At 34.6% G+C, this 72,089-nt stretch overlaps 1 protein-coding gene across 1 annotated transcript; it reads left to right on the top strand.

The window, feature by feature from the left end:
* Positions 1 to 28,708: 28,708 nt before the first annotated feature.
* LOC109081928 (transient receptor potential cation channel, subfamily M, member 2) lies at positions 28,709 to 61,454 on the top strand. The gene is given in 46 exon segments (XM_042730442.1): positions 28,709 to 28,831; positions 28,833 to 28,859; positions 28,861 to 28,892; positions 30,501 to 30,587; positions 30,589 to 30,652; positions 30,654 to 30,691; positions 31,456 to 31,628; positions 33,816 to 33,964; positions 33,967 to 33,988; positions 34,808 to 34,899; positions 34,902 to 34,950; positions 36,248 to 36,315; positions 36,318 to 36,352; positions 36,436 to 36,487; positions 36,489 to 36,644; positions 38,049 to 38,091; positions 38,094 to 38,150; positions 40,385 to 40,506; positions 41,326 to 41,343; positions 41,346 to 41,543; positions 41,545 to 41,607; positions 41,609 to 41,660; positions 43,221 to 43,364; positions 43,367 to 43,431; positions 45,363 to 45,498; positions 45,580 to 45,725; positions 46,599 to 46,711; positions 46,928 to 47,035; positions 48,135 to 48,360; positions 48,825 to 48,943; positions 49,986 to 50,134; positions 50,391 to 50,549; positions 51,636 to 51,816; positions 52,302 to 52,483; positions 53,392 to 53,524; positions 54,468 to 54,555; positions 54,670 to 54,757; positions 55,475 to 55,623; positions 55,722 to 55,774; positions 56,857 to 56,889; positions 56,991 to 57,077; positions 57,274 to 57,352; positions 57,618 to 57,719; positions 58,120 to 58,236; positions 60,500 to 60,582; positions 61,415 to 61,454. Coding segments are annotated over 46 exon segments (4,485 nt in total). The 5' UTR covers positions 28,709 to 28,723.
* Positions 61,455 to 72,089: the final 10,635 nt, after the last annotated feature.

The raw sequence follows: 72,089 nt of genomic DNA, 5'->3' as shown, positions 1-72,089 counted from the left end.
GGACTTGTGCGATATACTATCGTCTGCGATAATATCATAATGTGTTGGTTTTAATGATGGTGCACGCGCGCATCTTATATGTGCGTTCTTTCACTGTGTGATTCCATCTGCTAAAATGCAATTTAGAATGATCACAAAATTGGAAGATATGGTGGCAGAAAATTTACATAATAATCATTTCATATAATAATCAAAATCACACAAAGATATGTCCATCTTTCCTCCAAAAAATCATCATGAATAACATACCACACACACACACACACACACTATATATTATATCTATATATTTTAGGGCCATTTATTTATTTATTTGACTTACAACAGGTCAGTAAACAAGTTTAATTAAGAGACTTGCGTTTTTGAGACACTCATATTGCCTATTTTTGCTCTATTTCTATAACCAAAAATAATTCCAACACAGCCACCAAAGCACAGTTTTGCGTCTCTGAGCCAACATGGATAGTGTTTCCTTCCCTGGAATTAATCAACTGTTTACATTGATTCGGTTCAATCGCATGTGATGCACTTATTAACCGGGGGGACTTGGCTGACACATACCTGGCCATTTTTAATTTCACATTTAAAGGTATCTTTTTTTATTTTTTTAAATAAATATTTTATTACATTTCAATGATATTCACCATTTTTATGTCCTTGCATCTGAAAACCTTATTCTGCTTTGTACTGCAGGTTAAATGGCATTCTTGTCCGCACTAACAGTGTGTAAATACATCTAAATGCCACTATCCCGATGAAGCTTCTGCATTTTCCGCTGCATTGAAAAGATGATTTTTTGTTGATACGATTTGCCTGGTAACACCCAAACTGATTCCTTTAATTAAAAACAACTATTCTGGATTAATAGGCCTCATGGGTGTCAACTCAGTTTTCCGAGTCCGTAGCCCTGCAGAGTTTAGTTTCTAACCCTGCTCCAGCATCACACACATCATGTAGGTTTCAAATAAGCCAAATGATTAGATTAGTTGGATCAGATGTGTTTAATTAGGGTGTAAACTGTGCAGGACTGTGGCCCCCCAGGAACTGAGTTTGACACCCTTGGTCTTATTTTTTGCCTCCCGTCCCACTGTTGCAACAAATGTAACTAAGTAATTTTTACTCTGAGTAAATTTTTAAATGAGCTACTTTTTTACTTATACTTGGAGTAGATTTTTTAGACTGGCACTTTTGCATTTTTGTACTTAAGTAAAAAATTTCATTAATGCATTTGTACTTTACTTGAGTAGAATATATTTTGTACTCTTTCCACCTCTGCGGCATGCAGCTCTTTTGTCTGGGTCATAGCTTGTGTTACCAAGCATTAGTTTTGTTCCATTTGAACATGTTACTCAAGTTTAAATCTGTATTGATGTAAATCATATTCAAGCAGGACTCTTTCGAAGCACAAAAACCAGTCATAAGTAGCACAGGTATATTTGTAATACTAAAAACAAATAAAATTGATTTTACTTTTAAGTGCCAAAAATCATTATAATATAAAGAGATGGTAGGGAGATGCTTGGAAAGGGTGCGAGAAGTATATGCAAATACATTTTGTTGACAGGCAAAACATTTCCCCTGACCACGCCTCCATTACACAGATTATGTAAATACAGATAAAAGCATTTTACTGTAGACCCCACACTTTAACTGATGACTCTGCTATCAGGATGTGAAGATTTTCAACCAGCATAACAAAATGTGTTTCTGAAGATAATCACCTTAAAAAGATCATGTTCCATGAAGATATTTTGTCAATTTCCTAATGTAAATATATTTTGATTAGTAAATTTTGGGATTTTAAGAACTATTTTTTACAACTTTTAAAAGGGGATTTTTCAATTTTAGATTTTTTTTAACCCCAAATTCCAGATTTTTAAATGTTGTATCTCGGGGCCCAAAAAATTTTCGATCCTACGCCCCTACACCAAAGAAAGCTAATTTTTTTCAGCCTTGGTGATGCATAAAGAAATTTCAAAAAAATTGACCCTATGATGGGTTTTGTGGCCCTGTTCACATATTTTCCCGGTTTTTCCAGCGGGTGGCGGGGCAGGACGCCGGGCCGCGCGAGACGCTCTGCTCTCCAGGTCGGCCTGACCCGGAGGGGCCCGGGAATGGGCCGAGACAACGGGTCGTACCAAGGGCCCTTGGAGGACTCCATGAGCGGGGGGGGGAGCTGGAGGAGATCCGCCAGCCGCTCCCTGCCCCCCCTCGCCCTTTCAAGGGCAAAAAGGGACTCTGCGGCCTGGAAAGAGGAAGAGGTGGGGTTCTGGGATGGGAAGTCAGGGAGCGGGGGACCCCCTCTGGAGCCCTCTGCACCTTCTGGAGGGGGGTGCGCTCCATGCCTGAGAGGCAAAGTAAGCAAGAAATTTGGTTTATTTCTAGAGAACCTAAATGGGTACTCGGCCAAGTTTAAAAAATTTCCCCCGGGTAATCGAAAATGCAGTGTTTCCTCTTTTTTGTTTTTATTTTTTTTTGAAAGTTTTAAGAAAACTTTATTCATCAAAAAGTTAAATTGATCTAAAAAAGGGCAGTTTCATTTTAAATAAATGGTTTTTTTTGAACTTTCTATTCATAAAAAAATGGGACCACTGAAAACTCCAGCAGTTGACGCAGAAACTGCTATAAAGAAAGACCCAAAAACAACTGTTAGTGAGTGAAGATATCACAACCCTACTGTTGCAGAAGACTTAATGAACAAAAGTACAGAGGGTACACCAGAAGATGCAAAACCACCAGGCAAGAAGAATAGGAGAAAGCCAATTTACAGAAAGATGCAACCAAACTGTTTTGGGAGATCATCATCATGCAGCAAGATAATGCCCCCAAAACAATGGGGCCCCAAAGAACAAAGGAGTTCAACAGGGCAAGAAGTGGAAGGTTTTAGACTGGCCAATCAATCTCCAGACTTAAACCCTATAGAGGCATGCCTTTACCTGCTAAAGAGAGGCTGAAGGGGGTACCCCCCAAAAAACAAACAAAAAACTGGAAGAGGCTGCGTGAAAAGCCTGGAAAAGCATCAAAAAAAGAAGAATGCTAATGTTTGGTGATGTCAAGGGACAGGCTGATGCAGTATTGCAAGCAAAGGATCTGCAACCTAAATATTAAGTCTTATTCACTTTAATCTATTTTTTAAGGCAATCTGTTCCAATACTTTTGGTCACATGAACAATGGGTGGGTTCAGACAAAAGGTGCTATCTTCTAAATTGTGTTTATCAGATCCAGATGAAAATACCTGGAAATAAAAGCTGAACTGTTGATCTCTTGTTTCATATTCATCTTTTGATGTCAAACCCAAATGTTTTCAGTCTACAGAAAAATAAAGGAATTGGCCTCACATTTTTAATTATTAACATTTCAGAACAAAATAAAATTCAAATTAAAGAAGAAAAAAACTTTGCAGGTAGGTTGATTGTCATGCAATCTAAACCAATCATAATGCCTTTTCTGACCGACAAACAACCAGACAGGAGATAGATTAATGTTGGTGGACTTTGAACTTTAAAATGTTGGTGTGGATTGATGTCTTTCCGTGGTTTGAAACAAGATACCTTCTGATGTTCATTTGTTTTTTATTTCATGTTTATTTTTTCATTAGAAACAATGTGTGGCGTGAGAAGTGGCATGGCTTGAGACTTGACGGATCCCACTTATAAATGTTGCAGGGTAATAAAAGGTCATAAAACCTTAAATGGCCATTGTTGCAATAATGCCTATTTAAAATGAATTCTTCAAATATTTGTGGTCATATCGCCAATTTTTTGTATATGGTGTGTCTCAACTTCCCCACAGGTTCAAATCACCGGGCTCTCTCCACTACTGCATTTACCCCTATCGATTACTTAATTTAGAAATAATTTGATATTTAAAATAACACATCCACCAAAAAATACACTTGTTGCCCCAACAGATAACAAAATATGATTATTTTATTTAAAGACTGAATTACATTTCAGAAAGTTTAAAAAAATGTTTGAAACCAACATACAAAACCTTAGTTTTGTTTCCCACCAAAAAATGTCACAAAGATTAATACCTAAGTGAAATTGAGGACTCAGCCTAAACTAATTGTCGAATACAAAAAGAACAAATTAAAAAATGTTGCCCCTAAAAATTAATAATGCAATGTAGAATAACGGGAAAATGTCCAAGGTCAATTTTTTCATGACCAAATGTTGAAGATGAATCTCTTTTTGAAGAGACAAACCAATCAGAATATATATATATATATATATATATAATATTATATATTATTACTTAAATGTGATTTTAATATTTTATCCAGTATATATACTCTCAAAAAAAAAAAAAAAAAGGTTTTTTAAAGTGTGACTGGCGCGGTACCTTTTTTAAACCGGTTACCAATATGTCCTTTCATTTAGGTAGCCTATCAAATATGTATCTTTTAGATGTAAATATGTAGGCTAAAAATGGTAGGCTACAAGGTGCACCTTTGATAGAGTAGTATATTACAATTGATCATCAGTGGTACTGTCCCAGTGAAGGCTTTTGTACAGTTGATTGGAACATCTACCTAGAAATCCCCAGTCACGTACGTATTTTGCGTCATTGGGGGGAGGCTGTTTCCTCCAAGGGTGTTACTAAGACGAAACCACAGTGTTTACAAAGAAAGGCGCAGTGTAGTCTTTTAGTCGTCATTGCAATAATTCCGAGAAGGAGCGACAGAGGTTTTAAAAAACCCTTTCTACACAAGGTAAGACACGACTGCTACTGTAGTCACCGCATTTGGGGTTGTTTTCATTCAGTTTATTCTTAGTAAGCAAATATATTTGTGTTTCTTTAATGTTTAACTGAAACTTGTTCCACCGAGCCGATTTTCTTTGGGGAAAACCCGTCATGCTTTGCGAAGGACCATCTTCCTTCATCCCGCCCACAAACATTTTTTGTAGGGAATACTATACATCATTTGAGCATCAGTTTGAAGTTTATGATTCACTTAACCCCAGAAAGTTTTACTTGCCCAGAAATTTTTTGCTTTCCAATGATACACCTTGCTGTGTCAGTTTCAAAATGAATATGTTTGTGTTTGTGTTTCGTATTCCAATCTGTCAAGAGGGTGGGAAATCTGTGGGGCGTTTTGTTTGACCTCTTGTATAGCTTATAACGAAAATGATTTTAAAGCCCTTTTCATGTTTTGTCTCAGGAAGACATGCAGTCACGAAAACCCGAGATGAGCGCGTTTTATTTTCTATGGACTTTACTCTCAACTCTTGGATTGCAGGGAGAGTTCATTTCCACATCTCTGATTGTAGTCTATACTAGTTAGGGGTTGGCTTCTGGCCTATTTCGCGCAGACATGTGAGGAGATATAGTTTGTGGCCCATCTAATTGCTGTGGAACGTTCATTGTAGTAATCTATTACAAGATGTCTAAAACCATACGGGGTATTTAATGGTGTAGCCGACATGAGGAAATAAGGGAAACTCACCAAGCAACGGTAAGGTTTACGTGGTCGCTCTGTTAGCGTTCAACAACAACGGAAAGAATTAATAAAAGGTGATGCTTTATTCGCGCTAAAAACCAGCAAGTAGCTGTTTTTATTTCTGGTCATTGATTTAAATATCTGTATCGCTGTACACTTTCTGAACGAACGCTTGACCTGTTTTCCCTCGACTGCCACTTTACAGTCCTCTCCTAAAATGCATTGATCTCAGACTAATGTTACGTTAGGTAGACTTGGCTATTAGCAAAAATTAGTGAAGCTGTGGAAGTCTTATTTGCAGTTGTCTTAGATAGGTGTTAACAAAAAAAAAAAAAAAACACCTTTAAAGTTCCCCGCTTCATGTGTTCACATACCGGACTTGACATCGGTAGCGCGTTCTCAGCTGCGGTTACGGAACTTTTTCAAAAACCACAACTTCGAAAAGCTTACACAAAAGCAGGTAAAAACAAGGTCAGACACCTAGGCACTTTAAAAGGGTATTTTTTAACGTTTCGAAGCCAAGCTAGCACGACAGTTCGTTAAACAAATGTTTCAATAATAATATTAAGGCTACATAAAAGTTGGCTTCTGAAGTTGGGACATTCTGATATTCGCAAATGCTGTGACAGCCCCGCAAAGTTACAATGCTAAACTACCGTAGCACTTCTCTAACGTCAATAGCATGCGCAGGAGAATGATCTACAGTCAGCCTTAGAACAACTGTTAATCAAGTTCATGCCAGGCAGTCAAACTATAATGCACACCTTTATATTTTTTTGATAATTATTAAAATAAACTGTAAATCATATGAAAAACAATTGCTACTTTTCATTCCGACCGAATGGACTTTAAACACAAATTTAAAGCTCAATCCCATCTAAAAACAGAATGACTCACTGTCATAAAAACATACTGTAAAGTGTTCATCTAGGTGTTTCAGTATAATGCACACCTTTTATATTTTTCTCATATCATTATTCAAATAACTGTAAATCATATGTAAAAATATTGCTAAAATATTTTACATGCGACTTCCTTCGGGTAATGAAAAATAGCAATAATATTTTACGATGATTTAAAGTTATTTGTCAATGACATAAATTGATTGTGTTTTGCACAGTTGGCTGCGTCAGTATTGGACAGTATTTCCACCACGTTTCTATTGTATACTGAAAAACAATGATAAGCATAACCATAAGTTCAATCAACGGCGTTTTGTCAAAAAAATGGAAAGAGTCAGGTATTTACCAGTCGTTGACCCTTGTTCTTCATAACACTCTGCAATTCAGCAACTGGCTATGCTGGATATTAGCCTAAGGTTTTCTGAGTTGATCACAACTTTGTGGGCTTAGCATTGTGGCGGGGGTGGGTGGGGTCTTGTTCCACTCGCCTTTTGAGGAAAAAAAAAACTGAATCACAGGTCTCTCTGTGGGATGGAGATGCTGGGGAGTTGCCTGGCCACTGATGCCAAAAATTGCAATCAATGTAATGATCTTCGAGCTATTCTTTTATCACTCTTGATTTATGACCATGGTGCTCAATCATGCTGGAAAATGCACAGATCATCACCAAATTGCTCATGGATCGTTGGAAGAAGTTCGCTCTTGCAGGACGTTTTGATACACATTCTTTATTTTAATGGCAGTGTTTTTGGGGGCAGAATTATGAGGAAAGCCCACTCCCTCAGTTGAGAAACGCAACTCCACAGATGGATGGTCTCACGGATGCTTCACTGGTTGGCACAACACAGAAACTCATGGTAGCGTTCACCTGTTCTTCTTCGCGAACAATTGATTTTCCAGATGTCCCAGATAGTGCGGAAGGGAGCTTTCATCAAGAGAAAATAAACTTTGCCGACCATCTTCTGCTGTCCTAGTCCTTGTACCACCTGCCAGAATTTCAGTCTGTCCTTGATGTTTTTCTTGGGGGAGAGAAGTGGCTTTCTTTGCTGCCCTGCTTGACACCAGGCCATTGTTCAAAAAAGTCTTGGCCTCACTGTGCATGCAGATGCTCTCACAACACCAACCTTGCTGCCATTCCTGAGCAAGCAACTGAACCACACTGCTGGAGACGGCGATTCCGTAGTCAAAATCCATCTGACTCTTCAGCGGAAAGAGGATGTCCTGGTGCTTGCTGGACACTCTGGGACGGTCCCTGAAGAACCTTCTTCAACTGCAGTCGAACCTCTCTCCTTGAACGTTCTTGACGATATATATATTCGTTTTTTTTAAATGCGGTTAAAAGGGCCAAAATGTTTGCCAAAAATAATAACTGCAGTCTAAAATCAAATGACTATAGAAGTGGCTCAGCGAATAAAAGTAGTTGGAGGATATGACCATAGCAACCGGAGATTGCTCGCTCACTCGATTGAATCATGTATGTTGTAAGACATAACGTTAAAAGGGTTAGTTATCACCCAAAAAGGGGGAAAAATAAGCCCATGAATTACTCACCCCCACTTGTCAAGGAATTCTGACGTGTAGGTTATGACTTTCGTTCGGCTTTCAGGCGAATGCAATCGGAGTTATATTAAAAAATTGTCTTTGATCTTCCCAAGCATATGATCCGATTCCATGCGAATGCCGCGTCTTGTGGGACCAGAGCCAAAGTGCGCACTGCCACAGTTCGCGTGAAACAAACCTGAAACCTGACCGTCATTTGGCCCAATCGAAAGCAATACATTTTACACTGTCTGAATCGTTCCCTATCGGCCTACATCAGTGGTTCCCAACCCCACGTTCCTGGAGGCCCCCCAACGCTGCAGTTTTCCCATGTCACCTTAATCACACAACACCTGATTTTTTCAGAGTCCTCAGCTCATTAGGAGAGACCACCCCGGGGGGAACCTCCACAAAAAAAAAAAGACCTGAAACAGAGGTGTGTCAGAGAAAGGAGCGATGCAAAATGTGCAGTGTTGGGGGGGCCCCAGGGGGAACGTGGTTTTGGGAACCACTGGGCCCTACAGGGTGTGCACGAAACGTGCCATTCACATGGCCGTTACAAAGGGAACGAATACACACGCTCGAGAGAAGTGAGGGGAACGAAATAAAGAAACATGGAGCGGGCTCCGATCTCTGCAGACGCTTCAGCATCTACTTTATAGTTGGGGCAGGTGTGGCTTTTCGGGATTCTAGAGAGCATTTGATTAGTTCAGAGATCTGAAGAGAAGATGAAGTTAGTACAAGGGTGACGGTCAAAAAAAATCGTTGATCCTTTTTCGGCGGAAAGTGATGAAACTGCAGAAGCCCTTGAATGGCTCTAAATCCTTATTTTGTCACCGATTTGAAGCACACTGGCTATACAGCAGATTATGACAGTAGACGTAACATATTGAAACTAAAGCACCAAAAACAAAAACTCTTTCAGCTTTTGTATTTCATGGGTAACGTCTTTTTAAATGTTCTTGAATGCATTACCTTAGGTAGGCGTACATCTTGCTCGTACCCGATTTTGATTGTTTTTTTTTTTTAAATGAGCAAGGTTCGTCATATTAAACAGGTAAAATCGTTCAATGACAAAGGCATATGAAAAGAGGAAATTTGATTCATGAATTTAAAACAGTAAATTAGTCCCCATAACTAGCGATAATGTAGTACAATTTTGTGTAGGTGTAATTTTTTTTTTGGCTCTCTTCAAGGGAGTGATGGATGGCTATAACACACAAGTTTAGATCAATACCCCACCCCCACATCATGTTTGCTGATGGTCTTGCATTTAAGCTTATGAATGCAAGTTGAAAATTGCAGAATATGACCTGGAGGAGGCGTGTTCCTGATCAGAGAGCTGGGAAAGCATCAGAGGAATAAACATTCGTGTGACTAACGGCGAGCTATGGGTTCTACGCCTGCTACACCTCTCCACCAGCGGATCCTACTCCTGTCTCAGCAGGTATGATGCAGTTCACAAAGTTGTTTTCGTTTTGACATATATGTTTTGATACCGAAGAAAAAATACGAAGAACTATGGTTTTTTATCACAAATCTTGCTTTCAAGCAAAATCCTTGTGTTTGTCCCGCCTAAGGGTCCACTTAGAATGAATTGCCTTGAAAAGGCCTCAGTGTTGAGTCATGCAAAATGGAATGTAAGTATATATCTGAACAACAACAGATGCAATACATTAATCTAAAATAAAAAACTGTAACACTTTTCTTTATATATGTTTGTTTTTGTTCAGTTTGTTATCTGTCCCATTCCCTCATTTCCATTCTTTCATCCCAACTTTCTGTTAGCTTCTATATGGCCCAGAATTGGCAGAATGAAAACCCGGGAAAACAATATTTGAAGTCTCCCGTTGAAAATAAAACATGCCCAGTCGTTTTGAACAGAAAATTCAAAAGAACGAAGTACACCCCATGAGCACAAAAGGAATCACTTGTTTGACTTCCTGTACATCTCTGAGACTTTGACCAGCCAATCGAGTCCCTCAGGCTCAATGTAAGACTCTGTGAGACACATGTAGAGACACATTTAAAAGGATTGGAAACCCCCCCTTTTTTTTTTTTTTCCCCCCTTTTCCCCCCCCCCTTTTTTCCCCCTACGGTAACTCAACTCCTTAGTACCGCCATACCATCTACCCCCCCTTCTGCACCCATATCCCGAGTCCATACTTTTCCTGTACGTTACTTCTGTGCATATGACCAATCAATCTGTAATCTTTAAGAAAGGATAGAGTTCAGGGCCCCAAAAACAATGAAAATTTGCTTTGAACTGTGAAAAATGTCCTCACTCTCAGGTCATCCAAGTTGTAGATGCGTTTGTCTTTCTTCATCAGATTTGGAGAAATGTGTAGCATTGCATCACTTGCTCAGCAGTGGATGCTCTGCACGTGACTGGGTGCTTATTGTTTTCCCTCAAGACCATTAACTGATGGACTGGAGTGGTAGTGGATTATTTGTGATGTTTTTTGTATCAGGCGTTTGAGACTCTCATTCTGACGGCACCCCATTCACTGCCACAGCATCCCATTTGTGAGCAAGTAATGCAATGCTACATTTGCCCCAAGTATGATGAACAAAACCAATTCACATCTTGCTTGGCCCTGATACTGAAGTACAGGCAAAATGTATGTGCATTTTCACAGAAGCACGTTTGCACTTTTGGATGAAACTCTCCTTTAATGCTTTGGTTAACATTACTTTTATAAGAAACCAAAACATTGCTAAAAGTCGGAGAGTCCTTACATACATCCAATTACAACTGCAGTTCACTTTCACACTTTAAACATCATCACTCCTACAATCCAAAAGCATGTCTGTACTTGTACATTGATAATTGTTTGTCCGCTTAAAACGGTTTGTTTTTCTTTCTCTTTAGAACTGCCACCCACTCAAATGTGACAAACAGTAAGGTTTTCCGATAAACAGACTCCCGAGACAATGATTGGACTCTATAAACATGCTTTGTGAGCTTTTACCTTTGAAGGGCAGAATGACTCCTGCTGCCCAGACTACAATTTACAAGGAGTCTAACAGCCTCTCTATGGGTTAGGTAAATGACTATTTAAAATCTAGAAAGGATTCTAGATGCTCTGTTTATCAAAATCCTGTCAAGTGAGTTGCAAGCCTACTAAAATAAGTCTATTAATTAACACTGAGGGAAGAAAAAAGTATGGCCAGTACCGTAAGGTGTTTCAAAAATTAAAAGAAATAAGAGTCTTTCTGCCGATAATATTTACGCACGTAAATGGTTCTATACACACAAACACACACACTACACACACACACACACACACACACCACACACACACACACACACACAGACATTAAAAAACAAAAAAAAAAAATAGACACACCACAAATATTATTAAAACTTTAACTGAAACTAAAAACTGAAAATAAAATATAATAAACTACTTCAAAATGCTAATAACAACTATAATAAGTATCTGTTAACTAAAAATAACTCTGCTTAGAATCCATGAGAAAAACATCTTTGTCAAATACATTTGATCTTAAAGATAAATAAATGCCTTAATCTCACTATCCAACATTTGGACCAAGAGATGGAAGTATAGAGCCGAGGTTGAAAAGTTCAGATTGAGAGAGTTTCTGTGGTTTGATCAATAATGTGATAAATGTGATTCATTTACAGTGGTGGACAAAGCCTGAATGATCTACCCAAAAGATGAAACCACAAAAAGCTAAAACTTGGTGTAAGTGATAATGATGACGAGTATTGTAACTTGTAACTGTCCTTTTAAGCCCTTCTGCTGCGGTATGTGTGCATTTTTAATTCTTAATTCAATTCTATGTGGTTTTAAGAAGAATAGTTCACCCAAAGATGAACAACAGATTTGCTCACCCTCAGGGCATCCAAAGATGTGTAGATGAGTTGTTTTCTTCATCAGATTTGGAGCAAAGTCGCATTCTGCATCAGTGTCTTCAGCAATGGATGCTCTGCAGTGAATGGGTGCCGTCAGAATGAGATCCCCCAAAAACATTGATAAAAACAATCACAATAATCCACAACCACTGCCAGTCCATCAGTTAATTTCTGAGAAGACAAAAGCTGTGGGTTTTGTAAAAAAAAAAAAAAAAAAAAATGTTCACTGTAAACTGTTTGTTTTTTTTTTTTTTTTTTTTTTCTTTTTTTTTTTTTTTTTTTTTTTATTTTTTTTTTTTTTTTTTTTTTTTTTTTTTTTTTTTTTTTTTTTTTTTTTTTTTCCTTGAGACAAGATACGTAGTCCATAATCTATAGTTTACCTGCCTGTAGTGAAAAAAGTAATCTGGTCTTGATTAGGAGAGAAATCTGCACGAATCCGCACCGTTTACAAGCCAAACACAGTTAAGAAAATATGAGAGAGGAACCAGTATTTGATTTTTAACTGAAGGAAGGCATTATTATGGAGTATGGGATTATAAAATGGGACTATTTTTAGCTGAAAACAAAAGTTGTCAGTTTAAAACGTCTTAATCTGATGAAGAAAGCAACTACATCTTGGATGGCCTGAGGGGAAGTACATGTTGCCATTTGGGGTAAACTAGCCCTAATTCAAGAACTGAAGTGGATATTTAATTCTGAATAAGCCTGTGACATGAGCATGAAAAAAAAAAATAAAAAACATATTCTTTTTTACAACCCACCTCCCCTTTTCAAAGACACTCCCCCTTGATATTCCCCCACACCACCCACCCCCTTAAATTATGCAGTATGTGATTTGAATCGTTCATGTCATCCGGGGCAGATGTAATTAGTTTAGTTTAGAGGCCCCTAGGAATCGGGCTCTCTATTATATTGCACACATTTACCTGGATCAGCCTTGAAATCTCCTTGTTTTTGGTTGTGGATGCTTGCTGCTTGCACAATGGTGGTGCCCCACAGAAGACGTCTTGAAGTATAAAGTATGATATTAATTTCAAAAGTGGGGCTTAATGTAGGTGGATTTTCGAATTTGTGACAGGAAGGTCACGAAACTACAGCGGTTTCCTTCCCCTCCCGTAACGGCTGTAAAGCAAAGCAGCGGCCGCCTCATAAACCGCATACTTTTTCATCAAATAAAATTGAAAATGTCCAAGACATTCATAGAAACAATTAGAGAATTTGATGAGGATGAGAAAAATATAGCCTCATATTGAGGAGGAAAGTCCACTGAAGAGTTACCAGCGTAAGCCTGTGTGCCAAAGGCCGTCCCTAATTCTAAACTTTAAAATAAACTACTTAGTTATTTAACTATGTTAACTTTAAATTTAAATGAAAATGAAAAACAAATTTAATGGAACCTATACAGTTACACACCCAAGGCATTATATCAACCAAACAAGAAGCTGCGTATGCATACTCTTACTTGGGTCTTTCTCATAGTATACAGACATTTAAAACAATAAACATATAATCACGCACTGTTATCAGATACAATTATTAATTACAAGCATTCGGATACATGATATTTTCATTTGCGTCACGCAGGATACACGAAGTGAAGGAAGTGTGATCAACTCGGAAATGCAGTTCGGTTGTCGTGAGTGATAAAAACCACTGTAAAAAAGCAGTGCTTAATGGCATCTCGTAATATGAAAAGCATTTTTAGTGGGGCCCTTGGCTTTTTGGGGGCCCACTGCATGTTTGCCTACCTTTTGCCTAATGGGTAAGTTCCGCCTCTGCATGTTGATTACAGTGAAAGTTACACACTGAACTGCCAAAGCTCTTGTTTGACGAAAGAAAACGACAATGGAGAAACTTTGATCTACTTCTACTGCATAAAGGCTTAAAACTTCTGGACTACAACACAAGCATGTAGTATTACCTTTGCCATTCACTATTCATGCATATAACCCATCTATCCATATTAGCGTTTCAACGGACGTATCGAATAGTCGACTTTACTGCTCTACACATGAGGACTTTAAGCTTGATGTCGACTAGTCACTGGTCCTAGAGAGGGCGCAACAGGATAAAAAATCCTTTGAAGGACTTCCACAATTTACGAGCTGTTTCCATCAGTTAAAATGACAAATAAATGCATACTCTGAAAGGCTCCACAAGACGTGTGTGAATATATTACTGGATGCTTGAAATTAAACAGGAGAATGACACGTTTTAAACCGCTTATTGTACAGGTAAGTTAATCGCTGATCTAATCTAATTGCGCTGCTGCACTGTAACACACACAACATAGGCTACAGACAGTAGCTCATACATCATGCGCAGATCGCGCGCACACAGAATTCATTCAGCGCGGAAATAATTTTGTCAACACTGTTCTAGGATTTCTGATTAAAATAAGCTTAAAAACTGAAAAGTTCAAGCAACTAAATCAACAAGGTTTCACGGGTACTACTAGAAGATGCTGCCATGCAGAATTAATTCACACACGCAATCGCTCTCACGACTGCATTCATATGAATGTGTAATCTTTACTGTGCCACTTTATCTGTATCATGATTTAGAACGAGCAGAAATCTGATGAGAAATATAAACGACCCAAAGACAAAAGAACTGATAAAAATGAGACTGTTATTGGAGCAATAGCCTTGTTGGCAGAGCGCTGTGTCATGTATCCATAGCTGTGGCACCAATGGTTCGTCCACAGCTCCAGACTATTTTGTTCATTAATTGGGACATCATCAGCGATTAGTCGATTTTGACGTTATCTTTCAAAACATAAAACTCGACTTTAAAAAATCAGAGGTCGTTCAACTATATTTATAATATATATATATATATATAGATAATACTTATATATGATATATATATTAATATATATCTATATATATATCTTATACCTGATATATCAATATATGTGTGTGTGTGGTGTGTCAAGTGTGTATATTTATATATTAGTGCTGTTTTAAATGATTAATCGCCGATTAATTCGCATGTCTAAATAATTTTGTTTACAACAGATATATGTGTGTCTATGCGTTATATTTAGTATGTATATATTATATACAGCACACAAACATGTATATATCTAAAGAAAAATATGTTGTTTATATATTAAACTATATCGCTATAAATTAATATAAAATTAGAATGAATATATATATATTGATGTAAATACATGTAATATTTTCCAAAATATATACATGCATGTGTGTGTATTTAATATATTTTATAATAAATATACACAGTATCCATATATTATGTAAACAAAAACTTTTATTTTGGATGCGATTAATCGGTTTTTAATCATTTGACAGTTACTACTAAATGTATGAATTTAATATGTATATGTGTATTGAATATATATATATAGAGAGAGAGAGAGAGATAGATCTTTTTTTTTATGATGTCCAACCACTTTGCTTCTGCATGTTCTCATTTCATCAGTGTGAAAGAGGGTGGGAGCGGGATTACCTGCTGTCTTGTTGTAATACATCCCAGAAGATCACAGAAGAATATTTTAATACACAAATTTAACCTGTGTGGTTCAACACCCCAGCTATGGTTCCGGCTTCGTGGAAGAGTCCCTTCTTATTCCTGGTGTAGCTCTCAGTCCATCTTTACTCCTATGTACAATTATTAGTTAAAGTCTCCTCTTTTCTATCCTGCTTTTCTGGTCTTTCTCTCTCCAGCGAGTCAAAATGAACCGTTATTAACTGGATCGGTTCTTGGCTCTGGTGGCTCTGCTCATATTACTGTGTGCCGTTGTGTTTCTTTTTAGAGTTTCGGTTGGGTTGATGTTGGTTTGATTGGTTTGGCTTACAGGGCTGACTAGCTCATACTTGCTACCAAAAGCAGTGGTATTTTTAATTTCGAGGACTATTCATTTATTTTATTGACTGTTCTCATGTAGAGATGCTTATTAACTTCAATGGACCATTCAGGTTTTCAATTTTAAGCTAAACAGATTTTAACTGTGTATACAATTAAAATTGTACTAATTATTAATATTAAATCTTATTATACACAATTTTCATTATATAGATAATGAGTGTTTAAACAAATATATTAGAGAATGAAATGAACTGAAAGTATAAGGGGTTTTTTTGGGTTTTGTTTTTTTGTTTTTAAAAAATCATGCAATTCATTGAGTTCAGTTCAATATCATTTTATAATAAAAGCATAGGGTAACGGCGTTTCACTGTAAATCCAACAATGTGATGATTTTGTCACAACAAACCAGTGTACACATATTTCTTAAAAGCTGGGACAACATTGCCCTTAAACATGTCCTAAGTAGTCAAATTTACCCCTTAAAAAAATAATAAATAAAATAAAAATAATAATAATAATAATCAGTGCACAGTCAAGAGGTGACACCGAACATCTGATCCATATAAAATACATTGTGAACATATTTTAATTTTTATATTCTAATTTTATGTTTTATTTAATTTAAAATATATTAAAATTGTGATCCGGTCTTGTTATATTTGTATTGTTATTTTTTTTATTTTTATTTTGTAAGTGGTCTAATTATTCTCATGCTTTATTTAAGATGGCAAGTGGTACGAATTGGCGTATGTGAGTTACCATCCAGGGGTGTTAACACGCTCAACTTCGGGGTCCTTCTGCAGCTACATGTTGCATTGGATTTCCTTCCCGCGGTTTTGGAGGACCTTTATGGTTACAAAACTCTTTATCAGCGGTCGTGAGGACTTACTTCCTGGGGAAGGTAAACATCGCTGTAACAGTGATCACAACTAACACAGCTCTACACAAGTAAAAACCCTGTTCAAAAAAAAGGAGCATTTTTGAATTAAATCACTGAAAAAATATTAATTTTAAACGATTTGATGTTGTCTAATGACGAGCATAACCACCCCTCCCATAAATATATATAGAAAAAGATTCAGATGTATCTATTTGAATTGTCATATAAAAATGTCGAGAGCACTTTTGTGAGTACCACACGTTTTAACATAAACAAAACTAATAAACTTACATGTAATGTCATATTTGTCATACAGAATTTCCCTTCCTTTCCATAGTGAAGAGATTTATTGAGTTTAAAGCAATTGGATAATAATTTCATATTCGTATTTCGATTCAGTTTTGTTGTAGTTTTTAAAGTTTTAGTTATTTTGTTATCTATACTAGCCTATGTGTGTAGTGCTGTATATAGTATATATTATATAGGGGTGGCACGGTGTCGCTATAACAAAAAACCGAAACCGTTCGGTTCACCAGAACACGGGACCGTAGCACGTAAAACAAACAAGGTTCAAGCTAATATATGTTATGTTAATGCATGCGCATTTTTGGAATCCCAGACATTATAACAACCAGCGATGGGAGAGAAAAAAACTGGACAATGTCATTCAACGCGAATGCTTTACATGCTTGACATCTGAGCAGTCATATATCAGTCATCACCCGGGTGCTGATAGCGCGCCCATCACCGATGGAACCTGAACAGCACACGTATCTGTGTTTTAAACTAAACTCATTTAAGCCTTGCTTGCGAGTGTTTAAACATGTATAGAGCCAAAGGACGCAAGAGCCCGCGCCTCAGAACGCGCGCAAATAGAAGCTCTCTTCTGAAGTATTGTGTTTTAAATGGACAAATTCAGACAAAAATTTATGATCAAAATGCCCGTTTGGTAAGTATCCTATATCAGACATAGTGACTGAACGTAGCCCTACTTGATCAGTGCATTCTCTTAAAGTGACAGTCCTTACTATTAATCGAACACAGCACACACAGAAGAATCGAATCACTCACTGCGCGTGATTAAAAAGCTTTTGTAACTTTAATGCGGAATAATCTTTAATGTATACAGGTCCAATATGCAATGCTGTGTTTGTACATTTGATTTACTTTATTCAATTTCTGTACGTAAAAAAACTTATGCCTAACCAAAACTTGCCTAACAACACAAACCAACAAAACCACAACTGAAAAAACCTCCCTGCGTTTATTGTTTTTGTATCCTTATTACCTCTATTTATGTATTATGTGGCGCTGGTTGCTTGTAATTAGATTCGAATATTCTGCCCTTTTGTATAATGAACAAAAAAGATAGTTTTATCCAATACACCCTCAACATACCGAAACTGACAACCCCGAAAACCCGGGACCTCCTCTAAAACCGTGTGAAACAAACTGAACCCGTGTAAAGTTGAACCGTGCCACCCAAAGTAATATATAATATTATATATATATCTTATATATATAATAATATTACTGATATAGTACTATATAATATATTAGTATATATATAAAATATGAATGTTGTATATGAAAATTTTATTTAATTGTTAGTTAATAAATTAAGTTTCCATTTTTTACGGTAACTATAAGTAATGAAGCCTGGTCTAATCCAAATGGATGGGAAATTTTTAAATGCCAATACCCCTCATCTTCGGGCTTTAAATATCTCCTTGGAACTGTTTATTGTAGCACAATCCATACTACAAAGACAAGCGGTTTGGTTGACATTAATGAAACTCTTCTTTTTTTTCAGCTGCGTGCATGAAGTCATTGCCTGCACAATGAGCCGAAGCAGAAGGCTGATCATTGTTCCTTCACATCACCGTCGTGTATTGTGTTACCATCAAACTGACACCACCAAGAGCAGTTTTTAACCAGATAAACTCCCCATATCAGATTCATGATGTGCAACTGAAAGCAACAAACACTTCCTCTGACCAGATATGGGGCGCTCTGTCCCGAGCAACGGGTGGGGTCCTCTATGAACGCTTTAGTTGAAGCAGGGTCTGGAAAGTCCATCCTGGTAGCGGTGGAGGACGTGATTTGTGAAGAGGCTCTGCTGCCCCGAAATCTTTGCTGTTGGCGGACCGAAATCAGTCAGCACCAAAGGCCATCCTCAGTATGAGAGGGCAGAGATGCCAGTACACTGGGGGAAACAGAAGCTTCTCTGTACAACCACATGCGCCTATTCAATTGCCTTCCAGCGAAGCGGCGGAAAGAGCCAAAGAGCTGATGGTGATTTGAGATCTTCTCTCGTTGACCACGGAAAACATTCTAACACAAATACGTAAAACTCGTCTTATTGACCGTGTGTATTGGAATAACACGGACTTCAAGAAAAACAAGAATGCACACTTTTCCCAAATATGAAAAAAGGATTCTAAATTGATGTCAGGTGGTTTTGCAAACGATTTAATTTTTAGCTACGTTTAAAAAGAAACAGATTGTTTTGAAAGTTTAGGTCCAACTAATTGGTTTATTTAAATGTAGCTAAAATACATTGTTTGTTGCAACCAACTTTAAAAAAAATAAGTAAATTCAAAATTAATCTTTAATCAGAAAGACCTCAGAGGCTGGGCCAAGCGCTTCACAGGTTTTTGTTGGGTTTTTTACAGTGAGCCAAGTTGGGCCATGGCAACTGTTTTTTATTTTACGGATCATGGCGGAGGAAAAGTTTGGCGGTTTAGTTATGGAATGATGTTAGCCTTAATGTTATCTCTAAGCTAGTGTGCTAGTGACCAAAATAGATTTTACAAGATATAAGCACTCAAAACTCACTTTGGCCGTATAGATCAAAGCTTTTGATGACATGACCCTGTACTTCAGGCTTCTGTCAAACTTTTTTGTTCAATCAAATGCTAGAATTCTGAAGCATACCACTGCCTATAAACAGATGCTGAAGCTGAAATCGGACACTTATTCAAAGATTTTGTATTTTTCTGTACGGTGAACGAGGATAGGAAAGGATTCAGGTGTAAATATGCTTTCCGTTGCATTCCTTTACCAAGCTCAATGGCTCTAGCCCAAGCTGTGATATAAATGAGTGTTATTTGCTATTTTAAAAAAAGGGGGTAGGGCTACTTGATATGTCCCGTCCTGTCTCCTGTTTCTGTTAAAATGAGGTCAACACATCGAATAACGCTGCACTTTTAAAGCTATTCAGTGGACCATTCCTTGCGTTTTTAGATGCAAAGACGTGTTCTTTGTGAACGCTGAAAAGACAGGCGATGCAAGTTACAATTAAAATAAAATAAATGAATGTAGAAGTGTTTTTTTAATAGAACAATATATTTTTTAAATAAATTTCCTCAATTATTTTTATATTTGTATATTCTTTTGTTAATGCGGCAACAAGTGCATATTGCTGTTGGGTATTTTGTTGTTACAGTTACAGAGTTTCTACTTTTTTTATTTGTTTTGTTTTTTATTATTTATTATGAATGATTATTATTCCTATTTTATTTTTTCCTGAATTATTTAATACATTAAAAATATTTAAAACTTTTACAAGTGGTATTGTGACTACAGTTGATGTCAGATATAATATTGTTATGTTTTTTTGGGTTTTCATTAAAAAATAAATAAATAAAAACATTCACTGATTCATGTTTCATTGATCCATGTCATAGCCTATAAAATAATGATTTATTACAGTGCATCTAATAAATATTTGTCAAATATGTATACACTGAAAAAAAAAAATATAATTTTTCATTTAGAAATTGCTAGTAAATTTCACGATTAATTACAAAGAAACTGCCAAAACAACACCATTGTGTATTTAAGCTGTCTATCGCTATCAAAGCTTTATGACTATATTAGGACATGTGCGTAATCATGTTAGCAATGTATTAATCATGCTAGTGATGTGCTAAATCATAATAGCCCCATGTTTAATATATAATAAATCAAGCTAGCAACATGCTAATTCATGTTAACAACATGTTAAAACGATGAAAATCATGCTATCAACATGGTAACTCTTGCTAGCAATGTGTTAAATCATGCTAACAACGTCAAACTTGTTAACAATTTGCTAATTCATGTTAGCAAACATGCAAAAACATGCTAGCAATGTGTTAAATCAAGCAACCAATCATGTTAATGCATACAAATGTGCAAAATCAAGCTAGCAATGTGCTAAATATGGTAACATGTAAAAACAGCAAAGCAAAGTCTTAATTCATGTTAGCAGCTTGTTAAAACATACTAACAATGTGTGCGTCCGAAATGGAATACTGCTTAGTAGCCAAGTCGCTTTAAGACAAGTCATGTCACTCGGCGGCCATCTTTGAAACGCCTCTCGGGCTCAGAAAGTGCAACTCCTAGCTCTTTGAATGGGGAACATCAAATTCTACAAAACTGTTCACTAGGTTTGCGATTAAATTTCATATTTGAAATCACCAAATAAATCTGATAACAACCGTGTCATAAATTTTGTTTATTTTGCTCAAATAGCGTATAAACGCTTATTATTTAGGATAGATCATGCAGTGCGCATGAGTGCACTTCTCAGAACGCTGACTGTTTCTATAGCAACCGGGACGCTTTTAACGGCAGCTGCAGTGACGCGCTGACTTTATCGATTAGCGATTGGCTCCTTTATTCAGAAGGCGGGGCCTCTTGCGATTGAGTGCTGCATTTTTCCCCATTCAAAACCATATAGTCTTTGTTAGTAGGTACTACATTTAAATTTGAACTTACTACTTTTTCGACAGTTAATGGAATTCGGACGCTCTACATCCGCCGTGTTGATGTTGTCACGTGACAGGATTTGGATGTTGTGCGTACGTCGTGTTTGTTTTGTATCGTTATTTGAGTTTTTATATTAGGTTTAAAGTTTATTGGGTCAGGACTTCTGGGCGGATTCTAAATCATTTATCAAATAACGTAAGTACAATTTACCTATTTAGCTAGCAAATTTTACCTCAGAACAAAAAGTAATGTCTGTGAACACCATGATAGAGGCTCATTTGGAGAAACGAAATAAAGTAATTTATTGTTATAAATAAATTCATACAAATACACAGGACAAACAAAATACATGAATCAATGAATAAACTTGAATAAATACATAATACACAATTGGATAATAGAGAGAGAGAGTGAATAGTATACATACAATATATACATAGCCTAAATAAATATTATGGATAGATGCAATATATACATAAATTTAAAATTTAAACTAGGCTTTTGGCCAACACCAATGTTTGTTTAAAAGGGACAGTCAAATTTTAAGGGGCAAAAATTTCATCAAAAACCCAAAAAGCATTCTTTGTCTAAAAAATTTTTTTTGTCCCCTTTAAATGTTATTTTATTTTCTATAAATGGGCTTGCAACTGAAAATTGAAAAAATAAGGTAAGAACAGGTTCTAAAGGTTGTTTAATTTTATTTCATGTTTTGAGAGCAGATTTGAATTTTTTATCATTTCGGGGTTTCACTGCACGCCCTGTCTAAGGTCACTTAACTCACTGCAGCTCACTTTACCCCAATGAAGAGAAAACAAAATTCTTGCCTGCTTGTGGCAGGCTTCTGTATGTTGGTTGATTTTTCTGTTCATTTCCACATAAATTCATACCTGAGCTTTGAACATGCTCAAAGGCTGGGTCACCCCCTTTTTTTTTTTTTTTAAAAAAAGTTCGTCACTTTTATGCATTACACTCCACAGGTATCTTCTTTTGAGCATATTTTTAAAAAAATTTTAAAATTATTAATTTAATTTGTTTAAAAATATATATTTTTGTTGTTGAAAATTGGGTTTTTGGGAAAACTAAATGCTTATATGTTGTTTTGGGGGAAAGAAAAATTTGTTTCTCAAAAAATAAACTGGTTGACCTTTTATTTATTTTTTAATTTGCACTTTTTTTTTAATATTAGGGGGTTGACAAGTGGGGAAAATTTTTTTAAAAGGGGATTCTGAGATGAGAAAGGGTTTTATTTTTTTAAGGTTTTTAAAACTTAAATCTAAAAATTTTTGCTTTGACTGAATCTGATCTGAAGTTTTTATGAACTTATTAGTATATTTTTATTTATTATATTATTATATTTGGGTTTGATGAACGGACAGATTTTGGTTAAAAAGATGCTGAGATATTTTTAAGTCGAAAAAAAAAAAACACGGGAATACATCCCGCGGGGGCAAAAAATCCATTCCTCTCAATGCACATCCATGATGCCACCCTTTGAAGGCATTTGTTAAATATGAAGGTTTTTTTTAGAAAACACAACTTTCCATACATCAAAAAAAAGCAAATAAGCGGGTAATAATGGACAATGTGAGGATTTAAAATTACGGTTTTTATTTGGTGTACTGTCCCTTTAAATTAATATAAAATTAGGGAAAAGTAGTCAACCTTAAAAAAAAAAAAAAATAGATTAAAATGAGTTTTTACTTCATTCATGTTCAATAGCAGAAATTTGGGGTTGGTAAATTTTGTTTTTGAAAAAAAGTTTCTTCTGCTTACCAAGCATGTGTTTATCTGATCAAAAATACATAAAAATTGAGAAAAAAATATTTCAAATCAAATGAACTGTTTTGTATGTGAATATATTGTAAAATGTAATTTATTGCTGTGATCAAAGCTGAATTTTCAGCATCATTACTCCAGTCTTCAGTGTCACATGATCCTTCAGAAATCATAATAATATGCTGATTTGCTGCTCAACAAACATTTCTGATTATTATCAGTGTTGAAAACAGTTGTTTACAGGTTTTCAGGTTACATGTTTCGAAACAGAAAATTACAGTTTTTGGCAAGGTCCCCGTTTGACTTGTTTTTGTAGATTTGTGTAAAGCGATCCGCCCTTTACGTGGAATTTTGTACCTGTTTAAAGAAAAGAAAAAGCAGCTGTTCACCTTATTAGAAGTCAGACTACCATGGCAATGATGTCGAAACTGGTATTTCAAGATTAAAAAAAAAAAAAAAACTTACAGTTGGTTAAATACATCTGCTCTAGAGAGCTTAACTCTCCTACTGATATTTAACAGGATAGTTCACACATTTACTCAAGTCGTTCCAGACCTGTATAACTTAAAATGATGCGAGGGTGAGTAAACAATACAAATGAAGAATAATGGGGTGAACTGTCCCTTTAAGACTCTATGAACTCACCTTAGCGTCGTTTCCTTGACGACTAAATCAGTCACACCTAACTGCATCTCTCAGCCAGCGGTTTAGTTATTGTGAACTCTAAACGCCAAATAAACACATATTTCGTGTTTTTACTCTTACAACAAGCAATGTAAGTTGTCGTGTGATTTATTAATATGTTTTTACTTAATTTGAAGGCTACTACTCCATATGCCGTTTCTTAACCACCAACAGAATGCGACAGAGTTTACGACAGTGAATCAGGACGAAATTAGGGGAAAGACTTAAGAGGTGAGGAAAAATAATTAGTTATGTCATAAAATACGATGTGATATAATAGCAGTGACTAGAAAGATACGTGTGAGGCGCGTTTTAGCCACTCTTAAAGGGATAGTTCAACCAAAATTTACTCACCTGCATTTTTTATTTATTTTATATTATTTTATTAACAATTATGATCTTATAATTTTAGTCTGGAAGAGAGAATTAACAATGATGCTATATTTAAAATAATGGTTTTTTAAACATACATAAATAAATATATATGTAGTATTTTAGTTTGACAGACAGAATTCAAAAAAATGAATCTATTTTAAGTTACTGAATTCAGTGTGTGTGAATAGTATATTATATATATATATATATATATATATATATATATATATATATATATATATATAAATATATATACAGGTGCATCTCAATAAATTAGAATGTCGCAGAAAAGTTCATTTATTTCAGTAATTCAACTCAAATTGTGAAACTTGTGTATTAAATAAATTCAGTGCACACAGACTGAAGTAGTTTATGTCTGTGGTTCTTTTAATTGGGATGATTTTGGCTCACATTTAACAAAAGCCCACCAAACCCACCATCTCAACAAAAAAGAATATGTTGACATGCCAATCAGCTAATCAACTCAAAACACCAGCAAAGGTTTCCTGAGCCTTCAACATGGTCTCTCAGTTTGGTTCACTAGGCTACACAATCATGGGGAAGACTGCTGATCTGACAGTTACCAGAAACAATCATTGACACCCTTCACAAGGAGGGTAAGCCACAAACATTCATTGCCAAAGAATCTGGCTGTTCACAGAGTGCTGTATCCAAGCATGTTAACAGAAAGTTGAGTGGAAGGAAAAGTGTGGAAGAAAAAGATCCACGACCAACCGAGAGAAGCGCAGCCTTATGATGATTGTCAAGCAAAATCTATTCAAGAATTTGAGTGAGCTTCACAGGGAATGGACTGAGGCTGGGGTCAAGGCATCAGGGCCACCACACACAGACGTGTCAGGAATTTGGCTACAGTTGTGTATTCCTCTTGTTAAGCCACTCCGAACCACAGACAACGTCAGAGGCATCTTACCTGGGCTAAGAAGAAGGAGAACTGGATTGTTGCCCAGTGGCGTTCAAAAGGAACTCTTTTCAGATGAGGCCAAAGTTTTGTATTCATTTGGAAAAAACAACCAAGGGTTCCTAGAGGTTTTCAGTGGGTTAATTTCCAACCAAGGTTCTGGTGATGATTTGGGGTTTTTGCAATGGTTTTTCCCCTTGGCGGTTTTTGAGGTTCCAATTGTGTTTTTGAAAAAACAAAAAAAGTCACTGCACCTGTTTACCAAGGAAATTTTCTGGAAGGCACCTCATGCTTCTCCCTTTATGCCTGACCAGCTTTTTTGAAGATGATGATTTTCATTTGTCCCACCAGATTTTTGGACCTGCCCAAACTGCAAAAAACGAACCAAAAAAAAGTTGGTTGGTAAATGACCTAGGATGTTTGTGTGCTTGACTGGCCAGCAAACTCACTCAGATTCTGAAGCCCAGAAGGAGAATCTAGGTGGTATTGTCAAGAGGGAAAAAGAGAGAAACAAGAGCATCCACCAAAAAATGCAGATGCAGCTTTCGAAGGCCACTGTCAAGGAAACCTGGGGCTTCCATACCACCCAGCAGTGCCAAAAAACTGAATCACCTCCATGCCACGCCAATTGACGGCAATAATTAAAAGCAAAAGGCCCCTACAAGTATTGAGTACATGTCACAGTAAATGAACATACTTCCCAAGTAACAGTTCACCTAAAAAAGTTTTTTTTATTTTATTTTTATTGGTCTTATGAAGTATTCTCACGGTAATTTGTTGAGATAATGGTAATTTGTAGGTTTTTGTTTAAATGTGAGCTTTTAATCATCACAATTAAAGAACAAAGACTTAAACTACTTCAATCTGTGTGCACTGAATTTATTTAATACACCAGGTTCACAATTGAGTTGAATTACTGAACATAGATGAATTTTTCCACGACATTCTAACTTGACTGAGATGAACCTGTGTATATATATTTAGATATTTAGGATTCTTTACAAAGACTTTCACAAATGATGACATTAGAAGCAATCAAAATCAACAACAAGAAGTTGTGTAATATGCAAGTGCTATGACAAGCTCTCAGTTTGTCCTAACGAAAGTACAATATATGAAGGTTTTTTTTTTTTACACACACACACAAACACAATGGTTATTTTAATGAGTTTTTAGATTTTTATAAGTTTCATTTGCATTTTAATCATAATCAAGTTTTTAGTAATTTTTGTTTTCTATTTAGCATCATTCATAACCAAGTAATCGAAAATAGGACATTGTTCAATAAAACTAACACAACGAATACAAAACAAAAACAAAAAAAAGACAAAAAAACACAAACACCATAACTAAAAAATAAATTTCAGTTTGTGTTCTTATTTATATATGGTTATAAATTTTTTGCTTTAAATTATGCTTCAAAAAGATTGTTGCATTTTATTTTACTACAGAAAGTGGATCAGTAAGGAATTTACCAAAAAAGACCTTAGAGGTGAGGAGAAAAAAAAAAACAGATATGAGGATAAAAAATATGGGATTTGGTATTTATTAAATGTCTGTGGTGTATCGTGTATGTTGAATATAATTAGTAAAATAGTTATAAAAGAGTTTTTGAGAGTATAAAGTCCCCCCCCCCACCATGCAACTGCCTTTCAAGTTTGAAGCTTTGAAAAAGACAAATGCGCCATGTAAATATTCAATATAACCTACACGCATAATGTCATGTCAGGAGCATGTTAGCCCACTAAAGCAGTCATGCTTTTCTCAATGATAATGTAATCTGATCGTACGTGTAAAAGAATGGCTTTCTGCCCCCCCACTTAGAGTTGCACTTGGTGACCATTACTGTGGAAACTGTTTTGGTGACTAGTATACATTCTGTGGAAAGAAAAGAAGAAAAGAAAAGCAAACAGCAAAACTGTCAAGCTTTTAGATTTTTATTTTCTTCTGTTTCCTTGAATGTAAACTCCAGTCAGAACATATAATGTTGATTATATGAAGCTGAGAAAAAAGAGATTTTTTACCAATCACAGTCCAAGGAGAGAAGTGAAAAAAAAAATCCTTTAAGGTGTAAAAGTATCTGAAAAATGCAACAGATGAAGTCAATTTTATTCTTCTGTAATATTGTTTTATATATATTATTTTATACTAGCACTTACCTTTTCTTTTCTTGTCTATCCTATTCTTGGGGGGGAAAAAAAAAAAAAAATATTTGCACTGAGTTCTATGCTAGACTAACTGAGACTTTTTGTCATGGCACTTGTATACCGTTGTTGTTCTCTCTCGCTGATCTGATTGCTTCTATTGTTCTCATTTGTAAGTCGCTTTGGATAAAAAGCGCCTGCTAAATGATTAAATGTAAATGTAATGTAAATGTTTTAATAATCTGTAAAAGTTTCTTCTTAGTATGTGTTAAAGTAACAGTTTTTCTATTATTTTCTATTCACTTTTGTGTATTTTATACAGGAAGAGGCTATTAATTTTTCTTTTTTCAATTGTTAGTCTGTGTAAACAGGCTAGAGAGATGTCTTTGACCCATTGCATTCAGTTTCACTCAGAAAACGCAAGAACACGTCCTATGTGAACTTGCGTAGAATAAGATGAGTTTTTATTTGCAAATGTGCTTTTTATGCAAAAAGTAATGAGTTTTGTTTCCAGAAATGCTGTGTGCACTAGAAGAGAAAAGTACACCCAAAGGATATCAGCACAACATCCAGTTAGGAAATCTGACAACTTATTCCAAAACATCGACAAGGTGAAGGTATAGTAAAAAAAATAAAAACAAAAAAAAAAAAAAAAAAAATAATAATAATAATAATAATAATAATAATAATAAATTAATAAAATAAAAATAATAATAATAATAATAATAGTAAATTAATAGAATAAAAATGTAATTGCAATTTACAATTTTTAGTTTGGAGGACAGAATTCACAAAATGGATTCTATGCTAAGATACTGTATTTATTTATTTTTATTTTTTTAAATCATGGTTACCTGAAACCAGTGTTGTTTTAGTATCATTGACATAATATTGTAGTTTTTAAATTGGGGTTTATTTTTATTTTATATTTACCATTTTCATTTCAAACGTACTTTTAAAAAATAATTTGGTTGGTGTTTGTCATTTTTTTTTTATTATATTTGTGTTGTAAGTATTATTTTTTTATATCATTTTAAAACTATTAAATGATGACTTTGCAACTAGCTGAAATTAAGTAAGCTTCAGTTAACATTTATTAAGTAAAATTTTTAATGGGTTTAATTTAGTTTTAGTTAAAAACTATAATAACGCTTACTTGAAAATAATAAAACCTAACTGAAATAAAAACCTTAATCTTATTTTTATGATCTTAAGTGTTTTGGCCATCACATAAAAAAAAAAAAAACACAACAACAAAAACTTTAAAATTAAAAATGAAAATAGAAAATATAAATGAAAATAAATAAAAATAAAATAAATATAAAATATTAATAAAAACCTATAGTAGTATCAGTGATAGTAAAATAACACGATGCAGAATATTCCACAGCACAGCTCATGATTTGAGCTCTTTAAATGAGGCATTTCAGTCTCTGTAATGCCTCCCGTCTCTTCGTGCTGACATCACCACTGCAGCAGTGCAGTTTTTTCAGCGCAGCAGCAAATGCATTGTAGCCCATCCTGTCTGTGCCCTCCCTCCCATCCCGTGCATCTGCGCTTCTCATTCACGCTCACTATCTCTAACACGAGCATGGATGAGGCAGCAGTGGAGCCGACCCTGGTGCAAACGCTCGCTATGAGCGCCGTTAAAGGCCGATATCTGACTCTGTCTCCCTCCTTCCAGCGATGCTCGCTCGCTCTCATGGATTAAAGAAAACATCAAGAAGAAAAGAGTGCTGCTTCTATGTGGAGGATGGCAGGTATGAACTTGTCTTATAATGTTTACTCCATCATACTGGGCAATTAATCCTTAAAAGCCTACTGTATCATATTTGATATGAACAACATGATTAAACTTTTGCTGAAAAATGTCACAATTTACTACATGCCTTCTGTTGTCTGATAGATAGTTTAGCCTTTTTAATATAATTGTACAAACATCCACCTTCAGCTCATGCTTTTTGCCGTCAAAACTACTGATTTTAGTAAACGTAAGAATAACTAGTAATATTTCCAGATGAACCATCACTGACTGAAGCAGCTCTGCTTTATTTGATTCTCCATCAATAATCTTTAGAAAAATCAGTGCGTCTCAAATCTAATCATCAGATCTTTTGAGGAATGTTTGTTTCCAGAAGCTTTACTTACACTGTATCTGATCTTCCCAAGCCTCCAGAACATCTCTTCACAACTTCTGAGCGGTTAGCTACTTGTTCATCTCTCAGTCATCGATTGCATTGCATCATTTAAATATCGTCTTACTAAAACATTATTATTGAGATAAAGAGTGACGACTGATATTTATATCAGTTTATGCAAGTATCTGGTGTACTGTTATAAAGATCTCATCGATTTACATTTTCAAAGCATCTGAGTCTCACCCCTTTTGGGCCATATAAATATCATCTGCACCAAAAAGGCAGTATTTTAGCCTCAGTTTGGAATAATAAAAAAAAGTCATCCTTGAGTTTGAGATTCATATTATCAGTGTATCTCATTACATGAGCCATAAAAACCTGGTGTATCAAATATTAAAACCTTATTTTTAAAAAAAAAAGAAAAAAAAAGTAGTCTTCTGTCTTATCTCCGCTTGATGTTACAACACACTCTGTTAATTATTCATCCTAACAAAGCAAGTAGTGCAAGAGCAAGCATTGTTATATCAAAGCATATAGATATATATATATATATATATATATATATATATAGTGTTAACATAAAAACAAACAAATAACACATCGAAGCAGGTAAATAGCAATATCCATATCCATATCCAAAACAAAGGATTCAGTGTTGTATTAACAGAAACATTGCTTTTTGGACATTAAAAGATGTTTTGCAGAAAATCTGAGTGCTGTTTTTCCAGGCAATTACAGCGAAAGGGGTTTTTATTGCTGCACAAACTTTGCAAAAATCCTGGACTTTGCTTATATGTATATTAGGCTGAACTATTCTTTTAAAGGTCTTCTGTGTATTCAAATATTAATGATGTCAGCCATACACTGGAATACTGTAAAGAAAAGATTATTGAAGTACACGGTACCTAGAAAATACAGTTTCAGTCTTCTACCTTAAAAAGGTGATGTTTTAATTCAGTGGTGTGTAATTTCTCATTGCCTGTTGTAAATATTTGTGAACTCACTAGAAGTTTCTCAGTGGAAAATAGTTTCAAAACTTAATCCAACAGTCAAATGGTGGGGCAAACTTTTACTTTACATGAGTATAACTCACAGAAATGGTCCGGTTTACAGAGCGGTCAAACTAAAAGACTAACGTGTATACACTTCCTGTTGGATTCTGTGTGTAGTTGGGACAATCTGTGCAGTGGCAGTGGTGTGGGGCTATAACGCATGTGTGGATTATAACAGGATTACTGTTGACCGGGAGGGGATTGGTAAGTGGTGGTACCAAAGATCCCGCACCTGCGATGAGGCCATCAAACCGGAGGAACTAATTGTGGGACGCAGTGGGACGACACCACACAGAACATGTCAGAGAGGTGCCCACCGATGCCTGTGGAGTATATCAACTTTGGCGGACTTGGACAGACAAATGGGAAGGTAAACTTATGTCCCAAGCTCTCGAATTTAAACCGACCTGCCCATTACTGAAAAATGTGCACCCTCAGGCTAGATGTGTAGATGCGTTTTTCTTCATCAGATTTGGAGCGAAAATGTTGCATTACCTCACTTGCTCACCAATACATCCTCTGCCAGTGAATGGGTGCCGTCAGATCGAGAGTCCAAACAGCTGATAAAAAACATCACAATCATCCACACCAGCAATACACACACCCCTCCAGTCCCTCCGTTCATGTCTTGAGAAGAAGAGAAAACGCTGGAAGTGTTTTGTTAAAAAACCAAATCCATCATTAAAAGATGTTTTTAACTTCCAACTATCCCCCTCTGGCTACAATGTGAGTACACATAATCTATCATAATAACGCTACCACAATGGGAAACAAGTTGTCTCTAACATTTAAAATCCAGCCAAAATTTTGTTAAGAGCTGTTTTGGCTTGTAAGCAGTGCTTGTATCGTGAAGATTTCTCTCTGATTCAGACCAGATGATTTTCTCACTTAAGGAAGCATGTTTATGGATTATGGACTTGTATTTTGGTCAGGAGAAGCGAAGGTTTGACATGCCGTTAATAATGGATTTTGCACAGCTTCTTGGCTTCTCAAGATGGACTGGAGTGTTGATTGGATTATTCTGATGTTTTTAATAGCTGTGTGGACTCTCATTCTCCCGACGGCATCCATTCCTGCAGAGGATCCCAGAAGTTATATATGTGAACTCATAGAAGGGCTTGGTGGTGTGTGTTGTATGTTCGGGTTGTCGTCGGGAACATTTCCAGTGAGAGTCTGTACCAGCTGATGACCCGAACACTGGAAAACTGCCGTTCGCCGAATCTGCTGATAGCAGTGACCGGCGGAGCCAGAAAACTTTACATGAAGCCTCACCTGAAGGACAAGTTCCGGCGGGGCATCATCAAAGGTCGCCCAGGACCACAGGTTACAGCAGCTTGGCGTAAGGCAGAGATTGAAATGTTATCACAAAGCTCTCTATATAAAGTTTTATAGCAGTCATGTTATAAATTTAGTCTCTATATTCAGCATACTATCAGGGGGGCAATATGTACTATATGTAGCACATCTCAACTGCCTAATTGTTTGTATCAGGTAAGTATCTGTTAAAGAGTCCCCTGAAGGCAGAGCGCAAGTGAGAACCCAAGTGCAGTTTTTTATTTTTTTTTTACAACACAGTGATCTCAAAACATCAACCAAACAAGAAACCGAAGACTTGCCTAGACTGACTTGAATGACGGCATTGAAACAAAAGATTAACGTGAACCAGCACTAGGACCTCAGAAGACAGCTACGGTTACAACCATTAAAAACCACGACAAAGGAGCAAAACGGCAAACGACTTGGCTACTTATGGCCAAACAAAGAGTGGTCACATGACCATGAACAAACCAATGGGAAACAAGGACACATGCCCTGGACAACCAATCAGAAACATGACACACTGAACAGGAACCAATAGCATGAAGGACAAGAGGGGGCAAAGGGAAAGCATGGACCACTACAGCATGATGAAACAATTACAAAGCTAAAAAGACATGAAAACATGAACATGAAAACAAACAAAACCCCACTTACAGTATCAAGGTTTCCAACCAAAACTATGGAAGCAGCAAATCAGGTATATTAGAACATGATTTTCTGAAGGATCATGTGACAACTGAAGTGACTTCAATGATGCTGAAAATACAGCTTGGCACCTCACAGAATAAATTGCATTTTAAAATACATTACACACTGAAAAACAGCTATTATGAATTGTAATAATATTTAAGATTACTGTGTTACTGTAGTGATCAAATAAATGCAGCTTTGGCTGAACAGACAGAGACTGCTTTCAAACCGTAAAAAGGATTATTATGAATTTATTCAAAACTTTATTCTTTCTATTTCTTTTAATTTAATTAAGATTTAGTATTTAGTTTTTTCTGTGGTATATTTTAGTAGTTTTAATGTTATACAGTTGTTTTAAAAAATTGTCGTTTGTCTTTAGTTTTAGATTGTTTAAGTTGTGGTCTATTTATGAAAGTGATAAAATGTTGCTTTGGTTGATTCACTGAAATCTTCTTTATATATTATAGTTAGTTCAATAGGAAGTGATGCATATATTTATACCAATAAAGCATACATGACATGCATTAAACACTCAAAAACATTTAAAAACACAGGCAGCCATTTAAACAAACCACCAAAAAATGTAACAAAGTGTCTGTGATGCCTTAATAAAAATATTCTTCTCTATGGTTTCAGTGCCATGACTGGAAATTAGAGACATTAGAGCATGTGTGTGCAACCAATCACCAACCCGTAGTGGTCCAACCCCCCCCCCCACAAGCTGCAGAACCATGTTTTGATGGTTTGTGTTGACATGTTCTTTAAGGTGTATTAACCCTTTAACTGTCACCCCCATTTTTTAAAATAGGCATGAAAGTGCACTATCCAAACTTAAATTGTTGTAATTTATGAACACTTTTGAATATAGACCTTAGGTTGGTCTCTTTTTAACGAATTTTTGAAGGATTTTTTTCAAAAAATTAAAGTATCTAAAAGTTATAGAAGTTTAAATGTACTGTAAATAAAATGCGCTATATTCATTTTATTTTATTTTATTTATTATAAATATTTTACATAACAGGTTTTACTCTAAAATTGGTATAAAATTAAAGGCTTGTGCCTAAATAAGTTATGTTCCAAATTTGAAGTTGATATGAAAAAAATTGGGTTCCTGTGAGATTTTATTTAGGCGTCATACCACAAACAGCCACTGGGATCCATCAAAACTCCTTTGAATTTTGTTTAATGAATTTTTCTCTAGATTTCTCTGTCAATTTTACTTCTATCTCATGGAATCCTGAGACTCAGACCTTTCCAGTGATATGTTTGTTGCCAAGATTATAAAAGTTTTGATTCTAAAGGCGTAATGCATTTTGTAATATGACACTTGACACTGCCCACTAAGGGGGAGGAGACCGCCATAAGCTTTTAAAGTGCTATTTCCATGGTAAGGCAATGTCTGATTTGATGGTGTGTGAAGGCTTCTTTAAGGTGTATTAAACAGGTTAGACTAATCTAATCTACAATGCTTTCGTTGTGTCAGGTGCGTGGATCCTGACAGGAGGGACACACGCGGGGTGATGAAGAACTTGTGGGTATGGCCGTGCGAGGAATGAAACGCTCAGCAGCGGTTTGATGGAGGGACAGATCGTCGTCATCGGTGTGGCACACTGGGGAGTCATACACAACCGGACACCACACTCGTGCATCCTGGAGGTCAAGACGATTTCCTAACAATGATTTGGACGAAACCTGATGCTAAATATGTACTTTAGGGTTTTTTTTTGTTGCTAAAAATATATATATATATATATGTCATATATTCATATATATATATAAACATATAGATATATAGTATATAGATAATATGATATATATTATATTTATCCTAATATAGATTAGACTATGTATATATTTATATAAGATACATTGTAATATATTTTTTAGAAAGGTTTTATTTTGAAAAAAATTAGGTATTTATTTTAAATTTAATTTTTATGATTTGTGAGCCTGGAGCACAAAAACCAGTCTTAAGTCTCTGGGTGTATTCTTGTAAAAATAGCCAACAATACATTGCTATGGGTCCAAAATTATTGATTTTTCTTTTATGCCAAAACTCATTGCGAATATTAAGGTAAGATTATGTTTCATGAAGATATTTGTTAACTTTCCTTCATAAATATATCAAAATCTTTAATTTTTGATTAGTAATATGCATTGCTAAGAACTTAATTGAACAACTTTAAAGATGTTTATTAAATATTAGATTTTTTTGCAACCTCAGATTCCAGGATTTCAAATAATAGTATACTCTGCCAATAGTGTCCTCTCATAATATAAACAATACATCAATGCAAGCTGATTATTCAGATTTGAAAAATTGACACTTAAGACTGGTTTGTGCTCCAGGGTCCATTTAATTATTAGCTTCTCATCAGCTCACCAAACACTTTATAGTTTCTGTTCTGCTGTTAGTGATTTTATAGCAAACCCGAGTTTTATGGGAGCTCCCTTCCAGCGAAGCTTCTCTCTCAGGGTTGTTTCGGCGTACTACGCTCTGGGAGCAGGGTCAGGGCCGTCTCTCTGCCTCAGATATCCCCATAAACACTCACTTCCTGCTGGTTGGATGATTGCACTCACCGGAAATGATGGAGTTGAGATTGAGCTGCGGGCCCGTCTGGGAGGAACAAAAACTTCACATCTCAGCGGCAGACGCTGGTAAGCAGAGGTGCAGTGTTGAAGCAGTCGTTACAAGATGTACTCATCATTTAAACTATTTGATATATTGTTACAATAGCCCATCAATATCAGTAGGGAAACTGGTACAGTAAAGATCGTGTATGTTGTATGAAAGAAGCCTCTTCTGCTCAGCAAGTTTGTATTGATTTGCAATTTAAATAAAAATATATAATAGATTGGTACTATATTTTAAAATATAATTTATTTCTGTGCTCAAAGCTGATTTTTTTTTCAGCATCATTGACTCCAGTCTTCAGTGTCCACCTGATCTTCATAAATCCTTCTAATATGCTGATTTGCTGCCCAAGAAACATTTCTTGATAATTATCAATGTTTGAAAACCTTTGTGCTGCACAATTTTTTTGTTGGAAAACTGTGATACCATTTTTGTTTTCAGGATTCAACAGATGAATAGACAATTTAAACGACCGCATTTAGTCAAACCACAGCCAGTCTCTTTGTGACATTATAACTGTTGTTCTACTGCGTTTTTTTCATTATTTAAATACAGTCCTTTCTAGATTAAAAGTCTATAAAAAAAATTCGTAAAGAAAAAATTTACTGACCCAAACATTTTGTATATTTTGCTCTTATAGAATTTTTATCTATCTACACACAACTGTAAAGAAATAGTTTGGAACTAATACAATTACATGCCATGAGGTAATTCGTCACTTTTAATTGTCATGTTTATTTTTTAGGGCCTCCTCTGATGGATCAACACTGAATGTTTCAATACAAAAAAGAGACGCAAATTCATCTTTTTTTTTTTACCACTTCACTGGAATGGAACGGTTTACTAAAATGAATCAGCTGTACTCTAATGCTGCACACAGCTTTCGAGTTAGTTACTCGCAGCACTGTTAGAGATGAATAGTAAACAGACAGACAAAGGTTCAGAGGTCAGCAGACGACCTTTGCCCTCACCTGTTCAGACCGGCAGTTTCTTTCATACGCACAAAGGAAGTGTTTTCTTGCATGATTCATAATTTGAAAGCGCATATACTGTAAAGGCCAACATGGAAAGCAGGTTTCTGTCCTGCGGTGGATGTATGTTCACTGTTTGAAACAGGAACTTAGCCAGGGCAGATAAAACCAACCATATCATAAATAGCCTTGTGATTTGCACAAAAATCTGCATACGTGCCACAAAGCAGTATTTATGGCACCACTAGCACACACTAAAGACAACAGAATTTTGATTTCATGGATCTTATGCTGTCCACTGGTCACTTTTTGATTCATTTTGTGGTGTGTTTTGTCTTTCCAATCAGGAGAGTGAATTGACAATACCATTGGTACTGGTGTGTTATTGGACGGCGGTCCAGGACCAACTAAAACGTGAGATTTTTAAAGTCATCAGCTTCACAGATGGCAGTGAAAATGGTTTTCCATTCGGTTTCCTTGACATTTTAGTTCAAAAGACCATCTACCATGGCTGAGGCTGTAAACACAACGCCGTGTGTGGTCCTGGAGGGGCTCTGGACGCCTGGCGGACGTCATCGCTCAGGGGGCGGCTCTGCCCCTGTCAAAGGTCACCCTGGGTTCTTATCAGCCAGCTTCATGAATAGGTTTTTTGGACACGAGTACCAAATCTTTCACTGAGGTGCAGGTCATTGAGTGGACTAAGAAGGTAACAGACAAAAAGCATACATTGCAGAAACCGTTTGAAGACTCATTTGGTGGAACAAAATATAAGAAATTTTTCTAATTGGTGTTTTTTTTTAATTATGAAAGAGAAAGTCCTTGGTAAACACTTTACTTAATGTGTTTATGTATAACTGCAGGTATACCAAGTATAATACATTAATTATGTACTTGTAAGCACCATTGTAACACATTATAACACTTATCCAGTCAATTGTACACTATGCATTTTAAAATTTTGATTACAATTTGTTACAACAACATATTATGTATTACAACACCGTTATAGATAATTATAATGCATTAAAACCCTTTAAATAACCCTTACTACTGCATGTTCATGAAGACTTTAAGTAAAGAGTTACTAAAGTCTCTTCTGCTCACCAGGCCCTGAATTTTTGCTCCTCATCTTCAGAGTCACATGATCTGCAGCAATCCATTCTTATAGGCTGATTGGCTGATGAAGAAACATCTCTGATTGTTACTTCAGTGGTGAAAACTGATACATGTGGAAATTGATACATTTTATATTTCAGATTCTTTGATCAACAAAAGAAGCATTTGTTTTGAAACAGAATGTCTCTACTGGTCACACTTTAATCCATTTATTGGATCCTTGGTGAATAGAAGTATTTAATGGAATAATAAATATCCATGAATAAATAAATAAATAAAATCATGAATCAATCTGAATTCAACTTATTTATCTAGTTTTAAGTAAATTATGGTGTAAAATGATAAGGTATATAAAGACATCAATATTTCCCATAAATATGATTTAAATTAAAGACAGAATTAATGGTAGCAAGAATTGTGGTTTGGTATCATTGTATTATAATAAAATATAAAATATTAGTTAATATATTAAGTTTTTTTTTGTTTTTTTGTTTTTTTTTTTTTTTTTCGTTTGTGTGTGTGTGTGTGTGTGTGTGTGTCTGTGTAAAATCTATAAATTATTTGACTATATCTTAAAATGTTGGTCGAGATACAACTACTTGAAAATCTGGCATCTGAGGGAGCACAAAAATCTAATATTGAGAAAAATCATCTTTAAAGTTGTCCAAATGAAATTCTTAGCAATGCTATTACTAATCAAAAAATGAAGTTTTGATATATTTACAGAATGAAATTTCACAAATATCTTCCATGGAGATTCAGTATATTTACTTAATATCCTAATGAATTTTGGCATAAAAAGAGAAAAATCAATAATTTTGACCCATACAACTGTATTTTTGGGGACTATTGCTACAAATATACCCCTGAGCGCCTTAAGACTGTTTGGTGCCTCCAGGGACCAATATTAATAAAAAATGGAGGTTCTCAGAAGTCTTGTAATACACATGTAGCTTAAGCAATGAATATTAGTATTTATATTGTCTTTCTTTAGATCCAGGACATCATCCGAATGCCTCATTTCCTCACTGTGTTTCGGTTGACGAGGAAAAAAACTATGATGTTGACGTTGGCATTCTACAGGCTTTGCTGAAAGGTATGAGTCCCATATCCAACTTTCGAAGGCACAATGCTCCGGTCTCTGCAAGTGTTCATCTGGAACTCGATTGTCTTGAAACTGGTGTTTCCGGGCAGCGTGTAACTGGGATTATACTGGTAATGGATGAGGAACTAATGGCGCAGTGAGCGGGGTGGTGGGGTGGGCGGGTTTGAATCTTCACCTTTTATCTTACAGTGATCCAAAATCACTTCAGCATTATTCTTCATGTTATTTAAAATGACTTAAGCTAAAATGCTGTGAAGTAAACAAGCCTGATGGTTTTCTAGAAAAGGTATATTCAGACCCTGCTCTTGAAAGAAAAAAACTCAAGGTGTGGGTGTGTATTGTTGCCAGCCAGTCTGGCTTGAGCACATTGATCCTCCCGGGAGAGTCTGAAGCGTCTCTGGAAGAGGAAGCTCTTAGTGCTCAAGCTATAGTGATGGAATGACTCATCTCTGAAATGCTTAGGAGATTGTGTAGCTTTATTTAGCATTTAGTACTATCCACACAGGTCGCTTCATAAACACAGTTTAATTGTTGTTTGCATTAGTGCTTGTGACCAATAAAGTTCTTCAATTGCAAAACACAAAAAAAAAAGATGTTTGTTTAAAAGATTAAACTAATTATTTTAGGTATGAAATCCACATATAAATCTGGAACCCAGGACCCACAAACCCAGTCTTAAGTGTCAGGGTTTTTTTCGAAATTGACGATTTATACATCTCGGAAATTGATTGAATGATACTAAGCTTTCCATTGGTTTGTATGTTTTTGTATGGAGATACAACTATTTGAAAAATCTGAAAATCTCAGGGGTGGCAAAAAAAAATCTAAATAATTGAGAAAATCATCTTTAAAGTTGTCCAAATGAATTGCTTAGCAATGCATATTACTAATCAAAAATGAAGTTTTAATATATTTACGGTTAGAAAATTACTAAAATGAAATCTTCATGGAACATGATCTTTACTTAATATCCTAATGGATTTTTGCATAAAAGAAAAAATCAATAATTTTGACTCATACAAATGTATTGTTGACTATTGCTACAAAATATACCCCAGAGACCCTTAAGAACTGCTTTTGTGGGCCCGGGGCTCAAATGAACTTTTGATTTGAAGTAAAGCCTCATAGCCTTATTTTTTCTTTAAGATGAGTATGATTTAATAAACCAGGAAATCCCCATAGGCATAAAAAAACAAAAAATATATAATTCCTGCAGCAGTGTTGTTTTAGTATTTTTTTACATACTATTAGAGTATTTATTATTTATTGTGAATTAGCTTTTTTATTTTCAGTTTTCATTTTAATTCGTGATTTATTTCATTTTTTAATTTTTTTTGTACTTTTGTAATTCTATTTTTTTTATATTTCTAAAGAATTCTTAAAATATTTTTAGATATTTATATTTGTTTAATTTGTTTTTTTTAAGTTGTAGTAATTTTAGTACTTCAAACTTTTAAGTCATTTTATTTCAGTTAGTTGAAGTTTTCATTCTTAAGATTCTATACTCTTTTTTTTTTTCAGCTTTCAGTCAATCGTTTTCGTTAATAATGATGACACTAACTGAGAAGGTTTCATGCATCAATGCAAACAAAGTCTTAAAAGGTCTTTTTTCCTGGTTTCTCTAAATTAAGTTTTAAGATTGTTAATTTTTATTTTATTTTTTTTCCTGGAGAACAAGACAAAAACAGTGGTATTGAATTAATAATGATAAGAAAATGGCTTATTAATTGGCATGGAAAATATCACAATCCAAAAAATAATAAATACAAATCGAAGATCCGATAGAAGGTCTTTTCTTTGTCAAAAAAATAAATAATGATAATTGAATTTACGTTATTTTTGGTACTTTTACTTACAGTATTTTTGAAATGTGACCTGGACATGTTTTTGACAGGCTTTATCATCAATAAATATATTATTCATTTAATTTAGTTGTCAAGGGAACATTTCTAATTTTTTTTAAGTTTACATTTTTTCTATTTTATTTCAGCTTTTATTTCAATAACCAAAACAATTTTTAATACTTTTAGTTAACAATAGCAACACTGTACTGTAGTACAGTTTATAGAAAACTCTAAACTTTCATATAGAAAAACCTTTTCCCAAAAACGATTGGTGTCTTGACTTCAGACCTGAACTTGATCTTGAAACACTTGAGACATTTTTTTCCATTACAAACAGGTAAGAATTGTTAAACCTTAAAGACGTGTATCGTTGCTCTTCAGCCTCCAGAAGTGACGAGCATGCGGGCCGACAGTCGTGGGAGAGACAGCTGGAGCTCGCCGTGGCCTGGAACCGAGTGGACATCGCCGAGAGCGAGATCTTCACCGAGGAGAGCCAGTGGACGGTGGGTTCAAATAACCCAATAATGCTCATTTACATTTGCTGAAACACACAAGTCTGTGCGCTACAAATGCTGGTTTAACCTCTTTTCAAACTGTAGTCCAAACTTAGAAGCAGTGCTATTTTAGTATCATTAAAATTATATTTTAACAAAAATGAGAAATGTTGCCATGGCATTAATAATATAATATTCTATTTCATTTAATATTCATTTTACTTCAAGTAATTATTTGTTTTGTTGTATTCAAGTTTAAATTAATGTTTTTGTAATTTTGTTGTGTGTTTTTGTTATTTTTATTATTATTGTTATTTATTTATTTTTTTACAATAAAGTCTATGTAGTTTTTTTATTATTATTATTATTATTTTTAGTTTATTTAGTTTTAGTTATTCAACTTTAAATGAAAATGAGAAATGTTGTCATGCCAACTAGATATAAAAACATTTATTGTGTTTTATTTTATTTCAGGTAATGTTTATTTCATTGAAGGAATATTTAATAATATCATTGTGTGTTTTCATTATTATTTTTTAACATGTTTATATAGTTTTTATTCATTTTTCATTTTTTAGTTTTGGTTTATTTAATTTTTGCATTTTAGTATTTAAATGAGAATGAGAAATGTTGTTTTGGCAGATAGACATAAAATATACTTTTTTTAAATGTTGTATTTTATTTCAGTTTAGTAAGTGTTTATTTTGAGTATTAAACATGTTTTTTAAAGTTTTAGTTTGCGTTAACAATAATAACCCTGATTAGAAGTTATTAATACACTATTGTTGAGCTAAGTTTTAGTTTGCGTTAACAATTTTCCCGTCTCAGTCCTGTGATCTGCATCCGCCATGTTTTTTTCTGCGCTGTGGGAGGACAAACCCGAGTTGTGCGGCTCCCTTCTGGAGAATTGAGTGTGTGGGGGGAAGTTTCTGGAGCAGGAAGACAAACTCACAGAGCTTTACGCCCACCTTCCCGCCTGCTTCTTCCTGCGCAAACTCGCCAAAAGAGTCCAGGGTGGAAAAATCCACAGGGGTCAAGAGCCCGCAGCCTGGAAGCTGCAAAGATCTCCTTGAGCACGTGGCTGAAGAAGTGCGCCACCTGCTGGGAGCTTTTCACACAACCGTTATAACGGCTGTCACGCCACAAGATTACCGGAGATGGATGTCCGTCTTAGCGGCAAGTTTAAGACACACATCACAAACACCTCAGCAAACAAATAACATAAAATACTAATATATTTAAATAATAAAGTATTTAGTATTAATTGCTATTAATTGTAGGCCTATTAATTAAAATGGTCATATAGTAATTTAATTATTTTCCATTTTCATTGTAATTTTATTGTTTTATAATACAAGTGTTAGTAAGTTAGTATGTTTTTCACCCCAGATTTTATTAGTTTATATATATATATATATATATATATATATATATCTATATATATATATATATAATATATATATCTATATATATACATAGTACATATATATATATATATATGTGTGTGTGTGTGTGTGGTGTGTGTGTGTGTGACCCTAGACCCACAAAACCAGTCATAAGGGTCAATTTTTTTGCCCAAACTGAGATTTATAAATCATCTGAAAAGCTGAATAAATAATCGTTTCCATTGATGTATGGTTTGTGTTAGGAGGACAGTATTTGGCTGAGGATACAACTAGTTGAAAGTCTCCGGGAATCTGAGGGTTGCAAAAAAATCTACAATACTGAGGAAAAACGCCTTTAAAGTAATCACTGCCAAATGAAGTTCTTAGCAATGCATATTACTAATCAAAAAATGAAGTTTTAATAGATTCTATCAGTAGGAAATTTGACAAAAAATAGCTTCATTTAGTTGCCAAGGCAACAACATTTCAAAGTTGAAATTTCAAGAAAAACATTTCAAGTTTGTGAGCTAATATTTATATTTTCTTTTATTTCACCTTCAGTTTAATAGTTTTTAGGTTGAGGTTAAACAGTTAAAACACTGCTGAGGTTGAGAATGTCTTAACATGTTTTCCTGATTTTCCTGGAGTTTTAAGGATTTTTGTTTTTTTTACTGTAAAACAAGAACAAAAATAAGGAAATCAAACTGCTGATAAGGAAAGTGGGTTATTAATTTATGCATTTATTGTACTATTATACTATTTATTTTTCTATTTTTAGTTTTAATTAAAACTTTTGTTATTTTTTATTTAAGTTGTATGCAGATTTTAAAAAATTTCTTTTTAGCTTTATTTTTATTTTTATTTGCCCAAATCAGCATTTCAGGATTTGAACAGTGTTTCAAGTTTTTTATCTATTATTTATTTTTTTTTTATTTCGCTTTAGCTTGAAATAGTTTTATATTTTATTTTTAATAGTTTTAGTTTTCATTAACAATAACTGCTGGGAATGTTTTTGCATCAGTGCAAAAAAAAAAAAAATAAAAATATATATAGATATATATTATATATATATATATATATAATATATATATATATATATTGTTTTTTTTGCTGGTTTCTCATGTAAACTTAATTTTAAGTATGTTATTTTTTTACTGGAAAACAAAACCAAAAAAAAAACAAAAAAATGATTGAATTGATGATAAGAAAGTGGGTTATAAATTGCCATGAAAATAATGTCAAAATGCCAAAAATGTCAGAGATCTTAAAGAAGGCATCTTTTCTTTATACAAAATATAATGAATTTATTTATTTTTGACCTGGACATGTTTTTGACAGCCTTTCATTCTAGTTTGACTGTTTCCAGAAGAGTCGGAGTGATTTCTTCATTGTTTCTGGTCGTCTCTCAGGTGCCGTCCAAGGGTCTGGTGGATCTGCCGTGTTTAGGTGAAGAGTGGACCCCATACACGGTTTGGGACCCCGGCGGGATCTGTTCCTCTGGGCCGTCGTGCAGAATAACACAGAACTGGCAGAGATCGGCTGGGAGCAGGTACAGCATCCGTCACGAACGCTTCGTTTATCATTAATAATCAATCCAAATGGTTCCAGCGTAAAATGACTCACTCAGTTGAATAGGTTTGTCTTTTCCTCCTTTTGTGTCTTTTCCTCCTTTTGAGTCATGTTTACACAACTCTGTCAGAGCTCGCTATTTTTATGACATTAACTCATTTCAGAGAAACAAGTTTAATGTTTACAAATAAAACATCTATATTTCCATTCCAAAGATAACATCCAACACAAATCTTCCAACATATTCAGGTGAGGTAACCTGTTTACTGCTAACTAGTGAAACATTCCATTAATATGACGCTCAAAATAAATGTCAGATGGAAACAGTGTGCATTATTATGGAGTTTGTAGCTTAATTCACTATATTTGAAATAGATGAGCTGCAGTTCAGTTGCTGACAGTTCAGTAGAAATACTCTGAAAGCATCCAGTCATCTCATACCGGTGAATTATATTAGTCTTTATTTTTATATAATTATTATATAAATATAATTATTAGAATTGTGTAAGTCTATACAGAGTGATAGTCAAATGGGAGAAGCAGATGAACACAAGACAGCAGAACAAAATAAAGTTAAAGAGGGTAAACTTGATCATTCTGCTGAACTGTGCTCGTATGTTTGAAAAACTTCGGCTCTTATGTTCTTACTCTTAATCAAAATCATTGCTACTGACAATTTAGTACTGGCTGGATATTGGTAGAGATATTTCTACTAAACTCTACACCCTTGAGGTTGATCATATAATTAAACTGGTTAAGAAAAAAAAACAATTCACTGATACATTTGCATACCTATGTGCTGTTTATAATGAAATATTTTGTTATGATTAATAATACAGCTTATTGATGTTAACTATGTGTATTTATTATGTGTTGTTTTTGTTTTTAAGTGTCAAATAACCAATATGCTGAACCAATTTATTTTGTTTGTTTTTAACACAATACATGATCATTACACTATTAAAGAGCGATTAAAACTAAATTCATTCTGAATATTTAATAATAATAATACCCAATCAATCCCTTACATCAATTTGTGAATCGATGTGTTTGAATTGTTCATGTAACCAAACAAAACAGTTTACTGATTCATTTGAGCCCCTGTGTGGACTGTGATGTCTTTATAGCAAAATATTTTAAGGCTGTGTTTCATATTTTTTGACTGCTATATAAATTCTGGTGTTTTCTATTTTTATTGGTTTGCATTAACGCATCTATTCAAATGATGCATAATCTGATGATTCTAGCGTCAGTGTAGCTGCGATTGTAATTTTGGCAGCATTAATGACAGTCATGTGTGTGTGTGAGAGCGTGAGCATGTGTGTGTGTGTGAGAGCGTGAGCATGTGTGTGTGTGAGAGCGTGAGCATGTGTGTGTGTGTGAGAGCGTGAGCATGTGTGTGTGTGTGTGTGTGTGTGTGTGTGTGAGAGCGTGAGCATGTGTGTGGGTGTGGTGTGTGTGTGTGTGTGTGTTGTGTGTGTGTGTGTGTGTGTGTGTGTGTGTGTGTGTGTGTGTGTGTGTGTGTGTGTGTGTGTGTGTGTGTGTGTGTGTGTGTGTGTGAGCGTGTGTACTTGTTTATGCTACATTGTGGTGACCAAACGTACCCAGAAGAATAGTAAAACCTGATAGTTTTGACATTGTGCGGACCGGCCTTCAGTCCACATGAGGGGAAAAAATATTTAAAAAATAGTAAATGATGTTTATCTGTAAGTGTAACAATGCAGACAGGTTTAGGGGAAGGTTTAGGGTTAGGCGATAGAAAATATTGTTTGGTCAGTATAAAAGTAATAGAAGTCTATGGAAAGTCTCCACAATTCACAGAAACAAATGTGTATGTGTTTGTGTGTATGTACATGTGCATACACGCGCATGTGTGTGTGCGTGTGTGTTATGTGTGTGTTGTGTTTGCAGTGCAGAGACTGTATCGCAGCCGCTCTGGCAGCCTGTAAGATCTTGAGGAAGCTGGCGCAGGAGAGCGGAGAGGACGACAGCGAAGAGGCAAAGGAAATGAGAGAACTGGCCAGTCACTACGAGAAACAAGCCATCGGTACGAGCCGACACACATCACCTCATGTCCTCTGAGCAGAGCTGTGACCTTTAACCCTGTGCTGGTGTCTCCCTGTCCCAGGTGTGTTCAGTGAGTGTCACAGCTGGGATGCGCAGCGGGCGCAGAAGCTGCTGATCCGCGTCTCTCCGTCGTGGGGCAGAAGCACCTGTCTGTGGCTCGCACTCGAGGCCGACGCTAAGAGCTTCATCGCTCACTCAGGAGTCCAAGTGAACAAACCAGTCCTTTTGTTTACTTACTGAGAAATATTTAATTTAAAAAAAGATGCAAAAGTATCACAGAATGGTGCCATGTGACGTGTGCCATATATATATACATATACAGTAACATTAAATCATATACATCAATATTACCAATATCATGCTAATTATTTTGTGTTCAGTAACCAGTATGCACTTTTGAAGTTTAATTATTTTACTTGTTTTTTTTTCTAAACAGCAATGCATCTTTACACAAATCTTAAAGAGCAAATATTCATTTTTAATGTAATATAAAGTTATTAGTTTATATATATTATATTAGCTGTATATTAATTTATTTAGAAGGATTATTATATGATGATGATGATGATGATTATAACCACTATGAACTATTTTTATTTCTGTTTTTTGACACAATAATAAATATAAAAGAATATTTGAGAACAACTATTCATTATAAATATTACATAAAGATGTTATTATGTAATCTTATTATTGTTATTATTGTATTGCATAGATAAAACAATAATTTCTAAAATAATATTAGTTAGCTATTATTATTAATATTATATGTTATTGTTTTGTTAAATTTATTGCATATTTATTTATTTATTGTTTCACAGTCTTAATGGTTGTACATTTATTATTATTATTAATTTTAATATTATTATTTACTTTTTTATACAAATTATTGCTTTTGTTATTAATGGAATTTTATTTATGTATTATTTAAAAGTTGTTTTCTGGTCTAAAAGACTGCATATATATGCTTTTTAGGAGTTTGTGAAAGGGTAGGTAAGCAATTCATGCAAACCATACACTGATAATAATACAGTGTTACCTGTGAACGCTGTTATTTGAGCTGTTTTCTGTACGGCTCAGGCTCTGCTGACTCAGATCTGGTGTGGAGAGCTGTCTGTGGATAATCCACACTGGAAAGTGCTACTCTGCATGATCTTCTTTCCTCTCATATACACCGGCTTCCTGATCTTCAGGTAAAAACACTTGTTTTCATGGAACACCTTATTAAAAGCACTTTATTAAAGGGGAAAACTCTGAGTCATTACATGCACACACCATCAGATGGCAGCACTACACTGAATAATTTAGCTGCAAATTGCAATTTTACCACAAAACCATGACTTCCGATGGTTCGCAGTGGTTCTTATAAGTGGTGTTTTAACCCTTGATGTTAAATTGAACTATCGCAGACGAGATGAAGACATCCAGAGACAGGCCGAGAGGACGGAGCAGCAGAAACTGGCCATGGATGCAGTCTTTTCTGGAAGCTCAGATGCCAAAGCCAAACGGCATTACCGGTTAGTTACAGCCGCAAACTCTAAACATCTCCAGAGCACACTCACACCAGTGCATTTAAATGCATGAGTGAATCTCTTATATTATTGAATCAAACTAATGTTAGCATCATACCCATTATTTTTTATGTTTGAATTGTTCAGTAACCAATGATGAATATGCTGAATCATTTTGAAAATCATTTGTTGTTTTTTAACACTATAATACATAATCTTTGGACTATTAAAGAACAATTATTTATGAATATTACACAAAGAATTATTATTACATAACTAATATGCAGAACCAAATTGTAATTATCTTAATTAAATTTTTTTTGTTTGTTGTCAGATTGTTAAAGAACAGTTATTCATTATGATTATTGTATAAAGTGATTTTCATTATAATATATAGATAGATAGATAGATAGATAGATAGATACAGTGTGTATGTGTATGTGTGTGTGTGTATATATATATATATATACATACATACACACACACGCACACACACACATACATATATATATTTGTGTTTTCAGGTTTGGACAGCTTTTTCCCTTAATAAATTAATCATTTAAAAACTGCATTTTGTATTTACTCGGGTTATCTTTGTGCATTGTTAAAATTTGTTTGATGATCTGAATTATTCAAGTGTGACAAATATGCAAAAAATACAAATAAAAAACAGTAAGGGGGCAAAAACTTTTTCACACCACTGTATTGTTGTTATTATTTTCATGTAATATTCATAATGAGTTGTTATTATTATAATCATTATCACATAACCATTATGCACAACAAATTTTAATTATTCATTATGAATATTACAAAAAGATTATTATTATTGTTGTTGTCTTTATGCACTATTCATAACAGGTTATAATTAGTAATATTGTTATTACATAACCAATATGCACAACCATTAATAATAGTCTTTAGGCTATTAAATAACAATTATTCATTATGAATATTACATAAAGATATTATTATTATTATTATTATTATAAATGAATGTATCTACAGTAATGTATGAAACTTAAGTTACCATCTAGAATCATAATAAACTATTTCTGTATATGTAAATCTGTCTGAATACTGAGTGATTGTTGTTGTGTCTCAGCGGCTCCTCGCAGAAGCCTGAGCTGGAACCTCTGAACTGTTCGTCTCGTCTGATGAGTCTGTTCACGTCACCTCAAGTCAAGTTTTACTGGAATATCGCCTCCTATTTTGGCTTCCTGTGGCTGTTTGCCGTGGTGCTCATGATCGATTTCCAGGCCTATCCGTCGTGGAGGGAACTTCTGCTGTACGTGTGGCTCACCTCGCTGGTGTGTGAGGAGTTTAGACAGGTGAGACACACACACACAACAACATAGTCCATATTAATTGATAAAGCTGGTATACTGCTATTATATCTGTCTGTCTGTCTGTTTTTTTTTTTTCTCTAAACTTTCAGAAAGGCTTTATATATGTCTATGTGCCTATGTAATAAATGTTTATTTATTTTTCCATTTAAAGATTATTTATTAATGTATTATTTCATTTAAGTACATTTTCAAACATAAAGTTTTTGTTTTTAATTAAAATATTGATTTTTTTTTATTAAAATAATTTTTATTAATATGTTGTTTATATGCTAGTATATATTTATTTTTAATTAAAATGTTTTTGTTAATTATGTATTATAATTGTAATTATATTAATTATAATTATTTATACAATTTTTTTGTACATATTTATTTTTATTACCATTTTATTTGAATTTTAAAATAAATTAAATTCCACCAAAACTCCAAAAACATTTACTCCACAGTTGTATCATGACTTTGACGGCTCTGGTTTCCGGAGGAAAGCGAAGATGTACATCAGTGATCTGTGGAACATTCTGGATGTGCTGTCAATCATGCTGTTCATTGTTGGTCTGGTCTGCAGGTAAATGCAATTTCTGTTTCACTCAATACAGTTCAGACATGATTAATATTAATTCAGTACAGTTCATATTTGATTTCAGTAAATTGAGATTAAACAGAAATTATGCTCATACTTAGAGCTGTGTAGGAAAATTGAAAAACAATTATTTATGTGTGTATTATATATATATATATCTATATATATATATATATATATATATATATATATCTGTATTTATGTATTTCCTATTAAATCAATTAGGGTTTTTTTTTTAATCGAGGAATCATAATTTCAACCAAACAGTCAGTGTAGTCAATTTAATTCAAAATGTTTAATATTAGACTCAAAATACAGTAAAAATCTTGTTATAATAATCATTTTCATTTAAGGCAGAGCTCTAGAACAGATTAATGAATTACACAAGTTAATCAGAACCTGTATAAATCATACATTTGTTTTTAGAGGAACTAGTTGTAAACAGCTGTAAATTGGTTGTTACACAAAGTATTTACAGATTTGCATATTGTTTGGGTAATAAAAAGCAATACATAGCAACATAGACAGATGTTTACTAAAACATTTTAATGCATTCAAAATTTCATGTGGAATTCCAAGTTATGAATCTGTTCGTTGAAAATTTTATTCAAAATGCAAATTAAATATATGGCATTAAATTGTTATTATTGTTGCATATGCAAACAATTAATGATTGTTATTATAAAATTGCACATGGAATTATTAAATATGTATATGTGCAAAAATAGGTTGTTTTGTATTCTTATCAGTGACTGTTAATCAGTAGTTGAAGTCAGTTGTAGACCATTTTTTAAAAACAGATATAAAATAAAATTTTATACAAAATGCAATTTAAATATGCAATAAAATGTTGCACATAATGCAATTTAAATATACACTATGCTTTAATAGACTCTCTTCTAGGCCATATAATTGAATCATAAAGTTTTTGTTCCTTGTGTGTTCATTTAAATTCAGTTGAGTTGCACAATGACTCAGAGATGAATTCAAAGAAAAGGAAATCAGTTTTTTTGTGTTTGTTGCACAGACTGCAGGCCTCCGGTACTGTGTTCTACGTGGGTAAAGTTGTTCTCTGCATCGACTTCATCATATTCAGTCTCCGATTAATGGCCATCTTCACTATCAGCCGAACCCTGGGCCCCAAGATAATCATCGTCAGGAGAATGGTGGGTTTGTGTGTTCATAATGCTCGTTTATTCAGTGCAAATGTGTTATGTTATAATTCTACACAGCCTTAGTGGTGAGAGAATCACAAGGAATCAAATATTTCTTGAGCTTATGAAATAAAAGAGTTCATTGTAATATGAAACATTCTGAAAAAGATTCGTATGAGCCTCTCATCTCATAATGCAACATGTAAGGGCAAATGCAGACAGACTGAGATATGAATGTTTTCTCTTCTCTTTGCAGATGACTCATCTCATAATGCAAGTCTTCTTCATGTTTCTGCTCAGTATCTGGGTGGTGGCGTATGGCGTGGCCAAGCAGGGCATTTTGATTCACAATGAAGAGAGACTGAACTGGATCATCCGCGGAGCCGTCTATGAGCCCTACCTCATCATATTCGGCAACGTCCCCACTAATATAGACAGTGAGCAGTTTACTAACTTTACTAATGAAATCACTCGATAGGCGCTTAAGGAAGAGATCACAACAGTAGGGTTCTGATATATAAATCTCATTTATTTGTCTATCTGTCTAGAGAAATCGATTTTGTGTGAACATATTAAGACACACCTGCTTTGAGCTCCGAAAGTTGGTTTGATTTATACTTTAAGAAGAATATTTAAATATGCAATAAATTTACTGAAAAATGCAAGTTTGTTTTATTATAAAATATTGCATTTGCAAATATTAAATATATGTAATTATTTTATTTAAATCAAAATTTAATGCAGAATGCTATGTAGATATGCACTAAAATTATATTTGTTATAATATTATACTATATTAAACTGTTCATATTTGTTGCTATATTATAAGTAATTGCATATGCAAATACTTGAAGTCAATGACTAAAATATTGCATATGCAAATTTTTATTGTTTGCTATTTTATTATAAACTATTGCATATAAAAATATATAAATATGCAAAAATATGTTGTTTTGTATACTTACAGTAAATGACTGTAAGTCAGTAGATGAAGTCAGTTATAAGTAAGTTGTTGAAATGTTTCTGCGATAATCTTTAGCACAAAATGCAATTTAAATATAGTATAAAACTGTGTTTGTTTTAATGTTGTATTATCAAATATTGCATGTGCATATTGTTTATTATAAGTGATTGCATATGAAAATATTAACTATTATATGTAAATACGTTTATGTGTAAAAATTAAATGTAACAAAAGTTTTGTATACTACTACTCAATAACTAGAACTAAAATCAGCAGTTGAAGTGAGTTATAATTTAGTGTAAGAACATTTTTTCTTTAAATACGCAGTCACATTTAATGAAAAATGCTGTTTAAATAAACTGTTATATTACTATAAAATATTGCATATGTGATTAAAATGAAAAAAAAAAAAGAAGCAAGTTTTCTATAGTTGAAATCAATGACTAAAGTCAGTAGTCTAAATCAGTCACTAGGCAGTTTAGGAACGTTCAGAAATACTAAGAATTAGTCCAAATAAAGAGCAGTCCGAAAGCTAATGTTTCTGTATTTTGTGATCCAGACACTCAGTTTGATATGGCCAGCTGTAGTGTGAACGGCTCCGATCCTCTGAAGCCCAAATGTCCCATGCTGAACGATGAGAACATGCCGGCCTTCCCAGAATGGCTGACCATCATCATGCTGTGCGTCTATCTGCTGTTCGCCAACATCCTGCTGCTCAACCTCCTCATCGCCATCTTCAAGTGAGTAAACCGACAGAGACGGGTGACCACAAACACCTACCTGCTTCATCTGCACAGCGACTCTGTTTCCAAAACCTAGTGAGCTGGCTTGAATGTCTCCTGTTCAGTGCTCTTCATAAAATACTAGACTTGACATTGACATCTGATTTCAATAGATTTGACCATTTATATGTTGTAAAGCTAACAACAAGGCACTATAACTAACACACAACACAAATAAATACTTGATTGCTTCTATTGTCATCATTTGTAAGTCACATTGGATAAAAGCGTCTGCTAAATGACTAAATGTACATGTATTATGCCTTAAAATGCAGACAGCTTACTTGGTTTTGTAATATGAAAGCCCATATATCTTCATAAGTCTCAGGTTGTATGTTGTCAATCGTGAAGCGTTTCCTGTACAAAACTGTAGAAGTTGCATTATAAAACATTGCAGTGAATTTCAGAGCTTTACACTCTCTCTCACTGTGCATCACTCACAGCTACACGTTCCAGGAGGTCCAAGACAACACAGACACTATCTGGAAGTTCCAGCGCTACGAGCTGATTAAGGAGTACCACAGTCGACCCGCTCTTCCTCCACCCTTCATCCTCCTCAGTCACCTCATCCTCTTCATCAGAGCAGTGCTGCTGCGCTACCCTCCACAGAGACACAAAACCTTCAGTGAGCCTAAACACCTTCTCATGATAGATTACTGATCTCCAATAGTCAACAGCATGAAGTCTAGTCCACTTTATACTGGCCTAGAAGCGCACACTTAGACAGGACGAGTCTGTCTAATCAACATAAAAAGCAACAATAATTATTCATTTTATTTAATTACCTGCGGCATGTATACAGTATCTGTAATAGATGATATTACACTAATGCTAAAATATAAATAGTGTATTGCCCAACAAACTGAAATAAATGTTCTAGAATTAAAGCTGAAGTTTTAAAATATATTATATATATTCGAAAAAAATATATAAATTAAAGCTAAATGGAAATATGTAAAAAATAAATAAATAAATAAAAATGATCAAATGGATATTAATTAATTAAAAGGGAAAATATTTATAATTTAAAAATAATAACATAAGAAATATATATATATATACAGTACATATATATATATATATATATATATATATATAATTAAAAATAATAATAATCCAAATGAAAACTGAAAATATGCTATACCAGTATATAAATAATACTAAAATAACATTGTTGTGTGTTACTCTGCATTTTAACAACTCTGAACTTGACTAATCCAATCAGAATTGCCCATTTTAAATTATGTATTTTTTTAAACTAATTTATTTAATTTTTTTTTTTTTTTTTTTTTTTAGAATTGCCTGTTTTTGTATGAATTTGACATTTACATATATGCTTTCAGCAGATGCTTTTATTCAATGTGACTTACATTGCGTTCAGTGTTTACATTTCATCAGTTCATGCATTTCCTGGGAACCAAACCCAATGAATTTGGTAGTGCTGGAAAAGCACTTTCATTTTTTATGTTTTTGTTAGTTTAAAGCAGCTGTTGAGTGTCTCGATCCCTGGTTTAAGTGCATGATTCTTCATAGGACAGGAACTGGAGCAGACTGAGGAAGAGGAGCTGTTGTCATGGGAGGCCTACATGAAGGACAACTATCTGGCATCGACACGACAGGACGAGAGCCAGAGCGTGGAGCATCGTATCCAGGACACCGCGGAGAAGTACAACATCAAACAGAGCAGCTCATGTGCTCGCTGATCTGAATTCAGACGAGGAAATGTTTAAATCTACTCGAGAATATGGGGAGGAGCATAGCAATGGTCTGAATGTGTAGGGGAGGAGCTTAAAATAATATTAATGAGCTTAAAATTCTCACATTCATGAATATTAATTACATGGCATGATGTTCCTACCTGATTTACATTCTGAGTAATATTACTGTTTGCACATTTTGACTGTAAAAAAAAAAATCCATCTGCTTCAACTTAAAATAAACTTAAATGATTTAAAAAAAATTAGTTGAATCTTGTATAACTTAAGAATAAATGAATATGAATTTCAGCTATTAAAATATGTCAGTCTTCCAAAATAAAAAAAAAAAAATCTGTGCCTGACATTTTTGCTACAAAGTTCAGATTATGCCTTCAGATTTTTAAAATGATTTGTTTTCTAAATGTAATACAGAACAATATAAATTAAAGCTAAATAGAAATATTTACAAAAATAACAAATAAATAACAAAAGCAAAAAACTTTAAAAAAAAAACTTGTAAAATGAAAATCTAAAAAGAAAATGTAAAATATTAATAATTTCTAAAATATAAATATAGTACTATGGTATATAGTACATAAATGCTATTATTGTTTACATTTATGCATATTAATTGTATATAATTATACATATATATCCTTAATGTACACAGGGGCTATTTATATATATATATATGGATATTTATATATATATATGGATATTTATATATATATATATATATATATATATATATATTATATATATATTTGTGTGTGTGTGTGTGTGTGTGTGTGTGTGTGTGTGTATACAAGTAGTATGTCATTAATGCATAATCATAAGGCATTCAAATGACATTTCAATTAAACTTTGAATCTCAAGCTGGTATAAAGGTTAATGGTGTCTGTTTCCTCTCAGGGTTGGTGTGATGTCAGAACTTCTGGAGCGCGAGTCGGAGATGGTTTCTGCCACCATGGCAAAACGACTGTCCAAGCTTGAAGACCAGGTGTCTTTCTGCCACAGATATCACACAATCAGTGTTTGTGGTCTGTTCATGTTTTCAGGCAGTGTGTCAAAGCAAATGTGAGTGTCGGATGGTGAATGTCTTGTCTTCTGGCAGGTCTCGGAGTCCACCAAAGCTTTACGATGGATTATAGATGCACTGAAATCTCAGGGATGCAAATCCAAAATGCAGCCGCCACTAATGAGTGAGCAGAGTGTTTTTAAATCAGCTCTTATGAGATGTATGCATCCTTCTGGATCATGATATGTATGTTTAACAAGCTTCATTTTTTTAAGTATTCGAGGAACAAATAATGTTTTTTTTTTAAATGACAACCTACTGTTCAAAAGTTTGGGGTCAGTGAGATTTTGTAATGGTTTTTGAAAAACGTCTTTTCTGCTCTTCAGGGCAGCATTTATTTGATCAAAAATACTGTAAAAATAGTTAAATATTATTACAATTTAACAATTTAGTTTTCTGCATGAATACATGTTAAAATGCAATTTATTGCTGTGATGCAAAGCTGAATTTTCAGCATCATCATTCTAATATTTGCTGATTTCTGATTATCATCAATGTTGAAAACAGTTGTGCTGCCTTATATTTTTGTGGAAACAGTGATGCATTTTATTTTTCAGGATTCTTTGTTTAGTAGACATTTCAAAAGAACAGCATTTATTTGAAATGGAAATCTTTAATGTTTTCAACATTATAAATGTCTTTTTTGTCACTTTTGATTATTTTATGTTGTGATTGATGATTGATGATTTTAATTTTTTGTTTTTTGGAATAAATAATGATGTTTGGAGTATTTTAGATGACCTATTATTTATCATCACTTATTTTTGCACCCTGTTTTGTGCCTTAATTCAAGGCAGTAGCTGTCTGCTGCTGTTGTGAATGAACTCTTCTGTCTGTCCAGAAGGTAGAAGCTCTGACAGAGATGACGGTGAATCCAGTGGACAGGAGACAGATGAAGAAGCGGCTCCTCACACGTTTGCACGTCAGCTTCAGTATCCCAGCAGTACAGTCAAACGCTTCCCCGTGCCTGAGGAGAAGGTGCCCTGGGAGGTGCCTGAAAACAATCATATAACATATTTTACCAAATTAAACAACATTATTTTGGATTGTTTATCTTATATGACTCATGTGACTTATGCTTTTTTTAGGTAAACTTCACTCCATATCTTCCCCCAGTTTACAATGAACAGGACAGCAGCGAGTGAGTTTCATTCTGACAAATTAATCAAACTGATCAGGGATATAGTTTTGTGCAATTGTTGTGCACTATTAAATGTATTGTCTGCATGCTTCAAAGTGAAGTCTCTTCTCTAATGCGTTCAAGTCATGTCGGAAAGATCTTGTTTACAAGTTGAACACATATGAATGAAAACATGTTGAATGCAATGAATGCAGTGTCTGTATTAATAGTAAATTTGTTTAAAACAGGGTTATCATAGTTTACTAAATCTAAAACAATAAAAAAACAGCTTCGTTATTTGAAATAGAATAAATTTTAACTGAAATAAAATATAATTTTGAAAAATGTAATAAATAAATTATAGATTATGTAATTATATATAAAGGAAAACAAAATCAGATAGATTTTTTTTTTTTTTTGATGGCTTAAAATACCTAAAGCTAAAATATAAATTAAGGAAACCTATATAGGCTTATTTAAAAACAAACAAACAAAAACACAACAAATTAACTAAAACTTTAATTAAAATTACAATTAATTTTTTTCCCAGCTAGATGCAAAGGCAACATTTCTATTAAAAAAATGCAAAAATTAACTAAAGTTAAAATGAACTGTTTTATTCCAGCTAGTTGCCAGTGCAACATTTCTATTTTTATTTAGTTTAACTTGACATGAAACTAAAAATACAACCACATATAACAAAACTAATAGAAAATGACAAAACACAACAAAATACTAAAACGTAAACTAAAATGAAAATGGGAAACATAAAAATGAAGACTAATTGAAAAATTGAAAATTCTAGTAACTGAAGACTTTTGCACAGTAGTGTAGATAGAATAAATAAAATTTACGTAGAATATATTATGATTCAGTTATTCATAGTTTGAATAAAAACAGAAAAGCAAAAAAAAAAACATCTTTATTCATCATCGATTTTAAAAATTATAGTTTCTAGACTTTATGTAGAGAATGTACATCGCCAATTTTAATGGAATTGATGGGAACAGTACTTCACTGAATTGCAATTTTGAAAGACTTATTATAAATCTTAAAAATGCGTTTTGTTTTTGTAAATAAAAACACCCTTTTTCCCTGTACAGCTCTGACACTTTCAGTTCTTGGACAAAGCACAGGTATGCAAAACATATATTCATCTGTGTCTTTATTCTCCTACCGGATTTTACATTTAATTTGTTTGAGTGCTAAATTTTATTCTCATGAATGGATTTGGCAGGAATCCAGGAGGAAGGACTGGGATTCGGGGAAAAGGGGCTCTGAAATCCCTCGGTCCGAATCACATTCTCCACCCAGTCCTCACCAGGTGAAGTAAAATCTCCTTTATGTCCTGATCTCCACCGGAAATAAACTCTAATCTCATTTCAGATTGACGTTTACAACCGAACATACAAAAAACAACACAGTCCCACAGCATTTATGAGATTATAGCAGATTAGAGATGGCGTTCATCCCGCTGTAAGTGTAAGATGAATCAGAGAGCTTTCTGTCTATTTTTAAAGGTGGCGTGATGCTGAACACAAGGTGCTGGAGTTTCTCGCAGTTTGGGATGAAGCAGAGAAACACTGGGCTCTTCCTGGGGTGAGAACGCAGAAAATCTGATGTATGATATATATATATATATATATATATATTATATATATATATATATATATATATATATATATAGACACACTACAGAACAAAAATTTTTGAATATTTAGGAGATAGTTTAATATTTTTTTTGGAACATAGATTAACTAGTTACATTCAACACAACACAAACTGGCTTTAGAGATATGTGCTAAGCATACTGTATAATTGAGTCAATCCTAAATTTTTGTTCCTAAACTTTTTTTTCTTGCAGTGCTCATCTAAACCCGATGAGCCTCTAGCACAGACACTGGAGAAGATTCTGGGTAAAAAGTTACATGACAAGACCAAGTCTAAACTAGAGGCTGGAGAAGAGGTGAGAATGATAAATCCACAAGACTTCACTGATTAAAAGACAATGAGACAGACATTAGATCATAGATTTGAACTGCATTACTTTTCATATATTAATATGGGCTACTTGTAGCTAGTAGCTTAACTTTCATTAAGCAGATATGCCCTGTTGCATGGAAAAAAATACAGCATGCAATAAATAAATAATTACAGAATTTATTTATTATTATTAATTTTTTTTTATGAATTTACCCCCTTCCATGAACTGTATGATTGCATTTTTTTTGCATTATATTTTTCTGTAATATATTTTGTTCACACACTATCACCTGGGTGCAACTGCTGTAAACAGAAATTGCCAAAAAATCCCAATTAATTACCCAAGCGGTTTACACAGCATGTGTGTTTTCTCTGTGATGCAGGTGTATAAGGGTTATGTAGATGACAGCAGGAACACTGATAATGCCTGGATAGAGACCACCATCGTCACACTTCACTGTGACAAACACACTCCGCTCATGGCAGATCTGAACCGCATTGTGAGTAGAAAATATCACTTCCTCTCATACATGCAGCAATTTTGCGTTACTACTTTAAAGGTAGATTTGTATTGAAATGACGTCAAAGCGTTTTTTGATTTTACAGATAAACTAAAAAGGCTGCTCACAAGTGCCAAAGGCAAGGCAATGGCACTTAAATCCATGAATATGGTATAAATCCATACCCCATGATGCAAGTCAGACACATACAAACCCTCTGCTGGTTTGACTCATGCAATCTGCCAAACAACAGGCCTTTCCTTCTCAACTGAGACTGACTCATCTCACACTTTTCACGTTGCACTGTGCTGTTTCCCCACAAGTATGCCAAGGAAAACTATCAAAGCATTTGTTTTATGTGTTAATATTTATTATATATAGAAAATATATATATTGATAATTATATTAATAAAAAAAAAAAGCAAATCCGATTAATCTGTCCCCTGTAAGAGATATGTGTCCATTAGCGGGTGTGATTAAAAGTGTGATATGTGGTATAAAAAGTAAGGTAAATGTAACAGATGAATGTGGATGAATTGTGGAGACTTTCCCAATTTAAACTTACAGTAATCAATTTGTAATTGTATAAATATATACACTGGCCCATCTTCCAAAAAAAGTAGCGCCACTCTAATATATTGGACCGCCTTTTAGCCGTTGATTATGGCATTCATATCGCTGTGGCATCATTTGGATAAGCTTCTGCAATGCACAGACATTTATTTCCTGTCCAAGAGTTGCAGTTAATTTTTCACCAGGATCTTGTGTTTGGATGATGGGAGAGTCGGACTGCTGCTCAAAGTCTCTCTCTCCAGCACATCCCAAAGATTCTCACTGGGGTAAAGGTACTGACTCTGGACGTCGGGTGGTGGCCAATCCATTGTGTGAAAATGATGTTGCATGCTCAACTGAAAACCCCTCTTTCTTCCCACAATTTGAGCTTGATGAATCCTGGCATTGTCATCTTGGAATATTGCCGTGCCATCATGGAAGAAAAAATGAATTGATGGAATAACCTGGTCATGCCAGTTACATTCAGGTGAGTCAGCTGACCTCCATCTTTGGTGCACATAACATAATCATCCATGCAGTAATTAGCCAGTGGAGGATCCTTATACTATTTCCCTTAGTTAAATCCCGGTGGTGACTTTTTTTTTTTTTTGGACAGGCAGTGTATATTAAAATATATACTTTTTCATAAAAATTATTCGAAATGTAATTGCATTGAGCTGGTAAGACATATTTATGCCCATTAAGTGTTTGGTGCTTGTTTTTTTGTGTATAAAGCCCGTATATGTGCCCACTGTTATAATGGCTTAGTATATATAACATATATATATATTTACTTTATATATATATATATTATATATAGATATATATCGATAATAGTATATACTGTATATATACATAAGAAGAAAATGACAGATGCTATGATTGGGATTTTTCCAAAAGTTTGCAGTGGTCCCCTATACAGTGCATCTTGCATATTTAATATTTTAATAAAGAATATCTATGCTTTTTATGAGTTTGTGGGGATTTCCCAATTTTTTTTTAAACTTCAGCATTTATATATGTGACACTGGAGCACAAACGCAGTCTTAAGGTCGCGGGGGTAATAACTGTATTTTAGCAATAGCCAAAAATACAGTAAGCGATTGTATTGGTCAAACGAATTATCGATTTTCAAATTCCAGATTTTTCAAATAGTTTGTATCTCTATCTCCGCAATAGGCTTATGCTGATCCTAGTCACCCTAATAAACCATACAATCATAGTACAGCTTATTTATCTCCGATTCTGAGGATGTTATAAATCTCAAGGTCAAAAAATGACAAAAACTTAAGTTTTAGTGGTCCAGTGGTCACATATAAATGTTTTTTTAATATTTTACTTTAATAGAATAAAATTCTTTTTACCATTTTTCCCCAATTTTTAAATGTATTATTTTAACAGTATCTCGTTGTGTTAAAATCAGGATTTATTGCTAACAGATGCTTTGTATTAATGGATAATTTCCTGATGTAAAAACTCTCTGAGGAGCTGACTTCTGAAACACTGTCTACAAGATTTGGATCCCAGTTGGAAGCAGTCTACGATAGACATTGAAGCATCATAAGCACATTCAGTTTTTACTGTCCCTGGGCAGGTCCATATTCTTCAGCGCTCCATAAGTGGTTTTTATTTAGTGGACTATTGCGCCAGTATTGCAGCTCTTATTGGGTTTAGCAGATTAATTTCAAAGCTGTCTTTGTGTTTGCTGCAGGTTGAGAGCTCGCCCCCTTCATCACCATACAGACCGCGCTCCAGTGGGCGGGAATTGAGCAGCACTGCGTGTGTTTTTGTCCGGTACCAGCGAGAGGCATCTGCGTCATATAGCCCAGTGTCACTAACACACACTTTTTCGACCCTCAGAACACACACACAAACACACTCCTGTGTTCTTTAAAGGTGTGGCATTTTCTTGTGCACAACAAACTTGTGGAAGATGGTTCTCTGCCACAGGCATAAAAAACTAAAAAAGTGCACGCAAGAATAACTCACTCCATCTTTAAGCTACACACACTAAACATCATTAAGTTGGCCTTTTATCAATCAAATCTACTGTCAGGAATTGTAAGATATAAGCGTCAGAATTGTGAGATTTAGTAGTTCATAGTATTCTAAAAAAAAAAGATTAGAATCATCTATTCATATTTACTTTAACGTACGAACAAAACATCGTAAGGAACATCAAGAAACCTATGTTATTTAAAACCGCGAAAAAGAACGTCAATCTACCCTTTTTTCAAGATTTAGTCCACCGGCGTTAATCTACTGCTACTCTCTTTCTGAACATCTGTGTTGTCGGTACAAATTGGTGGATTTCAGCGTTATGATTGGTTCATAGTCGCCTGTCACTCAAGCTCCTGCCAAAGGTCAATTTCGATTTTTCTATCTTTGGAAATTCTCGAACTTAAGTGTTCCCTTGACATGAACATTCGTGGTGAGTATATCTGAAGTGAGTTTACGGATATCCCATCCTCCATTTCTGACTTTGTTTTTTTCTTGCAAGTAAAAAACAAGGTTGGTATTGTGAGTTTAACATTTTTATCATGTGGGCCAGAAACGGGCCTTTTCGTGACCAAACAGCAGCAACGAAATTATGTTCAGTTTCTGTTGTATGCTGTTAATGTGCCAGATTCTCGCTCACGTTCATGCGATTTCTGTACAATCCATAAAGCCATACATTTAGGCTTCACACATATTGGTGCTCCTTTGAATATGTTTTATAATGCATTATTGTATCTTTTAGTTATTTTGCACAGAAGTTTCGATATCTGGGTCAATTTTAAATTACAAATGTCAGATCCAATATCACGTTTTTAGTTTGCTACATGTCACATCAAATATAATGTTCTATAATGCAAGAAAAAATGTGTGTGAGCTGTTGCAGGGTGAAGTAAGGACCTTGTTTAGTATGCAATGACATGACCAAGTGGTGTAATATTATCCAATAAAACGCATGGACCTTGGCAGAGACCAATGACATAAACGGACTGGTGTCTGCTAAGTGCCTAACAACGCCTATCTGAACGACTATGACTAAACACCGGTAGACTTAAGACTAACATGTTCCTTGCAAACTGTAACTGTTAAACTGTTTTATCTTTGCGTTTCAGAAAAACAACTCTTTCTTGCCATGGGGACAACATGAGATATACTAATTTTAGAGTGAAAAAATGATAAATAAAATTTTAGAGTATAACTTCAAATTCTAATTACACTTTTCTCAACATCAAACAGTGTAAGTCTAAAAACATAACAACGTGACAATATTGCATGGCTATTTACCAAATAACTAAATGCTTATATGCACATTAAATATTTAAACTTTAAACATAAACTTCAGCTGACTTATTAATTAATTTGTTAAGGCAGAGCAGGTTATACAAGATCTAATTACCAAGGTTTTATAAATGCATAATTCTGTACTATTTCCAACATTCAGGTAGCATAATTGCACACATGCTTTAATCAGGTAAAATGCGACAGGGTTTAATGGCCGATGGTCAGATTAGTGACATTGCATTATGGATGTGCCAGCAGGAATATACATTTGACATATTAATCTTCACATATCCGAACATTACCTGCATTTTTCAAGCAAGTAGGCAATGCCTTTATATCAAAGCAAATGCAGACATGTGAACACAATGACTGTTCTCAGACAGTTGAAGTTGAGTGTCAGTTTCAGGTTTAAATTATATATTCTGCATGTGTTCTTTAGTGTTCCCTGAGAACTTGCATATAAACAAAAAGTACTGAAAGCAAACTAGCCTGTTTTGATTCATGATGATACCACAATGTGCTATTTGTGTATGCAGTGTAAACATTTGTGAATTTACATTGCAATGTTTTTTTTTTTTTACATTTCCTAGTTAGATGGTTTGCTGTCCTGAAACATTTAATTAACTATCCTCAAAGAAAAGTGATATAGGAACTTATTTGTCCATTCATGAATAATTAAATATGCCTGTATTGGTGTGTCGATATTGACAACAAAGAATAGTCTCCAATAATTGTTCATCGGATTTATCGATAACGATTACATTTCAGACAGCATGTTTTGCTCGAGTGTGTTATTGTGCTGGTATCCATTAAGGACTGCCGTGGACAATTTTTTGTATTCCTGCATGTTCTGTGTGATGGTCCAGTTCACACTGTACAGAAATCAATCATTTTCCAATAAGTTTTAAAATTGATTTTAAACCTACTTACTTAGAGCCATTTTTCTAATAGTGTGCATTATCTTTTGAGTCATCACATTCTTACAATGTATCACTTCAGTGTTCCATTACGAATAAGTACAGGAATAAGGCGCTGTTACGAAAGCAAATGAAAACAGTAGTCAATAAAATTCCATTCTTTGCAGTGGCTGATGAAACACATAGGCAGCTGCTGCTGAGGTGCATTCTCAGAATGCATTTACCACACTGTTTGCGGTAACCATGAATGCATTTAATCTGCGTGTTACAAATGCATATAATATAATGTTGATATAATTTAAACATAACATTATATTTTATTATTATTATGTATTTATTTCTCTCCTCCCAAACCCCCCACTCGACCCCCCCCACACTCTTTCAGCAAAAAAAAGCCCTTCACTGTGAAAGAGCCAACACACTGCTTTCACCTATAGCGAGTTAACTCACTTGATGTCGAAATCCTCTGAAATTATAAACAGAAAAACACACACAGCTTTTTCCGTGACCATTATAGCCTAATAATAAATAAACACGTATGCAAATGCACTGTTAGCAAAACCATCAACCACCTAGCTGTGTGTGCCCGATTCCGCTAATGAATACAATGTCTCACTTGAGTCGGATCTTTTAAATGAATTTGTCGGTCTGAACAAAACAACAAATTAACAAAACAAACACAAAATCAACTAACAAATTGTTTTTATTGTACATTCAAACAAAATATTCTTTCATGAGGATACTCGAATCGGGTTCACTGCCGAGGTTCGTAATGACATGATCCGTGGATTCTTGGTGAGATGTACCATCTCATCCTGGTACAAATGCTTGATGTTGCACTATGAAACAGTTCCCAGATTTTGGTTTCCATAACTGTTCTTATTTGGGTCTTATCCCCTCAAAAAAGCAAACTTAATTAATTAAATAATGAACCACATACTACAAACTGGTTTTGTTAGGGTGGTATGGATTAATAAACGACTGACGTTTAATTATTTAAATAGCATTTAAAAACAACAGACATCAAACAAATCATGACATGTAATTATATTGAAACAACTGGTAAAACCGTGTAAAACTATTTGAACTGTTGGAACGGTAAGGATAAAGTGCCGAGGAAAGAGATCAACTAATTTAGGATTCTTATTCCGTCGTCAAATAAAAACATAACTCCATTGGGAAAGTGCTGTAATTTCTACTGGGTTGGTTTAATTATACACGAATTTTTATATTCAAATAAATATAACACATAATTATTATTATTATAATTTTTTTTTACATCGCACTAATCTATTTAGGGTTCTAATTTATCTTCGGCCCTTATCGTGGATGAATCATGGGCGCTGATCTAAAACTGATCAACCAGTACTGTTATTTTACTCATTATGGCTTTTGGAACGCAGAGAGATATCGTGGTGACGTACAAATGAACACTGCGTCAGTTCTTTGAGGCCCCGGTTCTTGAAAAACGACCGATCCGAACGAGCACGGTTCGTTCGAATGAATCGGACTTCGCATCCCTAATACACAATACAACGCGCACGGTAGACACAGAACGATTGAAGTGTGTTGGTGTGGTGTTGGTGGAAAAATGTAACTGTAGTGATCGCAGCAATTAAAATAGACTAGCAGTAATTGATTTAAAAACACGTAAGCGCGATAATACCGGTCATAGATATCCAGCATCCTCCAGGACAGCGACTCTGAATGAACGTGAACGCGCTGTGATCTATTTTTATCCCGCGCGTTGGTGCAGGTACACTGAGCAGGCGGAAGTGACGTGTGCGCTCACGAGACTCGCATTAAACCGTCGGGATTAGATCGGAGGACAGTCGAGCGGAGCTTAGCCGAGTTAAACGGGTAGGAGTTCTCACTCCTTTCCTCCATCTGTATTTCACATTTTATGATCTCCGACCGTTCGTGAGTTACTGTAGGATAAACGCTGGCATCTTTCGCGCGTTTTATACGTTTGTTTACGTTTTATGTATGTGTGTCTATGTGAGGAGAGAGAGACGAGTATTGGGAGACGACTCTGCTGATGTGAGGGAGAAATATCTCCACAGTGTGTGTTTACAAACACCGGTTCGTGTTTTAAATCGCCAGTGTACACGATTTTAAACGGCTTTAATACACATCTCTGCGTTTTAATACCAGTGTTTGAGGCTATACGCTGATTTAATGTCCCGCGGATTGAAGCGCTCCTAGCCAAACTCAGAGCTGTCAGTCGCGTATTCCAATATAATCTGCAGCTCCGGCGTCTAAATAGGCCACTGAACACAGAGGCCCCTAGTGAGATGCAGAGTATTTTGTTTCTCTGCCAAGAAGGTGACATCGTCCCAGCAGCCTCGATGCTAGATATGCACCGGCTGGAACAAAGCGAGCCCATCACAAACACACCAGCCTCACTGTTCGGGTAGGATATGAACACGTCTCTCCATTCCTGTCTGCTTAAAAACATCAAACTGCGATGCAGATAAATTATGGCTGGATCTAGTGTTGTTTGTTTTGCTTTTAAAAGTGTTTTTACTGTTAAATGCATTGAGAGAGTTGTCACAAGGGTTGTACTTTAGTATATATGATGTCAAAAGTGTGCACCTGCTGTATAAAATCTTGTTCTGCCTTTATAATAGCTTAGCTAATGACAGGTTATTATTGTGACAGCTTGCCCCACTCTTCCACGCTTTGTTGCATATCTACTGTATGTAATGCATGTTCTTAGACTAATAATAACACATGCTGATCCAGTCATATGAAATATCAATTAAAAAAAAACTGAACAGTTTATTGAACCTTTAGACAAAATATAAAACATGCATGTGTTTTTGTTGAGGATCATATTTAATACGTCAGGCTTTTATGGCTCATGTATGGTATAAATTGTGAAAATATAAACACCTGAATTTTATCAGAGACCCAAACTGAGTAAAGATGCTGATATGAACCAAAAAACGGTGAAATTCTGATGCTTGTAATGTAAACAATGAGATCTTAATGACAGTAATAACAGATACTTAAAATTATGAATAAAATTATTGGTGGTCGCTCTTTATCTCCAGTGGGATGCCTTTGTAAGGTGATATTTAAATGATGAAATGCAATCCAATGCAATGATTGAGAGATGAAGAAATAAAGGCTCCTCAGAAGATTTGGAGATGTTCTGGAGGCTTGTGAAGATCATTCCTCTGCTGAGAACAGTGAAAAGTAAAGCTTCTGGAAACAAATGCTCCTCAAAAGATCCTGATGATCAATTGAGACTCTAAAAACATGATTGATGGATGATCAGTAAAGCTGTGTTACTGAAATATTACTAAAGTTATTCTGACGTTTACTTGATATAAATCAGCAAAGATTTGACAGGAAAAAGACACGTGAGGCTGCAGCTGGACGTTTGTGCGGTTACACTGAAAGTATTTTGGTAAAGCAATGCGAGTGTTTAAGTGTGTAGAACGGGGGCTCGTGGGATTGCGATTTGTTTCCAGTATGTCCACGTGTGTCAGTAATGAGACTCTGCCATCAATCTGAGACTGAGACGGGTGCAGTTACAGGTCACTCTCTCCAATTTAGCAAATGTGGGTGCTTCCTCGTTCTCTCGTTCTCCTCTGCACCTCTAATTAAGCAAATGCAGCCTCTCGGCTCAAGCTCAACCTATTATCTTTGTTTTTTTAAGTGTGATGGGAGGAAAGTGGATCGTTGGCACTCGTGAGCAAATGTGAGGGATTTTGCAAGGACAAATTTACACATAGTCTGCATTTAAAGGGAAACCTCTGAAGCCGTGCGATGGAGTTCAGATGTCCTGAAGAATTAGATTTGAGAGCTTTTTGGCTGAACTCTCCTTGTAATGGCTGAACAAGCTGCATGTTCCAGCAGCTAAATGGCAATTCATTACAGGCTTCATAGATATCAGATGTCTTTCCTTGATATAATCGAGAATATATCTGTCAGGTTCATAGTAAGTAAAACGTTAATGCAAAAAGAGCTTATTGGAAGCAGGCTGAGAGCGAGATGCTCACGTGTGCTCGTATGAATCAGCATCTGATTTCTTATATAATCTCAGCACTGAATCATATGCAGATAGGACTGTGGGTGTCTTGTACGCTGCACTAGAGCTGCGCAATATACATGAACAAAACAGCACTAAATAATATTTAGCTTTTTTTCTATACATACACACACACACGGACACATAAAGAAATACATTTTGTATTTATTATTGTAATCACCCATAGTAATCACTGTAAATATTATACAGACATACAGTTTACAGTTTATTCTCAAAAACTATATATACACACACACACACACACACACACACACACACACACACATATATATACACATACATACATACAAAATATAATATTTAAATATATGTAGTGTAATTTATGCATAATAATAATAATAATATAATAATAATTCATATTTATAAATATATACTTTTTTCACTTTTTCAATTTCGTTGCAGTCGGCCCTTGTAGTCATTGTAGTTTAATAATTAATGATGATATTAATATAATTTAGTTAAGCAATTATAAAAATAAAGATATAAACAGTATTAATGTGTATGTATGTATATATGTGTGTGTGTGTGTGTGTGTGTGTGTGTGTGTGTGTGTATACGACTCACAAACACACACACACACAAACAAACACATACATATAATATGAAAAAAAAATTATTGATTTTTTTTTTTCATTCATTCATTAATTCTAGAGTAGATTCAAAATGTTTAATGTAATAATTAAAAATACAGGCAAAATCTAGTTCAGATAATCAAGGCATGTTTTATGCACCAGTAAACAGTATATAGTCATAAACAGCAATATTTACCTATATATGTGTTTATTAAAACATTTTAAATGCGTAAACATTGAAGCCATTCATGATGTGTGGTTTCCCAGAAGTGATGTCACAGAGGGAGGGGCCGGACTAGAATGGACACAGTATTTATGTAATTGACATGTGGGACGTATCCCTGTAATCCTGGACAGAAAGCTCTCCTTCTGCTGCTTGATTTTCAGAAGCTCACAGCCACGACAGGAGCGCGTTTGTTTCATAAGAGAGAGAGACTTGATGTGTGCGTTTATGTCCTGTTGAAATATACAATTCAATTCAAGTTTATTTGTATAGTGCTTTTTTACGATACAAATCGTTGCAAAGCAACTTGACAGAAAATTAAGTTTCTACAATATTTAGTAGTAACTTATCAGTGGTGACTCAGACAGTGGTGACTGTCAGTTTGTGTGCATATGTGTGCAAATAATAGCTTCTGCCGTTCTCTTTTATTAGTGCTTTACTGATAAAGTGTTAATGGCATATGCTGATATCTAGAGAATGTCTTTTTATGGTACACTAAAATGTTTCTGTATCTGAGTGTTTGTGTTTTTGATGTTGTCATTTGCATTTAAACAGATGTTAAACAACAGGTGGATCCCGGACTGAGACAAGCTTTATTTTCAGCTCTCTCTCTCTCAAAACTTGCTCTATTTTATCCATTTGATCATCTGCTTGTTTCATTTTTCCAGTTGTGTTATGAAAAAACAAAAAATGATGTGGTGTTGTTTTTTTTTTTTTTAATTTTTTTTTTATTAGTTGTTGAGATATTTTTTGTTAATGGTAAGTAAAACATTGATTTTTTTCTTTTTTTTTGTAGTATTTACTTTGAAATTATATATATATATATATATATATATATATATATATATATATATATATATATATATATATATATATATATATTATATATATATTATATATAGTGTATTTTTTTAAATAATTTTATATAGCATTCATATATTTATGGTTCTCTGTAAATATTTTTTATGTAAATTAATTATAATATATTTAAAAAGATTACAAAAATAAAATCTTTTTTTAATAAGTATTTTATTTTACTGATTTATTGACAATTATTTGCTTATTTTAATTTTATAGTTTTAAGATTTAATTGATTTTTATCTTTTCATCAGCCCCAGTTTGGGAAACCTTGCACTAGTAATACAGAAATTAAACACCTCACTTTTGAGGACATGTATATGCTAAAGCAGTGGTCCCCAACCCCCGGGCCGTGGACCGGTACCGGTCCGTGCGTCATTTGGTACCGGGCCGCACAAGAAAGAATAAATAACTTACATTAAAGCAGCAGTCGGTAACTTTTGGGGCTCGTGGAAGAACATTGTAGCCAGAGCTCCTTCTCTCTGTTTACATCTATGGCGAGTCACACAGGTACTGTGCTACTCTGCAGCGTTGCTGACCCCAACCAGACTAAAATAGTCCGAATATAAACACTTATTATAGGTGTACAGTTAGTGATTCAGGATAAGACAAAAAACACGGTTTGGAAAAAATGGATTCATGATGTACTCGCTCATTATATTTATTTTTTATATATAAAAAAGTGAGCGTTAGGGTTAGGGGGCAGAGAGGATGTTATTCATGTTATGTTGTTGGTGCGATGTTACGAGGACGCTGCTAATAAAGTTGCATACGAATACACAGTGGATTTATGTTTATTATTATATTTACAATATACCACAGTTTTTATGGCAGTCGTACCATTTTATTTTGTTGTATTTATCCGTCACACCTTAAAGCCCTGTCCGTGAAAATATTGACTGACATTAAACCGGTCCGTGGCGGTAAAAAGGTTGTGGACCGCTGTGCTAAAGTACTGCTAAAAATGAACAGAAATTGAGCATGTGTCCTTAAAAGTGCTTTTCTACATCAGCAAAACGATCTGAAGTTATTGATGACATCATCCTGCACTTAGGGGCGTATGCAAATTTCTGTTCAGTCAGATACTCTCTGGAATCTGAATGCTGATTCCTGTTTGTGATGCAAACTAAAGGTTATTGGACGAGCCTTTGGATATGTTTTTAATAGTAAAATATATCAGCATAAGAAAGAAACAGTGTATGGGGAATATAAAGGGCCTTTGTGCCTCGTTCAGTCATCAAACTAAATCAGTTTCAGCTCATGTCAGGTCCCTGGAAGGCCGGTCTATCAATCCCTCCATCTTCCTGCTCTCTTTCTCGTCATCTCGCATCATATGCCGCCTCCTCCTCCTCCTCCTCCTCCTCCTCCTCCTCCTCCTCCTCTCAGCTCAGCATGTGTTTTCTTCTGTGGAGTGACATTTCAGTAATGAAGCGATCTCTCAGTCAAGGGTCCCTCAGAAACTCTAACAGCGCACACTTCACTGCCTGCCCTTCAACCACTGCTTGATTTGAAGATCCATGAATCATCAATTAAGGTTAATAATAGGTTATATTATTATATTATATTTATTATATTTTTATTTAAAAAATATTAATATTACACCAACATTTTATTAATGTGTAATTTTAACTTATTAAATTTATTATTAAACTTATTTAAACTTAAGTTGTATTATTAATATTATTTTTTAAATATTGTTAACATAATGTTATTATTAATATCTTAATATTTTAGTAATGTTAATATTAAATTATTATTATTATGTGTGTGTGTGGCTGGGGAAATGCAGAACAATGAAAAATCTTTCAATAGCCTGACAGAATTCTTCATCTTTATATAACGTTAGCCAACATATTAAAACACAAGACAAAAACAATAGGGAATTTTATCAAGGAATAGCATTAAAATGGCTTTTAAAAACATACTTCATCATGTAGGCTATATCACCTAAAAACAAAATGAACAAAAAGAAAGATAGGACCTGAGGCATTTAGGGTTTCCATCCAAAGTTGCGAATTTAACTTGCGCGCAAAATTGGAATATCACATAAAACATTTGCGAACAAGCACTGTTTCCATCCAACGCATCAAAGAGAACAAAATCGTCACTTCGTGTTAAACTGGCACTAAATATCAGTAAGAAAACTAGCAGAACTGAATATAATAATTTTCATATTATAAATTACTTGCGCCTCAGAGCGAGCAGACGAAACACAATAAATGATGTCATTGCTTTTGGAGGCGGATGCATGCTGCTGTTTGTTCGTGTAAGACATTATACAGAAATACTTAGATGACAGACTTTGCTCACGCATTTCAGAATGACCATAACAACATTTCAGATGCTGTGACATGAGATCAGTCCGCTGCTAGTCAAGTTATCCCGCCTCATAGCGCAAAGTCAAATATTTTTTTATATGCGCTTAGAGGAATTTATTCGGAAAATGCATTTCCATCTCCCATTATTCGCATTAATCCTTTTTCGCACAAGTCAAAAACCACCTCAAGCGAGCGTAAAAACTTTTTTGTGAATTAAGGGATTTTTATTTGAAATTTGGCGTTTCCATCACTCGTTTCTCATTCGACACTTCAAAATGCGCATTAAAACAGGGTGATGGAAACATTCCTGCACTTGAAAAAACGTAAAGATAACGAAAAGCAAGCCAACAGAATTTCGGAAAGCGCCTGGACATCACGCAGCACCACCGAAGTGGGTCTTCAAGGAATAAACGGCGCGGACGGGATCGCAGCGGTGGCGGGCTGTAATGAATGACATTGGCTTTGGCTAGTCTCTAAGCTAGACGGCTACCAGTAGAGTTATTGTAATCCAATCTGACATTACACCTTTCACACAAAACTTTTCAGTTTCCTTCTAATTCAAAATAATCCCACACCTTGCTCATCTTTCACGTGGTCACTTTTGAGCTCGCCACAACTAACGCGAAGAAAACTCATGCGAGGCATGAGGTAAAAATGTAGTTTATGTCCTGAAACACTTTTAAAAATAATGTATTATTTTTCAAATGTTTTATTTTAACTTATTTAAAATGTTTTAAATGTAACTATGGGAATTTGATAGTAACATAAAAGGATGGTAATTTGAATGATAATCATGTTTTTTTTAGGAATTTTGTAAATAAAGATAAGATGGTTAAAGAGAGAGAGAGATGAAATGTTTCTTTAATATTTAAATTTAGGTTTGGGTGGAGTCCTGTGCATCTGTAAAACCCACAGTCCAACCTTGTACTTGAATGCATTTCTTCTTGTTGTGATTGTGTGTGTGTGTTTAAAGCAGAGAGAAGTGCACTAAGCAAACAGCCGTTCTGACTGAGCACTTCTCCTCAAGGGGAAGACTGATTCTGCTTTAGTGTGAGTGTGAGTGTGTCCTCCCAGATT

Source organism: Cyprinus carpio, chromosome B9 (genome assembly GCF_018340385.1).
Source record: "Cyprinus carpio isolate SPL01 chromosome B9, ASM1834038v1, whole genome shotgun sequence".
In the NCBI taxonomy this organism is placed as follows: Eukaryota; Metazoa; Chordata; class Actinopteri; order Cypriniformes; family Cyprinidae; genus Cyprinus; species Cyprinus carpio.
Note: the sequence above shows the minus strand (reverse complement) of the source record. Positions and strands in the feature narration are given on the sequence as shown.